The 72,089-nt window shown below is 38.3% G+C and overlaps 4 protein-coding genes across 6 annotated transcripts; all 4 read right to left on the reverse strand.

Moving 5' to 3' along the window:
• Positions 1-8,377: 8,377 nt before the first annotated feature.
• Positions 8,378-11,432, reverse strand: LOC104249211 (jasmonate-induced oxygenase 1-like). Its single transcript, XM_009805595.2, has 3 exons — positions 10,982-11,432; positions 8,740-9,061; positions 8,378-8,648 (listed from the first exon to the last, which is right to left on the reverse strand). Exons 1-3 carry the CDS (start codon positions 11,335-11,337, stop codon positions 8,379-8,381), a joined length of 948 nt encoding a protein of 315 aa, XP_009803897.1. The 5' UTR covers positions 11,338-11,432; the 3' UTR covers position 8,378.
• Positions 11,433-22,481: 11,049 nt separating this feature from the next.
• On the reverse strand, positions 22,482-24,742 carry LOC104234582 (protein DMR6-LIKE OXYGENASE 2-like). 2 transcript variants are annotated; one of them, XM_009788179.2, is made up of 4 exons: positions 24,615-24,742; positions 23,777-24,071; positions 22,997-23,318; positions 22,482-22,893 (listed from the first exon to the last, which is right to left on the reverse strand). In XM_009788179.2, exons 2-4 carry the CDS (start codon positions 24,046-24,048, stop codon positions 22,624-22,626), a joined length of 864 nt encoding a protein of 287 aa, XP_009786481.1. In that variant the 5' UTR covers positions 24,049-24,071; positions 24,615-24,742; the 3' UTR covers positions 22,482-22,623. The 2 variants fall into 2 exon arrangements, with proteins under 2 accessions (XP_009786481.1, XP_009786479.1); XM_009788177.2 differs by lacking the exon at positions 24,615-24,742 and having other exon boundaries at positions 23,777-24,608.
• Positions 24,743-26,908: 2,166 nt separating this feature from the next.
• On the reverse strand, positions 26,909-43,948 carry LOC104234585 (1-aminocyclopropane-1-carboxylate oxidase 5-like). Of its 2 annotated transcripts, XM_070171479.1 has the most exons (4): positions 43,852-43,948; positions 28,461-28,767; positions 27,609-27,930; positions 26,909-27,299 (listed from the first exon to the last, which is right to left on the reverse strand). In XM_070171479.1, exons 1-4 carry the CDS (start codon positions 43,931-43,933, stop codon positions 27,030-27,032), a joined length of 981 nt encoding a protein of 326 aa, XP_070027580.1. In that variant the 5' UTR covers positions 43,934-43,948; the 3' UTR covers positions 26,909-27,029. The 2 variants fall into 2 exon arrangements, with proteins under 2 accessions (XP_070027580.1, XP_009786483.1); XM_009788181.2 differs by lacking the exon at positions 43,852-43,948 and having other exon boundaries at positions 28,461-28,876.
• An 11,322-nt stretch (positions 43,949-55,270) lies between these two features.
• On the reverse strand, positions 55,271-63,226 carry LOC104234584 (endochitinase 3-like). The gene is made up of 3 exons (XM_070171477.1): positions 62,561-63,226; positions 61,938-62,100; positions 55,271-55,803 (listed from the first exon to the last, which is right to left on the reverse strand). Exons 1-3 carry the CDS (start codon positions 63,069-63,071, stop codon positions 55,410-55,412), a joined length of 1,068 nt encoding a protein of 355 aa, XP_070027578.1. The 5' UTR covers positions 63,072-63,226; the 3' UTR covers positions 55,271-55,409.
• Between the last annotated feature and the right edge of the window lie 8,863 nt (positions 63,227-72,089).

Below are 72,089 nucleotides of genomic sequence, written 5' to 3' on the forward strand. Positions count from 1 at the left end.
CTCTTCAGGTGCTTCAGTTATGTTGGTGAACTGAATGAAAAAAAATAAATTAGCTTGACTAAACAGAATATATATACAAATTGTAGATAAATTGTATTAAATTGTATATTCATAAATAAAAACCATTTACCTTGATCCATTTAGGTTTGATCATTCTATCTTCAATTGCAGCTAACCATATCTTGTCCTTACTAGCTGATCAGTTAAGTACGCGAGGGATTGAATTAGTAACTCTTATAGCTATATCAGTGTTGACGGTAGAGAACCACTCATACAACCATACTTGCATAGCTAGTGCGAATCCTCGAATGAGAAAAGAATGAACAAAAGTATTGAGCATATGCCTAACTGATTCAATCAACTGTTTGTAAGACTCAATACCCCATGCGTATGTCGCATACTGTCCAGAGTCCACCAAATAAAACCTAAAATGGTCTACCAACCCAACATTGTCTTTGTCTGAAGGATAGATGAAGAATTCTATGAGATATAGAATACATAACTTGACTGCGTCCTCATCATTTACCTAGCTTTTGTTGGTTACAATCTATTTTAGGTATGACTTCTCCACTTTTTCCTTGTTTGAAAAATAACTCCTCATTATCTTACTGTCATAATCCGGAGTGTAACCAAAGTCTGTCACTTTGATAGAACATCTAAGAATAGTTATTAACGCAATCTCTCTCAAGCCAAAATTCAACCTCTGACCCTTTAACTCGGTAGAAAAATAGGAAGCACCAGATGCATTCAATTCATACTTCATTAGAAGATGAATAGCTTGGTTTTGCATACATATTTTGGGAATTGACAACAAATAACCAAAACGTCTTCTTGAAAAGCTTTAACCCATTTGGAGACAATAACTCTTTAATTTGGCTAGGAACACCCGGGTCGGATAATGTCTGAAACCTAGGGACCCCATAATCAACATTATGAGGTGCAAAAAAATATCTATTCTGCACAAAAATAAATAATCTCTTATTAATACACTGCTCCAATCGTAAAAACAACATATCTACATTTGTCATACAATATATCTATAATTTATCTACAACTACATAATACAGTTAAAAACAAAAATAATAGAACTACAATTTTTTAACAATATATCTACAAGTTTAAATAGATTCAGAAAACTACAACTAATCTTCGAAATGTAGACAAATAATCTACAAACCACAAAAACACAGATTATGGAGCTTTTTAAGAATTAAAACAAACAAAAAAACTATTGTTGAAATTACTAAATTTTTATCTTCACCAATGAATGTTGTTGAACATTTTTAGGAGATTTTACAGTAGGAGCTTTTATAGTATGAGACACTTTAACTTTCTTTGCAAGTTTAATTACAGGTTCATCTTCTACAAAATCATCATCAAAATCTATGTCTTTGCCTTTCCTTTTATCTGAATTGATTTGCCTCGAAGATTCACCGGCATCAAAATCATATTTTTTTAGTTCTAGCTTCTGCCCTAGCTTGACGAGGGGAAAGCCTATGCTTCTTCTCTTTATTTGCATGAGCAGATTGTTCATGCTGTTTCAGTGAATTTGGTGATAAAACACCCAAATCGAAAGAAGGAACATCTGCTTCTTTAACTTTTTTAGGGTTGTTCTTTGAAGCTCTGTTCTTTTTCATTGAAAATCTTTGAAACTGGTCGTTAATGGATGAATGAACTTTGAAGAATAGTAGAAATTTTGACTGATTTTAGAAGAAAGAACTTGAGAATAGGCGTTAATGGAGGGGTTACAAATTTTCGCTGATTTTAGAAGAGAAAATAGTGGGTGATTGAAGAGGAAATCATGGGGTGTGATTTGATACGTGGGTAAAGGGGTGGGATTTGGAGAGAGAAACTTGGGGGAGTGGGAATATACGGTAGAGTTAAATTAGGAGACTAATTAATACCATTAAAATCCCTAAAATGTACATAAATGGTAATTAGGTATATAAAAGGTAATTATATTAAAGGTTAAGTATAGAGGGTAATATAGTTTACTATATGACATAGGAATGTAAAAATCTCTTGTTCATTCACTAGAAGAGTGGACCTGGACACGTTTCCAGCCTTTTGGGATGTTGATGTTGGGGGATTTGCATCTATGCCCGCTTTTTGAGTCATGTTTTAACTTGTGCCCGCTTTGCAAAAATTTTTTTGCAAACGTACCCACTTTTTTTACATAACTTCAGCATACGGGGTTGAAGCAACAAAGGCAATCACGCAGAACTTCAGCATTCTAGTAGACAGGCCTGAAGTAGCAAAGGCAGTGCTGAAGTTTTTTTGTCCCGAATAAGATGTTTAAGTTATTTAGTTCATTTGTAAAAACTTCAGCACTAAACTAGCTGGAGTTTTTTGTCCTGAATTCATTAGTTTTGTCATAAAGCTTTTTCAAAAACTTCAGCAGAAGATGCTGAAGTTATTTAGTTCATTTGTAAAAATTTCAGCACTAAATAAGCTGAAGTTTTTTTGTCCTGGATAAGCTTTTTCAAAAACTTCAGCAGAAGATGCTGAAGTTATTTAGTTCATTTGTAAAAACTTCAACACTATATAAACTGAAGTTTTTTTGTCTTGGATAAGTGTTGTCACGACCCAAAAACCGACCCGGTCGTGATAGCGCCTATCGTGAAACTAGGCCAGCCGACACAACTCCCGAATCAACCATTTTCCAATAAAAGTTATTTTTATACTATTTATAAACCAATAATTTAATATTAAAATTCAAAAGTAAAGTGCGGAATAATTATGGAGCCCGACATCGGGGTGTCACTAGTCATGAACATCTACCAAGGTCTGAATACAACAAGAGTAAAAAAAATGTACTAAATACAGTAATGAAAAATGAGGAAGGAAAGCAGTGCTGCGAACGTCGTGCAACCACCTTGCTAACTCCGCCGACTCCGCCTCTGAGCAGTTAACACCCGCTACCGGGTTCCGAAATACCTGAATCTGCACACGAGGTGTAGTGAGTAATGTGAGTACTCCAACCTAGTAAGTAATAAGAATAAATAAAGTCTGAGTAGTAGGAAATGATGAATCCACATTTATGATAAACTCAATAAGCACAACAAATTTTCAAATCAGGATACGAGTCAATCGTCTCATTTAAAATCCAGCTTTTGGTAAAAATCATTTGAAAATGCTTTCCAACAGTTTCTGTAGGGGTTCAATACCATTTATAATAAAAGAGATGAAAACCATAATCAACCCATCGGCAAAATAGGAATCATAAACACCTCATATCATAAAAGTCTCAGTGGAAATAACAAAGCCAAAATCAGTGATTAAATACCGAATATCTCATAAAAATTCCAGCTTAAATGAAAGTTGTTTAAAAGCATTTGTTCAACACTTTCAACAGAGGCTCAGTATAAAGAGGAGTGGAAACATCAATTTCATAATAACAAGCCCCTCGGACAAAGCATCACTCATATATGTATACAGCCCCTCGAGCAAGCCTCTCAGTCACTCGAAACTCAACTCTCATCAGTCAGTGCTCACACTCAGCACTCACACTGAATAAGTACCATATAGTAACCGCTGCGGCGCGCAGCCCAATCCATATATCGTTGAGGCGTGCAGCCCGATCCATATATGTAGTCGACTACGCTCACTAGGAGTGTGCAGAGTCCGGAGGCGCTCCTACAGCCCAAGCGCTATATCACTGCGGCGTGCATCCCAATCCACACACACACACACACACACACACACACACACATATATATATATATATATATATATATATATATATTATTGCGGCGTGAAACCCGATCCAAATATATATAATCCTCACAACCAGGCCCTCGGTCTCTCTCAGTCATTAACCTCACTATCAGACCCTCGGTCTATCTCAGTCATTAACCTCACAATCAGACTCTCGGTCTATCTCAGTCAATACCCTCACAATCAAACCCTCGGTCTATCTCAGTCATCAACCTCACAATCACTCGGAACCATCAGGAAAATAGAGAATTCAGCCCAAACAGTTTTTCCATTTTAAGAATTAAAGTGATAAAACTAGGTTTAAACAATAAACAGGTAAATCATGATTGAGGATATGCTTTCAAAACAAATATAGTGAGGAAAAATAGTAAAAATGCCCCTAAGGGTCTCAACAGGTCGGCACAAGGCCCCAAACATGGCATACAACCCAAAATATAATATCAATCTCCAAAATATAGAATATCATAAGATTTCAAATCAAATACGTGACTTAATAGTTGTACGAGGCGGACCAAGTCACAATCCCCAATGGTTCACGACTCCACGCTCTTCATCTAGCATGTGCGTCACCTCAAAGAAGCACAACGATGCGAAATCTGGGGTTTCATATCCTCAGGACAACATTTACAATCATTACTTACCTTAATCCGGTCCAAATCTAGCCCGCGATGCCTTTGCCCTCACGAATCGACCTCCGGATGCTCCAAATCTAGCCACAATAAGTACATAACCATTAAAATATGCTAAGGGAACAAAGTCCACTCAAAAATATCCAATTCACATAAAAATCCCGAAATTGCTCAAACCCGGCCCTCAGGCCCACGTCTCGGAATCCGATGAAAATCACATCAATAAAATCCTCATTCACTCACGAGTCTACCCATATCAAATTCGTCAAAATTCTACCTCAATTGCCCATTCAAATCTCCAAAAGAGATCTCAAACTTTTTTTCTATTTTTCCCCAATTTCCACGGTAATTTCTCAAATTAAATGATAAAATTCAAGACCAAATCATGGAATTAAACCAAATATGATTAAAGAATACTTAACCCAATAGCTCCACTGAAAATCTCCTCAAATTCCACCTTCTCTCGAGATCTCTAATGGTTTTTATGAAATTGGACTTAAACCCTCATTTAAAAATATAAACTGTCTGCCAAGATATTTCTTCATCGCGAACGCAGCATAGCTCTCGCGTTCGCGAAGCACACTGCTTCACTTACCAGAATCTCTTCTACGCGAACACGATACACAACACACTCAACACTTCACGATTGCGACCCCAACTATGCGAACGCGTAGAACAAATGTACTGAGTACCCAGCTATCCTTCTTCCTCTATGCGAACGCGATGACCAAAGGCCTGACACCTTCGCGATCGCGGAACCATTCTCGCGAATGCGAAGGCCAATTTCACAGTCTAGCACCTTAACCCTACGTGAACGCGGTACATGCATCGCGAACGTGAAGGTCAAAAACCCGCAACAGCAACAGCAACAATTCTACAATTTTTCACAATATGAAATGGTCCGATTGAACACTCGAAACTCACCCGAGGCCCTCGGGACCTCAATCAAATATGCCAATATATCCCATAACATTATTCAAACTTGTTCCAACCTTCGGAACGCTCAAAACAACATTAAAACACCAAATTTGCATCGAATTCAAGCTTAAGAATTCCAAAATCTTCTGAATTACGCTTTTGATAAAAACCCCGACCAAACCACGTCCGAATAACCTAAAATTTTGCACACACCTCACAAATGACACAACGGAGCTATTGCAACTTCCATAATTCTATTCTGACCCCTATATCAAAATCTCACCTATCAACCGGAAAATGTCAAAATCTCAATTTCGCCAATTCAAGCCTAAACCTTCCACTAACTTCCAAAATGCATTTCGATCACGCTCTTAAGTCCCAAATAACCTAATGGAGCTAACCAAATCATAAAAATTTCGATCCGAGATCATATACTAACAAGTCAAATCTTGGTCAAACTTTTCAAATTTCAAGCTTCAAATTAGGAACTGTTCTTCCAAATTCACTCCGATTACCCTGAAAATAAAAATCAATGATTTATATAAGTCATAATCCATCACACAGGGCAAGTCATGCCCGAGAACCGACGAGTAAAGTACAAAAACTCAAAACGACCGATCGGGTCGTAACAAGTGTTTTTTTTGTAAGCAAGATGCCTTCTTCCAGCAGTTACTCTGATCCTCCATGCGCTGCCTGCAAATTCTTGAGAAGAAAACTCTTTTCCCTTTTCTTTTTTATTGTGTTAATGCAAAATATTCCACTGTTTCTAGTTGGAGTACTTGTTAAATAAATTTGATAGATTTAATCTGTATGGTTAGTTCCAGAATTTGGAATGTCAAAAGTGGACTTATAGGAGGAGATTGTCTTTTTTTTCCAGTGACACATAGCTTGGGATATATGGAGCTTGTTTTACCAACTCTTCGCAATATCATACTTTTCACTTTTCTCAGTACCATCAACCTAAAAAACTAAATTATCCAATGAGCAACAAATGCTAACTTAATGGAGCAGTTTCAGTTCTTCAAAAGCAAGTTATTCGCCTCCAAAAAGAACTTAGATGCCACAAATGCTGACTTAATGCGATACGCTAGTTATGAATCAGGAGGAGGAAGAGGTACACTAATTGGTCAAACATATGGAATGGTGGTAGTATTAGAGAATTAATCATAGTGCCTTTCAGTTGTTAATAGAAGAAGAAGAAGAAGAAGAAGAAGAAGAAGAAGAAGAAGAAGAAGAAGAAGAAGAAGAAGAAGAAGAAGAAGAAGAAGAAGAAGAAGAAGAAGAAGAAGAAAACGAAGGAGGAGAAAGGGGCTGAAGTTATTTAAAAACTGAGTACAGGTTAAATTTTTTTTAAAAAAATGGGTATAGATTAAATAGGGACGACCAAATAGGGCGCCCCGTGCAATTTTACGTTGATGTTGAGCTTGAAATTGATATAATATATCTACAACTACATAATACAGTTAAAAACAAAAATAATATAACTATAATTTTTTAACAATATATCTACAAGGTTAAACAGATTCAGAAAACTACAACTTATCTTCACAATGTAGACAAATAATCTACAAACCACAAAAAACACAGATTATGGAGTCTTTTAAGAATTAAAACAAACAAAAAAACTATTGTTGAAATTACTAAATTATTATCTTCACCAATGAATGTTGTTAAACATTTTTAGGAGATTTTACAGTAGGAGCTTTTTTTGGAGCTTTTACAATAGGAGACACTTTAACTTTCTTTGCAGGTTTAATGACAGGTTCATCTTCTACAAAATCATCATTAAAATCTATCTCTTTGCCTTTCCTTTTCACTGAATTGATTTGCCACGAAGATTTACCAGCATCAAAATCATGTTTTTTTAGTTCTAGCTTCTGTCCTAGCTTGACGAGGGAAAATCCTATGCTTCTTCTCTTCATTTGCATGAGAAGATTTTTCATGCTTTTTCGGTGAATTTGGTGATAAAACACCCAAATCGAAAGAAGGAACATCTGCTTCTTTAACTTTTTTAGGGCTGTTCTTTGAAGCTCTGTTCTTTTTCATTGAAAATCTTTGAAGCTGGTCGTTAATGGGTGAATGAACTTTGAAGAATAGTAGAAATTTTGACTGATTTTAGAAGAAAGACTTGAGAATAGGCGTTAATGGAGGGGTTACAGATTTTCGCTGGTTTTAGAAGAGAAAATAGTGGGTGATTGAAGAGGAAATCGTGGGGTGTGGTTTGATATGTGGGTGAGGGGGTGGGATTTGGAGAGAGAAACTTGGGGGAAGTGAGAACATACGGTAGAATTAAATTAAGAGACTAATTAATACCATTAAAACCCCTAAAATGTACATAAATGGTAATTAGGTATATAAAAGGTAATTATATTAAATGTTAAGTATGGAGGTAATATAATTTATTATATGGTATAGGAATGTAAAAATCTCTTGTTCATTCACTAGAAGAGTGGACCTGGACTCTTCTCCAGCCTTTTGGGCCGTTGATGTTGAGCTTGAAATTGGTCCAAAAAGAGGTTGAAAGATTCTTTGGCTCAGAAATTTAAATGTTTTGAAACAATGATTATTTTATTTTTTTGGATAATAAAGGAAAGAAAACAATTATATTTTACTTTTTCCGTTCATTTTTACTTGTCCAATATTTTAAAAATAGATTTTTACTTTTACTTGTCACTTTTAGCATATCAAGAAAAAATAATTTCTTTTTTTCTGTTATACCCACAATATTATTACTCATTTCAAATCATTTTTCTCAAATCAATTAAAAATATGTATCAATTAATATGAGTATTATGATAAATTATGTATTTTATTTATTATTTTTTAAGAGGCGGCGCAAAATTCATGGTAGACAAATAAAAGTGAACGGAGGGAGTAGATAATAAGGGAAAGAAAACAAAAATAGAAGAAAAGAAATACCTTAAAATGAAGGTTGCGTGGTCCATTATAGGAAATGATAAACACATTCGAGCAAAGATAATGCTAGCCTACGTTTGTGCACGGAACAAGATCATTAAGGGGCGGAGACTAGACAAATGTGAACAAATTTAGAACGTTTAAAAACATATTAAAATGAAGAGAAACAACAATTGATAAGAGACAGATAAATGATCCTTATACAGTGAGTGAAAAATGAGATAAGCCAAGATCGTCTTCAAGACCAGAAGTACGCTTGAGCTTATTTTCCTTGCGCTTTTGTAAATAGTCACTGTACAAAAATCCCTTATACTTAGGTTTCTCAGCAATCTGCTTAGTGAAATTTTGAAGTGGTTCAACCCATTTTCCCCCTGATACATTATAGAAGAATGAAAATGAATTTCTTGATCTTCCATTGGGTCTCACCACCCTATGATTTGGACTCTTGTATTTGTTATTTGTTAGCACCTTCAACAAAAAATAAAAAATAAACGTCATATTATATACAATTATTTAACTTATGTACGGTGACAATGTAAATAATTTTTTATTTTTTTACCTGAAGAATAATACCAATGTTGACAACAAGGGCACCTTCCTTTGGAGTTACAGGAATCCATTTACCATCCTTTTGAACTTCAAGCCCTCCAACTTCATCTTGTAACACAAATGTTATGCATCCAACATCTCTATGTGAACTAATTCCCATTTTTTCCTTCTCAGTTGCTGGTAAATAATACAAGGCCGTTAACACATCTGAATTTCTCTCATTGTTAAATTCTTGGAGAGTCCTTGGAGGCAGACCTAAAGTCTCACTTAGTATGCTCTCTAAAATTGCTCCAATCTTCACAAATTGATCGAATAAATCTTCCATTACTGCTCTGAAACATTATTGAAGAAACATGAATTAATGAATTATCTCAATGGCTACAGTATTTTCACCATTGCTTTTTCCCCTTATAGCATTGATGCTCCTGTCAGTAGGTGTGAGAGGTTGGCCATGGAGAGTTTGAGAAGAGTTCGAGGTAGACTTAAGAAGTACCGGGAAGAGGTGATTAGACAGGACATGGCGTTGCTTCATCTCACTGAGGACATGACCTTGATAGGAGGGCGTCGAAGTCGAGGATTAAGGTAGAAGGTTAGTGGGTAGTTTTTAGTTGCTCACCAATAGTCTTAATAGCATACATGACCATTCATATTCTTAGATTTTTATTACGTTATGTGATTTTGTTCACCTCAGGTATTGTAATCCCTCTTGCTATTATTTGGTACTATTTATCCTTTATCTCTCTTTTTTTCTTTTCTCTTCCTTCCTTGCTTTCCTCTTCTTCTTCTTGCCCTTCCTAAGCCGAGGATTTATTGGAAATAGCCTCTCTATCTGCATTAGGTAGGGGTAAGTTGTGCGTACAGATTACCCTCCCCAGATTCCACCAGTTGGGTTTGTTGTTGTTGTTTTTATCCTTATATTTGTCAAATCTGTTTTGAAAACGCTTTTCTTAAACTGAGTGTTCATCAGAAACAACTTCTTTATATCACACTAGGTAAAAGTAATGTTTGCATACACTCATACTCATGTTGTTATTATTGGCTATTCGTCCAACTTGAGAGTCAAGTTTCATTTTGTATATTTTGAGTGTTCATCTTTTCATGCCCTAAAGGGTGATAGGAATAAATTAGTATACTATACATTAGATTAGTAGAGGAATGCAATCATTCAGTCAAATAAAATGGTTAAAATGGGAATTAAAAATAGCCCTTAATCATTTCTGCCTCATATATATATTCCATTTCTGGACAGCTGTGTCATAAATAAAAAACATGCTGCAACTTTGTTTGAAATCAAGTCTGTATCATATGCCATAGTTTGTAAAGTTTATACTTTTGTAGTAATCCGAAAAGATCCAATAGCGTGCTAACTTTTATCTTACAAAATATATTAGTTTAAGGGTTTCCACAAATCATTGAGCACAAGAATCATTAGATAGCAGAGAATGTGAAAACTTGGACAGCTCTGTTGGAAAATTTTGATAGGTATAGGCGCCAGGTTAGTCGTTAAACAGCTTAAGTTTTTGCAAAAAGATAAAAATAGCATTGTTGCTAATATGAGTTTAAGTTCTATGCACTGATGTGTAAAAGATATTTACACAGTCAAATCATTTATAAGATAATTATAAGTAAACTCTAGGAAAAAGGACATTGTATAGCCGCTCTCAAAATAATAGGCGAAAAATGTATATTGTTTGTATATATGTATATAGACATTCTATATTTTATATATAAAAGTTATACAAATTTTATATACTTTTTTAGCTACTGAATGTAAATAGTTTATAGCGCGGGATAAAAGTGAAAAAAAAAAACTAAACTCTATGATAAATATTACTCCCTCTGTTACAATTTATGTGAACCTATTTTCTTTTTGGTCCGTTTAAAAAAGAATGACCCCTTTCTAAATTTGGAAACAATTTAGCTTAAATTTTCAATTCTACCCTTAATGAAAAGCTTTTATAACCACATAAATATTATGGACACCTTTTTGACTTGTTTATGACAACAAATTTCAAAAGTTTTCATTTTTCTTAAACTCCGTGCGCAGTCAAACATATTCACATAAATTGGAACGGAAGGAGTAGTACTTTGTAACCTTGCAAAAACGGTTAAACTGCACTATAATTTTTTTGATACGCATACTACTTATTAAGTCAATATCCTCCTCGTACCCTACTAGTGGGATTTCATTGGGTCGTTACTATTGTTGCATACTACTTAAATCCTTCTAATATAGACACACTATTACTTACCGGAGTTGTGGATGATTTGCAGGAAAAACATTGAAGTTGGATCCAGGCTGAAGCATAACCAAGAACTCTGCAAACTCATAAGATGGATTTGGTTTTCTGTTATAGCCAGCAGGAAAAGGTGATCCTGGCAATGGAGAACATTTCATTTTCTCTTCAACTGAAGACTCAAAGAAATTTTTAGATAGTTTCATGGCACGGCTCATTAAATCCAAAGGCACCCCATGATTGATAATTTGGAAGAAACCATATCGAGAACACGTTTCGTCTATTACTTCTCTAACCTTTCTCTTGCCATCTTCATCTCCTTGTCTGAAGAAAGGAGAGAGATCAACTATTGGTATTACTGAATTAGCCATGTGCACGTGCAAAACTCGCGCATACAAGATGTTGCAGTTGCTGCAAGTATTTGTTTTGAAAAATGTATAGAAGTACTAGAAGAAGCTTATTTCAAGATTACACTATAACCATATGAAAAAAATTAATGAATTGGTTTTAAGTGTACGTCTATATATGTGGGTTGTTGGTTGATGATTAGCTTGGCGCTCTGATGACATATTTTAAAAAAATAGGATAAATGTGGTTATTGATTAATTAAATCAAATAATTTTATAACTCTCTTTGCAGAACCATAGAGAGGGACATAATTAACCACCTCACATGGAGCCTTCAATTTGGCAACTTCACGTGATTTCACCACATATATAACTATTATAATTTGCGACGTTAGATCTAATCTAGTACTCTTCCTCATTTGTTTGATAAATTTTTTAGCATTTTAAAGATTTGCTCTCAATACACTAGATTCCATCTGGCTTTAATTGAGGGAGAAGAGACGTGCATTGGTATCCAAAAATAAAGTAAACTAATTGAAGCAGTACTTGACGTTATTCGGAAAAAAAATAAGAAACAAGATTAAAGTATCTGCAATTTGAGTATTTTACATTAGTAACAACAAACAGTGGCAAGACACATAGCTATAAAAATTGAGCCTTTTAAATAACAGCGTTTACCATGTTTTTTGTATTTAAATAAGGACAGATTAAAGGATCTCAAAATGGTTAGAAGAAAAAGGGGCGAAAGAATTGACATAGCTGCAGCGAGAGAGTGAGTAAACCAACGAAAAGAATAGCACAGTACTCATTCAAAAGATAGAGGTGGAAGAGGGAAAAAGAAAAGCATTGAATCTAAAAATTGTTGAGACAATCAAATATGCTGTTCTAATATTTAAAGAAGTTAGCAGGGAGATCCATAGTTTAGATCATGCCTTCCAACAAAACAGGAAAATAACTTAACTATGTCTATTGTTGTGACCAAAAACACTCACGCAAGTGCACGTGATCGTCAAGTAATAGAGTAGTGAGTAGAGTATCGTTTCCACGAAAACTTATGATTAACTGTTGAGTAATTCAAACTCAATTAATTTGTCTATCCAAGAGGTTTTTCATAAAATAGAGATGTAATTGTTTTACTACCTAAACTACCAAGCAATAATCTAACTAGAGCAATTAACCAAACAAATAACAATTTCGAGTAACAAACAGTAGGAGAGGATATTCCAGGGTCACAGGCTAGTTAACAATCGTGTTATGTTCTTAGCTTAAAATGACTAATCGATTTACCTGGGTTGTTGATTGACAGGGTTAATGTTACTCATAAGAATCTGTCGAGTTCTTACTCGCCTATTCAAATTAACTCAATGACTATATATCTATGGAATTAAGATTAACAAGAATGCATTTACAATTCGTGAATTTCAACCAAGCAAGGCAATTGGGTATATGTCTATCCCAATTGCTAATCCGTTCCCCGAGGCCCGGGCTCAAGAACTTGCCCTATTTAATTCTATATGCAATCTAAAGTTCCCACTTTCGAGTTCAACTAAAGATTCGTAAATAGTATTTCACTGTTAGCTACTCAGCAAAATAATTAAAAGCAGAATTAAATAAACAACACAATATGATAAACCAACTTTGTCAAATTAAACTTCAAACAACAACATTCATGTTTCACCTATGACCCTAGAACAATGGGTTTTAGCTACTCATGCTAGTGTTCATCACAAATAGATTCAATTTCATCCTAAATAACAAAAACCAAGAGAAGAAAAGAAGAACTTGATGGTCAAATCTCCTCCTTGCCTCTTATCTCTCTATTTCTTGCACTAGACTATGAAAAACTTCCCCTTCTCTTCCTTGGGCGAGCTTGACTTTATATAGGTTAAGTGAGTTTTCCTCCATATTTCCAATTCTGCCCCTAAATAACTCTTCCCGAATTTTGGACTAGCGCGACCGCGCATCTGGCCGCGCTAATTGGCTGAGATTCTGTCATGGACGCGCTAAAAGTAGCGCGGTCGCGCACCTGGGCGCGCATGTCCAGTTCTGTGTTTCATCACTTCTGTTCCTCGTCTTCAAGCGTACTCAGCTCTGAGGGGTCTTTCTTGCTCCAAAATGGTTCCAATCACAACTGTTTAAGGCATCACCTAGGCTCCTCATCCTGCAATATATACAATTCACAATTAGAGCCTATTTTTCATCAATTAACCATATTATGATATTGGAATATAATCAAGTGGGAGCATAACCAATCGCCAAATTACCTAGATTTAACCTATTATCAACACCTCACACTTACTTCATTGCTAGTCCTCGAGCAATCAAACTATACATTCTAAATGTTCCTTCACTCAACCATTTCCCCTAACACCCTACACCCAGAACAATTTACATACATTACGCTTAGCAGTGAACAATCCTAGCCTCAAAAGTCGACTCTTCAAGTGCCATGCAATATTCATACTTCCTCAACGTACTCTACACATAAGTCAAGACTTGCTTTTCCGTCACAAATCATATGCCCTCACAATCACATCAACGAAAATTGAATTCAATCCACACATTCGCATCATATGCTCACATATATCAAAGAAATCACTCACACAAAAGAAGTCACATGCATGCAATTGGTACCATAAGTTTGCCCTTAATGTAAATCTTTACTAATGTAGGCTTGCTCGACCCAAAATCAATTAGGACTTTTTTCTGGTTGTAATGTGGGCTAAGGGACGGGTAGGATATATTTCGGAATATGGACTAACCCTCCTAAGCACTTTAACACATCACATGAGCAACTTTAGCGCAAATTCTTCAACCCACTTCACTTCCATAAACAATATCATCCTACAAATACTCCCTTCTTCTTTAAGCACTATATTAATTCATACCCACTAGCTGGAACAAGACACAATATATTCCTCTCTTTTTTTGTCAGTTTATTTTTTTCTTTTCACTCAATTTTTGCTAGTGGTGTATTAGTTTACAAAACAAGTGCATCTTTCTTCCTTTTATTGGTTCCACTCAAAAGTCACCCCACACTTAGTTCCTTCTTACTTCTTTTAGCATTCATCTCACAATTAAAGTGCTTTAAGAGGTAAAAGGATCAAAACAATGTCAATTAAGAACAGAAAGGGTATAGGCTCGTAATGCGGGTGGCAAACAAAAGTCCATAGGCTTAAAAGGGTTAACTAGGGACAAATTTTATTTGTGACAAGCAATTAAGCTCAAAAAGATCAAAGAAAGCCTAAAATTATTTTTCAAATCGAGCATCACCTAAAATTCCGCTTCAACTCACATACCGGGCAAGTTTTAGACACAAGTACAATACATGGACTACACAAAAACCTCACCACACATGGAATAAGACTCATTCCAGATCAGCTCATCAAGACGCTCCGTTACGAGCACTCAATTCAGCAACAAACATACAAATTAAGGCACTTTAGTGAGATTCAACAAATAAGACTAAGCGTTAGACTCTAGGGTCTATTGTGTTCAGGTGTGTTAGCGCTATGGGTTCTCTTTTGATTTTCTAGCTCGTAGCCCATTAACCTAATCTACAAAATAAAAAGAAAATTACCTATACCCGGTTCAAGTTAAACCCCTGAAAAAGAACCGTGGCCTAAAGAAAAACCAAGGGGGAATTGCTACACTATCTAAGAAGAAAATAAAAATCTTTTTGGTGTTTTCTCTAGACTAACTTCCCTCAAGAAAATTGTCTACAGGATCCGTCATCAGGAAGAGTCTGCGTATTTGCCCCTTTTTTTTCGACTCAGTCCCTCAAGAACCCCGTCGACAGGGATCTATCGTCGAGACGAGCCATATATCTATTTTAAACTAACGATTCATACTTAACAACATCAAGATTATCCAAGCAAAATGAAATAGAGCAAAACCAACAATCAATTGATACAATCACATACATACAATGAAGGAATCCCCACCCCACACTTAAAAATGAAGACATGTCCCCATGGCTTAAAATTTGAAAGAGCAGTGAGGTAAAGGAACTTTCCCGAAGGCTCACTCCTGGTCGGAGACGGTGTCTGGGCTGACGTGGCACACACGACCCAGAGCTCGCAGCCAGCCCATGAATTTCTTTTTCGAATTCCCTTGTCGGTCAGCTACCGCATCTACTCGAGTGACCAAATCAGTCATGGAGGTTCGCAAACCAGCCATCTTCGCCTCCATCGCAGTAAAACGGGACACCCGGGCAGCTCCTAAAGATGTTGCCATCCCATATGGTCCTGCTGCTGCCACATTTTGCTCCGGAGCCTGCGGTGTTGTCCCCATGTTCTCCTCAACATCCTCTCCATCATGAGAATCATCAGAGCTACTACTCGCATACCGGACACCTCTCGCCTCCTCCTCTACTACTCCCGGCTCCTTGCCTGTGGTCACTTATCAGCACGGAATTTGCCTTCCCTTTTCACCAACCCATCCACAGCTAGATTTTCGGGCACCTGAGCATCCCTGCATAGTTGAGTAACTAAAGAAGGGAAAAAGAACCCATACCTTTTGACTTGGTTGTGGACGAATATCTCTTCATGCATCATTTTGGCCACGTCGAAGTCGTGACCATTTACAAAGCACCAAATCAACGCAGCGCGGGGCCCATTGACCTTTGTAGTATTGTAAGACGGAATCAAGCAGTTGTTTATGAGGTACAACCAGCACTTCCCTTCAAAGGTGAGTGCGGAGGAGTGAAACTTCTCCCCATAGTCCATCCAGACCGCTTCTTTCCCGGGTGCACAAATTGTCTCAAAGAATTGCGCCCACTTTTCGTTCATTGGGTTGCGGCCATATTCATAGAAGTCATCATAACCAATCGGAGGTGGAGGCAACTGGTAGGCCGTCCGTATCGCCTCAACAGAAGCATTCACTACCCTTCGGCGCACCATGACTACTACATTATCATGCTCTACCACATTCGCATAAAATTCCTGCACAACCATTGCATTGCCCTCACTGGGCTCATTGATGAATGTGTGCAACCCCCGCCTCACCAACTCCTCGTACATGTGAGGGCAGTGTCTCTGGAGCTGTCTGACGTGAATACCTCTCTCCGGAATTGGCTTTTTACGAGCCTTTTCCACAAAGCGGACCTGAGCATTGGCCGAAAAAAATTTGGAACTATCAAAGGAGCGTGTAGGTGCAGCCCCTAGTGACCTAGATGAACCAGCCTGGCTGCTCGACGAGGCCCCTGTGGCGCGTCGTTTCCTAGATGGAGTCATGATGCCTGCAAAACGGAGACACATTAGCACAACCCAACAGAAATTTTGTGACTCAATGCGGCTACTCAGACTTCACAAGCATAAGAGGTCACAAACTATATAATCACGATCATTGGGACCTTTCCACAAACACCTTGTGGGCATTGGGCCTTCACAACCCCTTTTTAAACTTTTTAGAACAAGAATCACCTACTTACACTCACCAACATCACATATCAAGTGGGATTCCACCCCACACTTATCATCCACCAATACTACAACATCTTGCACCAATTTCTCTACAAAATCTAAGTACAACTACTACACCATAGGCATAAGAATACAACTAAAAAATCTGAAAAAATAGAGAGAGAAACAAAAAAGAAGAAAGAAACTAGGGCTCATACCTGTGGTGAAGGAGAATGTGGAAGCTGCTAATGAACGGGAACTGGGGGGGTCGTGAGATGGGGGACGGGTGGGTTTGGGATTTGGGAGTGTTTGGAGGAAGGTTTTGTTTGTGTTTGAGTTGGAATGGGGGAGGGGTTTTCTTTTGTTGAATGGGGGGTTCAGGTACCGGGGGGCGTTTATTAGATGGGGGAAAGGGGTAATTGAGTCTAAAGAATAAACAAAATATAAGAAAACGAAAAACTGAAAATACACTTGAAAATGCAAGAACTAGCTCGCCCAGATGCGTGAGTGCGCTAGATTTAGCGCGTCCAATACAGAACCCAAGAGCTACTAGAGCGCCCAGGTGCGCGTCCGGTAGCGCGTCGCGATAGTAGCGCGATCAGGTGCGCGGACAAGGCAGAAACTTTGCAATTTAGCGCATCCAGTAGCGCGGTCACGCACCTGCCCCTAAATAACTCTTCCCGAATTTTGGACTAGCGCGACCGCGCACCTGGATGAGTATCTGGCCGCGCTAATTGGCTGAGATTCTGTCATGGACGCGCTAAAAGTAGCGCGATCGCGCACCTGGGCGCGCATGTCCAAATCTGTGTTTCATCACTTTTGTTCCTTGTCTTCAAGCGTACTCAACTCTGAGGGGTCTTTCTTGCTCCAAAATGGTTCCAATCACAACTGTTTAAGGCATCACCTAGATTATTTAAAAGAAGTGGAGGAAGGATTTAAAAAAGAATAACAGAGAGTTTGAAAACATGAAAATTGTAGCACTTCTCTTCTCCTTAGTTAAAGTCTGATTAAATAGAGGTATTCCTGCTTAATAAAGCCAGTCCGAGGATAACTGCTAAGATCATATCTCAATTTGGGGCATAGAATGAATGTAAAACTTGATATTATCTTTATTTCTCTAGGATTTTCTGTGAATAGTGCCGCCACCACTATTCACGCCCCATAACTCCGGTGTCCGGCAAGGTAAGATCGCAAGATTGGTCTTAAAAGAATCTCCTTGTCTTAGAGAACAATCCCCCATTGTTTTCATCCTCAAATTCATAACCAATCTTTACAGATCTTAATTTTTCCGGATTTTAGCTTCATTTGATGTTCTTCGCATCATTTATGTGATATTCTGACCAGCCATGGCTGCCTTCGTCTCTCCCCAGCTCCAAGCTGTGGGAGAGCCACATCAAGTACCTGTAAAGAATGTTCAAAATGATAGCACACATAATTCATACGCTGCCCAGTTGTCTCAACCAAAAGTAGCAACAACATCGAATCAAAAAATCTTGAAACATATCGAAGTTATTCATGGAGTTCCAACAATTCAATTCTCAATGGAAGAAAGGATGGAATTTGCAAAGGAGAAAGATTTGCATCAAGCTATTATAGAGAAACTTTCTTTGAACTCTCCAGATTTATCCGCATTGAGAAGTTTACTGCCAAAAAATTTCGGCATCAAAGGACATGCTTTAATCGGGCAACTTGCTCCAAGACAGTTGCTCATTAGGGTCGATCAACATGACGACTTCGTCAATTCACTTGCAAGGTCAGTTAACTACTTTAAATACAATGGTAGGGAGCACCAAATCAGAACATTCCCATGGTCTATTGGATTTAATGTAAATGTGGAAACAACAAAGGCAGTGGTTTGGATTTCATTGCCTAATCTGCCAACTGAGTTGTTTGCAATGAAGGCTTTGTTGTCTATCGCTTTAGCAGTTGGCAAACCAATAGCCATTGACAAAGCAACTCAGACCAAGTCGCGTCCTAGTACTGCAAGGGTGAAGGTTATCCTTGATTTAATGGATAAACTCCCTGATAAAATAAAGTTGCAATTTCTGGACAAACAAATGGGCAGAATGGTTGAAGTTTTTCAAGAGTTTGTTTATGATAATTTGCCATTATATTGCAACCATTGTAAACACCAAGGACATGATGAAAAAACATGTCAACATTTGAATGAAATCGCATCTGGAAGCAAGGCAGGTGAAGGAGATACTATCGTGCACAGCGAAGATCAGCTAAAGGATAATGAAGGTCAATCAGTTAAGAAATTTCAAGGGGATTTGAGGCAATTGCTTGATGAAAAAAGAAGAATGCCTGTTGTGACTGTGGCTGCAGGTGTACAAAATGTTGTAACTGGAATTGATAAAATCCCAGTTGAAGCAGGTAGACAAGCTGAAACCTTATGCAAGGATTCAGAGGTTGTACCATTTGATGTACAAACTGGTAGAGATACACAGGCAAATAGTGTTGCAACGGGGCAATTTCAATTTGATTTGCAAAAACATGCTGGTGCATTTCAGAATGAAAAAACAGTTGTATTGAATGCTACTACTGTGCATGATAAAGGTCCTCTTAAGCCTTCACGTGATGTCCCTGCTAAAACAGCATTGGCAAGGATTTTCATTGCTGTGAATCCAATTGTGCAAGCATACGACAATTTGGATTTTTCTAATGCTACAGTTGTTTTGTCAACTAATGAAGGCCCAAAGGATGTTGTTGAACCTGGGCTGATGGATGACAGTACTTTAGCTGCAGTTGTTCGAGCATTCTTTGCCAAGAATAATCCAACAGTAACAGTTGCGTCAAAAGATGCAAATTTAATGGAAGATACTGATCGAGATGCTTCTACTGTTTCGAAGTTGGATGACACTGCTGGCGATGATCGTGGAGCTGCTGAAGTTAAAAATTTAAAGGCTATTGTTGCATTGAAGGGAGCTAGTGATCGAGATGCTGCTGAGGTTGCTGAACCAACAGCTGATCGAGCAACCAATGCCAATAATCATGGAACAAATGTGTTTGTAGGACAGAAATCTGGAATTGAAGCAGCTATTATATGTTCAAATGTGGGGGCTACTGTTGCATTGAACACAACTAGTTATCGAGCTACTGTGGGGGATCCTAAAACTAATGTTGCAGCTGATATTGTTGGAAGATCATCAGGTCTTAAGGCTACAGTCATACATGTTGAGGGGCAGGTGTCGAATACTCCAAGTCAAAATGCTACAGTTCCATGCAACTCAGATACAAAGAGCAAAAACTGGGCAGTGGTGAATAAATCGACAAACAAGAAGCAAGCTACAGGTGCGCAAAATCAGATTGTTCCATCAAATGTTATTGGGGTCTTGAACTCTTTTGATGCTTTGGTGAATAAGGGTGAGCATGTTACGAAAGAGGCTGAAAATAGGGAGCAACAGATGGATGATGACACACGATCAATAGTTGGAAAAACCAGCTCTACAGGTAGTGGGAAACAGCAGATAAATGCAAAGGACATAGGTGCTCGACTTGAGATTGCAACTGTTGATAATCACTCTGCTATGCTGACGAACACAACTTCAAAAAATGGGCAACCAAAAGCCCCAGGCAGTAACACACAGCAGCACACTTTCACAAACATAGGTGATCGGATAATTATTTCGAAGGACATTGTTCCTGTTGATGCGCAAAAGGCAGAAGCACACAGCTCCAATGCTCCTAAGTTGCATTTTTCCAATCCTAATGTAGAAAATATAATCGAGGATGCCCGGTATGAAATGATGATAAAGCCTACTTTGCTGAAACAACCGTTGGCAACCTTGAACACCTCCGTATATGATATCCCTTCTCAATCTGTGGAGTCGTTTGGGAAATTTGAAGGTGAATCTGGGCAGCTTATCTTGTCAACAGGGAATAACAACGAGGTTATACAAACAAACGTGAGGCTTAAGGCTATTAAATCCAAACTGTGGCAAGATCAACGAGAGGAAGATGAAGAGGAGGACTGAGGCGATGGTTTTGCAGGTTACTCAGCTAAAGAAGGAGACGAGGAGGTGGAGCAGGAGAGTGCAGGTAAGGAGCTTCTAGATAAGTCAATGTCTCATGGGAAAATTGCAGCAGTCCCCACGAGCAAATTAAACCTCCATGCTAATGCATTTGTTCCCAGAATGTCTCCTAGTGCTGCAATTCCAATTGCCCCAGCTGGAATTTTGCCTCAAGATGTAGCAATTTCTTCCAAGCAGCTTACTATAGGTGCTAACATCAGTTCCCCAACTACAAGTCCAAGTCAGGCTGCAACAGAAGGTACAAGGCAGTCTGTTAAAGTTGCACATCCTACAGCTGATCGAGCAAAATCTGGGCAACAACAACTGATGAACACTAAACCAGTTATTTCAGAGGAGGAGAGAAAGCTTTTGGAAGCTATGGTAAGTTCCATACCTGTAAATCCTATTACATCTAGCACAGGTCCTGTAGGTAGGAATAACAACAAATTACAACACATTGGACAACAACAAAGTAAGGCAATGGTGGCAACTGGAGATTATGCCTTGGTGTCACTACATACGATTCAAAATGAACCACAACCTGTGAATTTAGGGAGAGAATTTTTTGAACAAGGAGAAGAAGATGCAATACTACAACAGTGCAGAGAAGAGGCAGCAAGAAAAGGGGATTTATCACTATTGCATAGTGGAAAAGTTGTAAATCTCATACAAGGAAAAATAGTTGAGATGACAAGGTTAGTGATTTTTTAAATGTTAGGCGACCTCCAATGAGAGTTACCAAACAAAAGAAGGACGCCCCAACTGCATCTACAAAGTCCAATCGTTCAAAAAAGAAATCATGAATTTTGAATACATCTTGAAGAATTGGGGTTGTGATGAAAAAGAATTATAAATTGAAGAATTTATAAGTTCGGACAAGAAGGGACAACACTGTAATTCCTTCATCATTTTATTCTATCATTATATTAGTATAATCATTTGTAATATCATCACAGAATATGTTATAAACTCTGTGATGATCAATGAATATTTGGTACTTTCTAGTTCTTTTTTTTACATGCATGCTAGTAGGTGAGGTTTTTTATGCCTCAATAGGATTAGTAAGGTAAGGTTTAGCCCGGTACTTGTTGTCTTGGTCCTATGCCTTTGGAAAATATCCACACGGCTATGAGATTATATGCCCTCGTGAGACTTTGCAGGCAGCTACACCATGAATCCTCTACATGAGGCTGACATAGGCAATGTGAGGCGCAGATGAGTGATTATATAGCCAAGGCATATGGGTAACAATATCGGTGCTATTTCCCCCTTATTTGTACTTTTCCTAATTGATGTATTTTTCTTTTCTGTTATTAATAAAAAAAAAAAACTAGCCCTAGGCACTTGCCTAGTGGATTTGTTAAAAAAAAAAAAAAAAAAGGCATCACCTAGGCTCCTCATCCTGCAATATATACAATTCACAATTAGAGCCTATTTTTCATCAATTAACTGTATTATGATATTGGAATATAATCAAGTGGGAGCATAAACAATTGCCAAATTACCTAGATTTAACCTATTATCATCTATATCATAAAAAAATAGAAAGGCTGAAAATGCTAAATCTGTTACATATATCGGCATAGTTCCAACGTCCATTTGCTCTCATTCTACTCCCCCCCCCCCCCCTCATTCCTTTAATGCAATCGCGTTCAATTAGTTAAAAGAGTATGACATCTCTGCTATGTAGCTTAAAATTCAGAAGTAGTCTAATAACACTTGTATGATAGTGTTCTATCTATTGAAGAAGAGGTTCAGAAAACGAGTGAAATACAATAGCCGATCGAAGAAGTGACACTCAAATGAATTGTCTGCATAGTTGGAGCGAAGTCATACATATTATTCCTATGTTTATTTCCATATAGAGGAAAATCTTGGATCACATATAAACTTCTCTAATTAGAAATTGAGTAGTGAGTTATATGGATGAGATCTTCAGGTCTACTAGGTGGATGAGTCCATTTTCTTGCTCTCAGCTGCACATATTCTTTGTAGAAAAATCCTTTGTACTTGGCAGACTCTCCAATTTCCTTTGTGAACTGTGGTAATGGCTCAACCCACTTGTCTCCTTGCAAGTTATAGAAGAATGCACACGAGTAGCGGCTTTTTCCTTTCGGTCTCACTACTCTATGAGTTGCACTCTTGAATTTATTGTTGCTCAACACCTTTTGCCGTACATATCACAAGAAAATCAAATATTAATGTCAAACAACTTATTCTTTTAGTTTTAGACAATGGTAATTGACTTTGAAACCAGCTGAGATTTACCTGAATCACATCACCTATGTTAGCAACTAGTTTGTCTTTCGAAGGTGCTATAGGGATCCACTGCCCATCTTTTTGCACTTGAAGGCCTCCAACTTCATCCTGATAGACAAAAGTAATGCAGTTGCCATCTTCATGTGCAGATTTCCCATTATCTTCAGCTTCTGTTGCTGGAAAATAGTGGAGACCAATCAAGAAGTCCCAAGACCGATCATCGTTGAATTTTGCGAGGGTGTTATGAGGAAGACCCAAACACTCACTTATCATGCTCTCCAACAGCATTCCTAATTTGGTGAAGTGCGAAATCACCTCCTCCAAAACTTGTCTGAGAATATAAAAAATAAAAAATAAAAAAAAATTCCTTACAAGTAAGAATTCTACAACAATAACAATTACTCCCTAATTCCGAGCAAGTTGGGATAATTATTTTTAATTCTTACTAGAAGCACCATAACATAGTTACCTAGGGCTTTACTTGGGGCTAGGTTCTCCCTTGATTCAATTTTGACTAACTTAGTAACAGATGATTGCGAAATTTCCAATACTGTAGCAAATCTCTTCTGATACTGGTCTCTATTTATTTTGAACATCACTAATCAGGGTAAGAGCCTTAGCATCAAATTTGGATTCAAAGGTAGAAGTCAAAATATGTTCAGAATTCAGAAAAGATGTGAAACAAATCCGAATACACAACTTTTCTCCTAAATTATTTTCCAGAACTAACCGAAACCAATTTGGAAGTTTATAAGTTGGACTAATCAGGATGAGAATATAAAGACGTACTTAAATTGAGGTGGATTTTTGTTGACACCAGAGGATGCATTAAGAATCAATAAGTGTTCATTCTTCTCGTCTGAATGTTGTGGACTTTTCAAATAACCAGCAGGTGGTACAGTTCCTCCGGGTTTGGGAGAGACCAAGAGTTTATCTTCATCTGAACAAGCAAAGAAGGTCTTATACAAATCCATGGCTCTGCTCAGCAACTCCAGAGGAATTCCATGATTCTCAATTTGGAAGAAGCCACAGTTAACACAGGCTTCTTCTATTTGCTCCATCGCCTTCCTTCTCCCATCTTCATCTTCCTCTCTCAACATTAATGAAGAAACATCAATCGTTGGAATATCAAAAATGGCCATGACGTTTTAGCCAACTTGAGGGCCAATGTTTCATTCTGTTTATTTTAACTGTTTAACTTTTCATGGGTGATAGGAATAGATTTGTATTCTAGACATAACATAAATAAATAGAGTAACGCAAATAAAACGGTGAAACTGGATTTAAAGTCAAATGGCCCTTAGCCATTTCTGCCCCACATAAATATTCAGCTTCTGGACAGCTCTGTCATAATTCATAAATAAAAGAAGATGCTGCAACTTTGTTTTATACTTAAGTCTGTATCATATGCTTTAGTTAACAAAGTTCTAGGCATATAGTAATCCGAAAAGATCCAATAACGTGCCAACGTTTGTCTTAAAAAACCAATATTTTAGTTAACAATATAAGGAGCACTTGAGATTATTCGGAAAAAAAAGAAAAAGAAAGAAAGAAACAAGGTTGTAGTAGCTAACAGTGATCAAGACACATAGCTGTAAATTGAGCCTCTTAAATTAATAGTGCGTACCATGTTTCTTGTGTTGATATATGGATAGACTAAACGATCTCAAAATGGTACCGCAGTTCTCTTTCAGAAAAGAGAGCTGGAAGAGAAAAAGAAAAGCATTGAATCTGAAGAACTGTTGAGATAATCAAATAAAGCTGTTGTAATATTTGCGCAAGCTAGCAGGAAGACCATAAGTTTAGGATAGGCGGTTGGAGCCATAGTGTCGGTTACGGGGTCGGCCGAACCCAGTAATTTTGGTTCAAATCATGTATTTGTCTTACAATTTTCATTAAAGATATACAAATTATTAATTGAGAACCCAGTAACTTAAAATATTAAGATCCTGAACCCATAAACTTGAAATCCTGGTTCCGTCCAATAGTTGGCAAGTCTTAACGAAGGATTAATTTCATCAATATTCATCTAACTTTTAGCTACTGCACACGTACGTAAAACTAATTTTTGCAACAGAAAAAATAACTCAACTAAGCTTATATATGACGGAAAATAGAAAATGATGATAAATGCTAAAATTCGGTCCTGGAAAATCAGAATTAGTGTAATAATTATTGGGCCAAAAAGTGTCAAGCTTTTTGTTAAACTAATTAATAATGAAATAGAAAGTGAATCCTAGTTAAACATAATAAATTCTAGATCTAATACTTGAGGACACCAACGGTATGGGCAATGTTTGAGAATAATGAATATCGGATGTCAACTCAATGATTGTCAATAAATGTTATAATAAGAACATGCAATAAATGTAGACAATGACAATAAATATAATAAGAGGGAATTTATCACCCAAATATTATATGACTTGGATGATTCCTCCACCGGACAACAATGTAGAAGGATGGGAAGTGAAGATGGATAAGGAATCTTTTGATCTTACAAAGGTAGATTGAATATCATATGTTGAGCAATGTCGTCAGTAAACAAGACAATTGTTGTATATTCTTTATAGTCAACCCTTTACAATGTATTCTTATAAAAAAGTGAAGATCCCTCTTTTGTTCTTTATTTCTTCCTGTTTATAAGGGTTATCCCCAAGAATCCCTAAAAAGTACAACATAAAGAATATCCAATGATATATTCCTTATATCTATTGCTAAACTATCCTATTGTTGCTTCCTTACTTCCTTGGCTTGACCTCGACTAGGGGTGTGCATAGGTCGGGTTGGTTCGGATTTTATAAACCAAACCAATTGTGTCGGGTTATTAAATCTAAAGACCAAACCAAATCAATAAAACTCGGGTTTTTCACTCTTGATTTTTCTCGGATTTTCGGGTTATTCGGGTTTTTTTTCGGATTTTTTTCTAGTAAAATCTTCGTAGAACAAAACATATAAATTGTGCTCAAAATATTTCTTTAATCCTAGTAAGATATAACTATATAAAGTATTTTCCAAGAAAATAATACAAAATATGATATATGTCATGACATTATCCTAAAATATTCAACAATAAAGACAATAAAATTATGTAATATAAATATTGCTAATTAAAAAGCCATAATAAAAATAAACATAATCTAAAAGTACTAAGTCATGCTAAAATAAGTAGACTAATAAGGGAGTACTAATTACATGACTAAACGCTAAAGAAAAAATAAAAATAGGTTATGCTTTTTTATCTAAATTATTGCAAAATAAAAAATAGATATTCAATACATTCTCGTTCGTAGTATTGAATTGAATGTCTTTTGTTAGCATTACTATTGATTTGATTTTGGTTTGAGCTTTTGTTAGCACTATTAATTTGCTAATGTTAATGGCTATAAAACTTATTGGAACATTCAAAAGTTCTAAGTTCAACCTTGAAATAATACCTCAAAAGATAAAATTATGAAATCTTTTAAGAAATATTTATAAATTACATCACAATAAATATATTATCTATTAAATATATCTAAAATTTCTATATATGTAATGTCGGGTTGGTTTGGTTTCGGTTTGACTTTCTTTAGCTAAAACCAAACCAAACCAATTATGGTCGGGGTTTTTTTCCAACACCAAACCAAATCAAACCAAACCAAACCATAGTCGGGTTTTTTTTTCTCGATTTGACTTGAATTATCGGGTTGGTGCGGTTTGTCGGTTTCCTTTGTACACCCCTAACCTCGACAATAATCCTTCCTAAGACGACTCTAGTCCTCGCCATTATACCGTGGTCGGTTCTATATTCGACCATGTTCATTTGCAGTAATCAAACCACCAAAATTTAAACCAATACAATAATAACTTGTATGATATTGTTCCAGTAATCTATGAAATAAGAGGTTCTGCAGGAAACAAGTGAAATGGGATAGCGGATTGAAGAGATAAAACTCAAATAAATTGTCTCCACATTAATTCTGAGTGAAGTAACACATACTATTGCCATGTTTCCTACGACATAGAGGAAAACCTTTGATCACATAGAATTAATTCCTCTCTAATTAGAAATTGAATAGTGAGTTATGTGGATGAGATCTTCAGGTCTAGTTGGTGGATGAGTCCTGTTTTTGACTCTCAGCTGCGCATATTCTTTGAAGAGGAATCCTCTGTACTTGGGCGATTCTCCAATTTCCTCTGTAAACTGTGGTAATGGCTCAACCCACTTGTCTCCCTGCAAGTTATAGAAGAATGCATACGAGTAACGGCTTTTCCCCCTCTGTCTCACCACTCTATGTGTTGCACTCTTGAATTTGTTGTTGCTTAACACCTTTATACCATATACCACATCATGAGTTGTTTATTTAAAAAGAAAATTGGTCAGAAAATGAATTACTATAATTTTTATATAAGATCATTTGCTAATGTAGCTATGCTTATAGTTACATGCCAATATATACCATATCGCACCATACTTGCGTTTTTGGGTATCAAGGTGAGTATTTTCTTTGATATATAGACATACTTGAGTTAGAATTTAAATAATTCAATTTTATGACTTTAATGCTATGAATTAAAAAGTTAAATGAATATTCATGAAATTAGCCGTTTTATTTGGGTTAAAAACTAACCGAATTACCTGAATAATATCACCAATGTTAACAACTAGTTTGTCTTTGGAAGGTGCTATAGGGATCCACTGCCCATCTTTGTGCACTTGAAGGCCTCCGACTTCATCCTGGTAGACAAAAGTAATGCAGTTGCCATCTTCATGTGCAGATTTTCCATTATTTTCAGCTTCTGTTGCTGGAAAATAATGGAGACCAATCAAGAAGTCCCATGACCGATCATCGTTGAATTTTGCAAGGGTGTTAGGAGGGAGGCCCAAACACTCACTTATGATGCTCTCCAATAGCATTCCTAATTTGGTGAAGCGCGAAATCATCTCCTCCAAAACTTGTCTAGGAATATGAAAAATACTTTGCTAAGAAGTAAGAATACTACAACAATAAATATTACGCCTTAATTCCAAGCAAGTTGGGATAATTTTTTTTAATTCTTACCGGAAGCACCATAACATAGTTTGGTGAAATGAGAAAACATCTCCTCCAAAACTTTTCTACGGATATAAAAAGTATATTTCACAAAGAGGAAATAATGCTCCTTAAAAGCTTAACAATGATGATAACGCAAATTAATTTTTAATTAACTTTGGAATCACCATATCGGAGGTATTTGGGCTTTGCTCTGGTTTTCCTTTGATTCAATTTCTACTAGTAATTTTTATATAAGGTCATTGAATTTTACCTATTATATCAGTAAAGTCAAAAAATTACTTTTGTTCATATCAAAATAATTGAGCTTTATCCACTATCAGAATAAAGTAATAAAACTAATTATTTTTTATCCATTAAAACATCTGAACTAGTGTGAATCGTTCATTCGGAAGTGTATAAGTTGGACAAAGGAGGAAGGGAATATAAAGACATACTTCAAATGAGGTAGATTGTTGGGATAGACATTGAAGCCAGAGGATGGAGGAAGAAAGACGAAGTGCTCATTCTTCTCCGCTGAATTTTGTGGGCTTTTCAAATAACCAGCTGGTATTGATGAACCGGGTTTTGGAGAGACCAATAATTTATCTTCATCTGAACAAGCAAAGAAAGTCTTGTACAAATCCATTGCACTACTCAGCAATCCCAAAGGAATTCCATGATTCTCAATCTGGAAGAAGCCATAGTTAACACAGGCTTCCCCTATTTGCTCCATAACCTTCTTTTTCCCATCTCCATCTTCCTCTGATATCAAAAATGGAGAAACATCAATTGTTGGAATATCAAAACTAGCCATGATACTTTCCTTCTCTTGACTCTCAACATTGTTTTAAACCTCTTTATAAACTATATTTTAAAAAGGTTGTTTCAGAAAAATTCAGCAATTTCTTTCTTATTTCTTAGACAACTTGCAATAACTTCTGCTACCATATAACAGTTGTTTATTTCCACCAACTATACATATTACAATAGAGGCATATTGATGTTTGACTATAAAGGCAACTTGCAATAGTAAACTACTTATATTTGTTTTTTTTCCCCAATCCTGCTATCATATAGATTCGCCAGGGCAATAACGACCAACGTAGTTAAAATTTGGACAGAGGGAATATTTAGTTTCCGCTCCTTTTTCGGCTCTAATTAAAGAAGAAAATATCTAATCACGAGTGTATATCATATTGTAGGCCATCAATTATACTTTTAATCTTCTAGCTTGGTAGCTGCTAGAAATGTATGATATAGGCTTAATTAGTACTCACGCTTTTCTTCTTAAGAGAACCTTCCCGTTTGAGGAGAAAGGAGTGATCAACTCTTGAAAATAGTTGAGCTGTTTCTCATTTCGAATTTGTACCTCTCTCTCTATATATATATGTAGTCAATCCTTCTTTATATGTTTCCTTTGTGATAAGTCCATAATTTGTTGCTGAGTGTGCTACTTTAAACCACGAGAATTCTCGTTTCTGTATGGGTTCAAATTTGAACAACCACGATCGTTGATGAGTACGACGAACGACGAGATCCTCGTAGTTCGACATCCCGCAGAGGACGACCTTAAGGCAAACAAGAGACTGTACGACCCTTGCAGTAATGCAGGCCCATTAGGGGACATTAGGAATATTCTCTCGAATATTCCCTGTAACATGTCTTTTAGAGCTAAGAAGGGTTTGGTCCCTTATATATATAGAACGTAAAACAACCTTGTGGACTCTGGGGACATCTTTCCTAACCCATAATACTTGCTGTAAACTTGCTTACATAAACGATTGATCGGGTTATGATTTAAGCTTTTTTTTAAAAAGGGATAGAGAGTTCTTATCCTCTACACTCTCCTTGTCTATCTTTTGTTCTAGAGATTATTATGTTTAGCTAAGATTTACCCCTTCTTTTTCTTTGATTGATTTATTCAAAAAGGTTCCGATATCTTTTGAGTCAAACAATTTGGCGCCGTCTGTGGGGATTTCTATAGCTGAGATCTTAGTTTCGTCTAGATTCTTGAAAGAAATAATCACCTCTTCTTAGCCTCATAAAGGCCAACTATGGCAGGAAAGGGAGAAACAAGGCTAAAGGCAATAGTAGGTGTCATGAACAACTTCCTGAATTCCCTCAATGAAGCTGGTGGGGAAGACAACAAAAACGCAACGCCAAGTGCTACACCTGAGGGAGAGATCTCGCCCCCCTCACCGCATGAGGGCCTAACTATCTCGTGCGAGAGGGAAACCTCAACATCCACAGCAGGAGAAGCACTACCGGCCGTGAGAAGGCTATTAGAAGAATGGTTGACAAACACCTTGAGCAATATACTCGAGAAACCCGTTCAAAGGGATATCGAAGGCACAATACCCGCAGAAACTGCAGCTGTCGCCGATGAGCCAGAAACTCCGCGAACAGGTAACACTCATAATGTCATTAATGTAGGCAACGATGCACTTGCGACCATCTTAAAGAAAATGTAAGAGATGGAAAATGAGAACAAAACACTCCGCGACCAGATGAAAGAGCATCAGGAAAGGGTTGATAAAATACCGGGCACTCCGAAGTTGCTACCAAAACGTGATGTGGGCCAATTCGTCAAACAACCCTATAGCGAAGGGGCAGCTCCCCACTCTATTCCTAAAACCTTCAAAATGCCGCCATATTTGAAAATATATGATGGCACCATGGACTCGGAGGATCACTTAATCCATTACGTTACTACAGTGAAAGGTAACGATCTCTCGAAAGAACAGGTGCCGTCAGTGCTGCTGAAAAAGTTTGACGAAACTCTGACAAGGGGAGCGTTGACATGGTATTCCCAACTACCAGCACGATCAATATCAACGTTCGAAGAAATGGCAGATAAGTTCGTCACCGCTCACGCGGGAGCAAAAAAGGCAGAAGTCAGGGTAAATGATATCTTCGCCGTCAGGCAGACGACGGGCGAGGGACTTTGGGATTTCCTAGCCCGATTCAATAGGGTAAGGATGAGCCTACCAAACGTGTCAGAAGGGATGGCGGTAGCAGCCTTCCAAAATAGGTTAAACAGAAACAGGTCAAAAGCAACCAAAAAGTTGCTAAGTAGACTCATGAAGTACCCCCCACCCCCACCACGTGGGAATAGATCCATAATGCCTATTGCGTAGAAGTGAGGGCAGACGAGGATGACCTGAACGACCCGATCCAATGACTAACATCGGTCCAAACTGAAGCAAGGAGAGATCACCGCAACGACGGCCGAAGGGATCAACTACCCCATTTCAATCGGGAAAGGCACTAGCCCTATATCCAAACATCCAAACCACCTCCTCCATGACATGCAGATGTCGCGCCTCGACACACCGCACCACCCCGAAATGAAAGAGGTATGCCTCCATTGTTATCTGCTCATAACTTTTGTGTTTCTCCTTCAGAAATGGTGTACTTACTGGAAAAGCTTGGCACAAAGGTACAGTGGTTGTAAAAAATGAAGTCAGATCCAAGCACCCAGAGATCGAACGTTCTATGTGAATTCCACCGGGAAAGGGGGCACAAGACCGAGGACTGCATAGGTCTATGATAGGAAGTGGTAAGAATGCTAAATTAGGGACACCTGAAAGAACTGCTGAGCGACCGAGGACAGGTCAACTTCGCTCGTGAGCGCGATCAGCCTCAACAACCTCCAAAACCACCATCGCCAGCTCATACCATACAAATGATCATTGGTGGTGGCTATGATACGATAATCAACCATGTGAAGTTCACCACCACGCACAAACTCAAACGGGCAGTCGCCCATGAACGGTATGACGACCTCAAAGATAGTATCATCTTCGATAAGTCGGATACCAACGGTTTGTCTTTCCCTTACTATGATGCTTTGGTTATAACTTTACATATCGCGGATGCCGACGTAAGTAGAATAATGGTGGATGACGGAAGCGGTATGCTTATTATTCACCCACGAGTTCTCATGCAGATGAGGCTCGAGGATAAAATAGTATCGCGTTGCATAACACTAACGGGTTCTAATAATGTAGTGGAGCGAACCTCTAGAGAGATAGTGCTACTCAATCTGGCAGGAGGAGTCACCCTGGAGACGACGTTCCATATCATGAACCAGGAGACAGCCTACAACGCTATCATAGGGCGTCCATGGATGCACGCCATGCGAGCCGTCCCGTCAAGTTTCTATCAAATAATTAAATTTCCTACCCCATATGGGATATTCAGCATCTGAGGCGAGCAATACACCGCCCAAGAATGCTACTGGATCACCCAAGATTGCACACACACCAAACAACTAAAAGGGGCAAGTGCAGAAGCATAGCAATCAGCCATATCGGGAACCAAACCCGACGTACAAATAGAGGCCATTAAAGACTCGGATGTCGTAGAGGCTTGCAAGGCAACCATAGAAGATCTCGACCCCGTTCAACTAGACAACACTGATAGCACGGAAAAGGCTTATATCGGACACAACCTCTCAGAACTAGGTAAGTATCATGAGTTCTTAACTAACAATGCTGATTTGTTTGCCTTTTCCCATTCAGATATGCCAGGAATCCCAAGGGACATCGCCACACACAGGCTGAATGTTGATCCTCTTTACCCACCAGTACAGCAAATGAGGAGAAAGTTCAATGCCACCATCAATGAGGTGGTCAGCGAAGAAGTTGATAAATTACTCGCTAATGGTTCCATCCGAGACTCGAAATATCCCCAATGGGTCGCCAATGTGGTCATGGTAAAAAAGAAGAACGGGAAATGGCAAATGTGTGTCGACTTCACCGACCTGAACAAAGCATGCCCGAAAGATTCCTCTACATTGCCACATATGGACCAGCTCATCGACACAACAGCGGGACACGAACTACTGAGCTTCTTAAACGCCTACTCTGGTTACAACCAAATTCTAGTTGATGAAGAAGACCAAGAAAAGACCATTTTCATCACTCACCAAGGAAGGTACTACTACAAGGTAACGTTGTTCGGACTCAAGAACGCAGGGGCGACATATCAAAGGTTAGTCACCAAGATGTTCAAAGAACAACTCGGTAAGACCATGAAGGTTTACTGTTGATACCCAATTTTTTCCTATATATTTTTAATATGCAAAATAACTTCAAAATAATATATATATATATATATATATATATATATATATATATATATATATATATATGCATAAATAAGTATGTCCAAGGATTTTATTATTTTTCCACAATTTTAAAGGTTTTTAGTGGATTTATTTCCCCCTTTGTTTATCCATAAAATCTCAATTATTATTTTCAAAATTTACTATCTTGATAATTCATCTATTGGTTTTTTATATTTATGCCAAAATATGGCTAAATTAAATTTTACGTATTTTTATAATTTCATTTAGTATTCTTAAAGCTAAATTGCACATAATTGCAATATTAGCTATTTTAAGACTTAATTGTGTTACTTATTCATAAAATTGAGTCTTATATTTTTATATTGTTAATTATGTACTGAAAATCATTTTAGCCCTTTCAATTTAGTTTTCAAAAACTATTTACTATTTTTATAAATTTAAAAGGGAAAACGAGCTATTTAAATAACATCCCCTTTTGCATTTTAACTATAACCTAAATTGAACCCCAATTCCCCAGCTCAATTTTAATTTAAACTCGACCCTTACCCAATTAAATCCTACCCAAATCTGGATCCCCACCTACCCCTTTTAATCTAGGCCGTGGATCATTCAGATCAACGATAACCGTTCTACCTTATCTTTTTAACCCAAAACAACCCCTAACCTAATTCATTTGTTACCTACCCGCCGCCTTTGAATCCCCTCTCCTTTCAAACTCTCTCTGAAACCTAAGGCTAAATCTAGCCTCCGCCACCCAAATCCACCCTAAACCACTTTGATTCTTACTCAACCCATGGGCTCCCATGGCTGTTTGAGACATATACCAGTTTCTTATGTCTCTTGTGTGCCTGTTTTCGTGATTTCATAGAAATATCTCGAAGAGATCTAACTCAGATCCTTCTCAACTTCTATCTTTGGTCTTTTTCGGCTATCCATGGTCGATCGAGTCAGATCTATGGCTTTTCCGGCTAGATCGGTAACTTTTCGAAGTTTTTCTCACTTTTCTGGGTTATCTGAAACCCTAACCTACTAAGATTTTTTGATTTTCTTTCAGATCTACCTTAGATCTGTGTATGTTATAAACCTCTTAAGTGTTTTCCTCAAAAGACTTTCGATTTTTTTCCAAGCGACTCTCCGTCTTCAAAAATTAGGTTCTTTGTGTTCTACCATAAATAAACCTTTATTTGTTCTGTATAAATATTGAGTTCGATTAAGTTCTTTGTATTTAAATCCTTTTCCTTGTTTGACTTGTTTGATTATGAGTTCTTACCATCTTTTAAACTCGACTATTGTTAAAACCCTAATTTCTTAAAAGGTTTTCTCATTTATTACTATGAGTTTTTTACTTGTTTCTGACTCTCTTTAGCTGTTAGACTGATTTCTACACTTTGGTTCTACGTGTGAGCCATGACTGCTTGACCTTGTTGACTACCATGCTTTGAATAGTCCCTAGTCTATTCATGTCACTCATGTATGTTTATGTCCATCTACTTTGCTCTTTTTTGTCAATATGTTTAACCCTACATATCTAATATGTCTATTCATTCCCTTCTATTTATATGTTGAAGTGCAGAATCATGACCACTTCTTGATTGATCTTGATTTCCTTAAGTGATGGTTTAATTGCAAGTTTTCTTATAAACCCTAATTTTACTCGTTTGTTTAAGTTGATTGATTCTTTCCTTTATTTGCTGTATTTCACCCTGCTGAATCCTTTCCCAAAATTAAGTATATTTTGTACTTAAACTCAATTATTTACCCTATACCTTTACTACCCCTTTTATGTTAAGAATCAATCTTTCTCAAACTGATTTATTTCCTTAATTGTTCCTGTCAGTATCCGTTTGAACAGTAATCCCTTGATTAAAAGGGAAGTACTTTTATTAATGGGATTATGATTGTGATTATTGCCATATTTGTGTCAAACATTTACTTGTTACCTTATTTTTTACTCGTTTTCAAAGCTATAAAAACCCTACCCTCTATTTTTTAAAGACACGAACAATTGAGTTCAGAACACACACTTATACACTCAAAACTCTCTCTCTTTCTCTACTACTACGTGTGCTACTGCTTTGTTTAGCCGGCTGAAAGCCAAGGCTAGACTGTGGAATCCTACTTGCCTTATATTTCTGCACTTTGTTTCTTTAACTAGTATGTCCTAGTTTAATTTTAAAACTTCCACAACAACATGCTTCTTTATTTGTTTCAGTTTCCCTCATTTTTTCTACTTGTGGTTCTGTTAAGTTACATTACCAGCACGCTATAATGTTACCCCTTCCCTTTAGATTAATGCATGTGTGTTTCCAAGCATGCCCTGTTAATCACTTATTGTGTACTTATCATCCCAAGCCCCCTATCCCTTCAATGTGCTTATGTTCTTTCTAACTAGCCTATGATCATGCTAGTATCAGCTATTGTTGTGCATGTGCTACTAGTCCTAAGATCCTTGATGGGGTTATATGTTGCAGTCAATGTCTGTGTATCCCAAGTCCCTTGACCCCTTTGTGTGACTACTGATTCTGTATGTGATCCTATCTTAGGAGTTTTGAGTTTTATTTACTACTACAACTGATTTCAATCACCTCTGTTACTAACTGCTTTCAAAATGGACTATCAGTCCAGATTTTTTTTAAAACAAATCCCTTTCAACATGTGTTCTGCACTTTCACTATACTCTTAGAATCTAGGTTCTGCCCCTCTTGTGTGAGCCTTGCTTTGGGACCCTTGAGCTCCCTCAGAACCTGGACACATAAGGGTTGGCTCTTCCACACTGCACTTTCTCTGTTTGGTTATGCAAATCTAGGTGTGAGCACTGCCCGGGATCCCTTGAAGCCCTTAGGGAACTCTGACACACCCAGACATGAGAAGGTTTTGGAACAACATTTGGCCATCACTGTCAAATACATGCAGACATAATAAAGGTACCTCCAAGAGAGCTTCACACAACAAGCTCACCATGGCCATTCGCCGCCTGGGTAATGGATGTTATTGGACCAATCGAACCCGCCGCTTCCAACGGACACATGTTTATCCTAGTAGCCATTGACTATTTCATCAAATGGGTCGAAGAAGCATCCTACAGAGCAGTGACTAAGAAAGTTGTGGCAGACTTTGTCCGCGACCGCATTGTTTGTCGATTCGGGATTCCAGAGTCAATCATTACTGATAATGGCTCCAACCTCAACAGTGACTTGATAAAAGCCATGTGCAAATTTTCAAGATCAAACACAGAAATTCCACAGCCTACATGCCTCAAATAAATGGGGCTGTAAAAGCCTCCAACAATAATATCAAGAAGATATTAAGGAAAATGATAAAAAGGCATAAACAGTGGCATGAGAAGTTATCATTTGCTCTACTAGGGTATTGCACCACGGTCCGCACATCAACCGGGGCAACCCCCTATATGCTGGTTTACGGAACAGAGGTTGTCATTCCCGCCGAGGTGGAAATTCTTTCCCTAAGGATCATACAAGAAGCTGAGCTCGACAACGCAGAATGGGTAAAAAGTCGTTATGATCAACTGGCCCTTATAGAAGGAAAGAGAATGAATGCAGTTTTCCATAGTCAGCTCTATTAGAACAGAATGTCCAGAGCCTTCAACAAGAGAGTCAAGTCAAGACAGTTAACACCGGGGCAGCTGGTGTTACAAAAAAAATTTCCGCATCAAGATGAAGCCAAGGGGAAGTTCTCTCCCAACTGGTAGGGTCCATACATGGTTCACCGGGTTCTGACAGGAGGAGCCCTCATACTTGCAGAAATGGACGGAGAAGTCTGGCCAAAGCCGATTAATTCAGATGTAGTCAAGTGTTACTGTATGTAATCTTTATGCTTTTCTCATATGATGTAAATTGAACTACGCCTGAACTGATTCCCGTTTAAGAGGGGATACGTAGGCAGCCCTATGGGTTCGGTCACAACTCAATAAAAATTTCATTTTCCCCTGCAATTGGAAACTGGGCAGAATTTTGAGGAGGATCCTCAAAATTCCGAAGTGATTTCAGCCAATCGCCGCACGAGCAGCAGTCAGAAATGTCAACCCATCAAGCTGGGGCAGAATTTGAGGAGGACCCTCAAAATTCCGTAGCGGGAGAGGTTGCAATGTCCTGAGCTACGTCACAGTCGTAGGTTCATCTAAAAGCTATTTTTAATTATACACTTATGTCATACTTTTACAAAATCATGCATATTTATTATTGAAACTGCTTTGTTTAGCAATGCTACCCAAATGATACAGATGGTATCACCAGATCAAAGCCGAACGAGTCAAGCAAAGCCAACAGGAATATGAACTAACCTTCCTCTTTACAAAACTCACGATTTTTCTGTGGATGCAGGCATTAGGATTGCAAACATACTATACGCCCATGAAACAAACATTGTTCAAGAAAACAATTCTCAGAACCGTTGCACTTGCAAACATTTGCTATCATCATACACCAGTGATGTCCCATATGTCACAATGCTCCAAGTAATCACAACGTCGCAATCTGCTATCAGCTAAGAAAACAATACTGCCATTGTTATTTTATTTCTTGCATGAGGCTACCATTCTGCCTTCCAAGACTAAACGTTGTCTCCATCTGCATTGCATAAGGCTACTATTCTACCTTCCAACTTGCATAAGGCTAACATTCTGCCTTCCGAGACTAAACGATGTCTCCACCTACATTCGCATCTTTGCATAAGGCTACTGTTTTGCCTTCCGAGACAAAACACTATCTCCATCTGCATCTACATCTACATTGCATAAGGCTACCATTCTTCCTTCTGAGGTTAAGCTCTACCTCCATCTGCATTGCATAAGGCTACCATTCTGCCTTTCGAGGTTAAGCTCTACCTCCATCTGCATTCACATCTTTGCATAAGACTACCATTCTGCCTTCTAATATGCATAAGGCTACCATTCTGCCTTTCGAGACTAAACGCTGTCTCCATCTGAATTTTTGCATAAGGCTATCATTCTACATTCCGAGACTAAGCTCTGCCTCCAATTTTCTTCGAAACTAAGCTCCATCTGAAAGCACTATTTATTTCACTTTTTTTACGGGCTAAGCTCTGCCCTGAAATTTGCAAGACTAAGCTCTGTCTTGTCCACATCATACTACTGCATCCTTCATGGGCTTAAATATCGCCAACCCATCCAAAGGCGTCATCGTTCAGAGGCACCATATTCATAGCCCAAGAACACCATGTCATAGCCTGAGGATCTCTTTCAATCTTTTGTATATCATTATTCAAAGACATCATGGTTCGGGGGCACCATCCTCATAGACCGAGAACACCATTTTATGGCCTGCGAATCATTTATCAAACGCTTCATGGCCTAGGACATCATGATCTAAAGACGTCATCATCACTGTCCAAAGACAACATTCATGGTCCAACAGGAATTTGCATGATGTTTAAGTTTATGCACAATATGCGCTTGTATTATTTCTAATTGCAGGTAAACCGGCGAGCAATTGTCATCCCGGCAGGAGCGATTCTGCTCCAGTTCCCGCAGCCATATCAAACCTAACCATTCCTGTAAAGCTATCACTCACTCCCGCAGCCATATCAAACCTAACCATTCCTGTAAAGCTATCACTCACCCGACCCTAGATATTGCATCCGTTCTTGAAAAGTATTCATCGGCATACTCCGCCGATGGATCCTGAACTACATACGTCCTGATTCCTGTAAAACCAGGGATATGTAGGCAGCTCATAAGCCAGGGTGCGGCCTAGCCTCTTCTAAACCATTTCGCTCGATCAAAATTGGCCATCATATCTTTACTCGACAGCTCTTTCATCCTTCCCGGGTAAAGAGGGGCAGTTGTTGATACCCAATTTTTTAATATATATTTTCAATATGCAAAATACCTTCAAAGTAACATATATATGCATATATAAGCATGTCTAAGGATTTTATTATTTTTCCACAATTTTAAAGGTTTTAATGGATTTATTTCCCCCTTTGTTTATCCATAAAATCACAAAAATTATTTCCAAAATTTACTAGCTTGATAATTCATCTACTGGATTTTATATTTATGCCAAAATATGGCTAAAGTAATTTTTACATATTTTTACAATTTCATTTAGTATTTTTAAAGCGAAATTGCACATAATTGCAATATTAGCCATTTTAAGACTTAATTGTGTTTTATATTCATAAAATTGAGTCTTGTATTTTTATATTGTTAATTATGTACTGAAAATCATTTTAGCTCTTTCAATTTAGTTTTCAGAAACTATTTACTATTTTTATAAATTTAAAAGAAAAAGCTTGTTATTTAAATAACAGCCCCTTTTGCATTTAAATTATAACCTAAATTGAAACCCAATTCCCTAACCCAATTTTAATTTAAACCCGGCCCTTACCCAATTAGATCCTACCCAAACCCGAATCCCCACATACCCCTTTTAATCTAGGTCGTTGATCATTCAGATTAACGGCCACCGTTCCACCTTACATTTTTAAACCCAAAATGACTCTTAACCTAATTCATTTGTTACCTACCCGTCGCCTTTGAATCCCCTCTCCTCTCAAACTCTCTCTGAAACCTAAGGCTAAACCTAGCCGCCGCCACCCAAATCTACCATAAACCCCTTTGATTCTTACTCAACCCATGGGCTCTCATGGCTGTTTGAGACATATACCGGTCTCTTATGTCTCCTGTGTGCCCGTTTTCGTGATTTTATGGAAATATCTCGAAGATATCTAACCCATATCCTGCTCAACTTCTATCTTTGGTCTTTTCCGGCCATCCATGGTCGATCGAGTCAGATCCATGGCTTTTCCGGGTAGATCGGAAACTTTTCGAAGTTTTTCTCACTTTTCTGGGTTCTCTGAAACCCTAACCTATTAAGATCTTTCGATTTTATTTCAGATCTACCTTAGATCTGTGTATGCTATGAAACTCGTAAGTATTTTTCTCAAAAGATTTCCGACTTTTTTTCCAAGCGACTCTCCATCTTCAAAAATTAGGGTTTCTTAAACTCTTTCTTTTAAAAAATCTCTTCTCTGATTTTTAGTGTTGTTTTATGATTTTACTGTGTTGAAACGATTTGTTTATGCTTTTCTTCTATATGATTCAGCATGTTGAAAACCCTAAGCATCTTTGATTTTATCTGAGGTTTTGGAACTGCCTTTATTTGTTATATATGAATACTAAGTTCGATTACATTCTTTGTGTTTGAATCCTTTTCCTTGTTTGACTTGTTTGATTCTGAGTTCTTACCATCTTTTAAACTCGACTATTGTTAAAACCCTAATTTCTTAAAAGGTTTTCTCATTTATTACTATGAGTTCTTTACTTGTTTCTGACTCTCTTTACCTGTTAGACTGGTTTCTTCACTTTGGTTCTATGTGTGAGCCATGACTGCTTGACCTTATTGATTACCATGCTTTGAATAGTCCCTAGCCTATTCATGTTACTCATGTATGTTTATGTCCATCTAGTTAGCTCCTTTTTGTCAATATGTTTGACCCTACATGTCTAATACGCATGTTCATTCCCTTCTATTTATATGTTGAAGTGCAGAATCATGACCACTTCTTGATTGATCTTGCTTTCCTTAAGTGATAGTTTAATTGCAAGGTTTTCTTATAAACCCTAATTTTACTCGTTTGTTTAAGTTGATTGATTCTTTCCTTTATTTGTTGTATTTCACCCTACTGAATCCTTTCCCAAAATTAAGTATATTTTGTACTTTGACTCAATTATTTACCCTATACATTTACTACCCCTTTTATGGCAAGAATCAATCTTTCTCAAACTGATTTCTTTCCTTAATTATCCATGTCAGTATCCATTTGAACAGTAATCCCTTGATTAAAGGGAAGTACTTGTATTAATGGGATTCTAATTGTGATTATTGCCATAATTGTGTCAAACCTTTACTTGTTACCTTATTTTTTACTCGTTTTCAAAGTTATAAAAGCCCTACCCTCTATTCTTTAAAGATGCGAACAATTGAGTTCAGAACATACACTTACACACTCAAAACTCTCTCTTTCTCTACTACTACTTGTGCTACTGCTTTGTCTAGCCAGCTAAAAGCAAAGGCTAGACTATGGAATTCTACTTGCCTTATCTTTCTACACTTTGCTTCTTTAACTGGTATGTCCTAGTTTAATTTTAAAACTTCAACAACAACATGTTTCTTTATTTGTTTCAGTTCCCTCATTTTTCTACTTGTGGTTCTGTTAAGTTACATTACCAGCACGCTATAATGTTTCCCCTTCCCTTTAGATTAATGCATGTGTGTCTCCAAGCAAGCCCTGTCACTCACTTATTGTGTACTTATCATCCCAAGTCCCCTATCCCTTCAATGTGCTTATATTCTTTCTGACTAGCCTATGATCATGCTTGTATCAGCTATTATTGTGCATGTCCTACTAGTCCTAAGACCCTTGATGGGGTTATATATTGCAGTCAATGTCTGTGTATCCCAAGTCCCTTGACCCCTTTGTGTGACTACTGATTCTGTATGTGATCCCATCTTGGGAGTTTTGAGTTTTATTTACTACTACAACTGATTTCAATCACCTCTGTTACTGACTGCTTTCAAAATGGACTATCAGTCCAACTTTTTTTTAAAACAAATCCCTTTCAACATGTGTTCTGCACTTTCACTATACTCTTAGAATCTAGGTTCTTCCCCTCTTGTGTGAGCCTTGCTTTGGGACCCTTGAGCTCCCTCTGAACCTGGACACATAAGGACTGGCTCTTCCACACTGCACTTACTCTGTTTGGTTATGCAAATCTGGGTGTGAGCACTGCCCGGGATCCTTGAGGTCCTTTGGGAGCTCTGACACACCTAGACATGAGAATGTTTTGGAACAACATTTGGCATTTGAGGTGGTTTATTCCATAACTCAGAGAGGAAGTCAGAATCAGGCTTCCTATGGTTGTAACTTCTTATTTTTGCATTTCTTATGTAATTCAATCATTTGGTCTGTAATAATTTGTAAACAAGTATGGAGTTGGCTAGTGAAAAGGGGTGGAGAAATATGCATGCTATATCTATTAAAGGGTAGAAAACATGTTCATATGTTTGTGAGCACGTGATTTTTGCTTCACGAAAACTACTCCAAAAGAAATCAAAAATAAGACAAATTACATCTGTGTACAATTTTGAGAATTTGCGTGACATTTGGTAATTGTGTTGTCCGTAAATATTTACCCTTGCTGTGATTAATTAAAAAATACAAAAATACATGTTTCATGCACATTAAAGATTTAATTGTACGTCTTGGAATTAATTGAGTCATGTTTTATGGAAAAAACAAAGAAAATTACAAAATATGCAGTTTTGTTGCGTTTTGTCATTCATGTGTGCCGTTGTGTAATTTTGTTTTAATTAATTAAATGTTTAACCTTGTGTGATAATTGTTGTTAAGGTTTAATAGTGTTGTAGGATAATTTTGGTTTTACAAATTATTTTTTAGAATTTTATTGATTGTTAACTAAAAGTAGAAAAGAAAAAGAGCTGAAAAAATGAAAACTCGGATTGGGCCCAAATATTCAAATAGAAATTAGGCCCAAAACCAATACGTAGACCCAGTCCAAACGCCTTGTGCCCGGTCCATTCCCACAATCACTGGAACGACGTCGTTCTGCGACAGTCAATCCCAGCCATCGACCTTACATGATCCAACAGCTCAGAATCCGCCCCCTTACCCGTTCCCTGAACCCGAACCATCACCCGTTCGAACCTACCCCCAACTAAAACCAAAACGACACTGCTCCCCTTTAATGAAAAGATCCAGGCCGTCAATCTCGTTTGATCAAACGGCCATGATTAAAACCCCTACCCACTATATAAGCCTAAAATCACTACCCGCCCCCATAGCCATTACCCCTTCCGTCCCTAACCTCTCAGACCAACCAAACCCCCCCTCACCTCTTGCTCATCATCGTCTCTCAAAGATGAACCCTTCCAACCCTAGCCGCCTTAGGACTCCCCCGCCGTAAACCTGGCAACCATGACGCCGATGACCACCAGATTAACACCCCTGAATCACCATGACCCCTTCTCTCCAGATCCACACTCAGCTTACCTCGAATCTTCCCCGAACGTCTCGAATCTTCGTTTGAAGGTTCGAGCAAAAACCAGATCTACACCAACCGACCCCAAATTCATACCATAACACCTCCTAACCTCCCTCACACCCTAAACGCCATTGGTTCCGTTCGAATCTGACCAGAGCTGGACGAATCCCAAATCAAACCACAAAGAACCCTAAAAGACCAAAAGTTGAGATCTGTCCAAATTAAAAGACGATGTGGGGTCTAATCGACTTTAGTCGAAGAGAACTTAAGGTCCATTCGACCTCCAAAATGGTCGAGTCCGAGTTCGAGCCTGAGTCAGTTTGATTTCGAGTCCCTGAGGTAACTTTTCCATTTCTTTTGTTCTTCTATGATTTTTATCCATTTTTCATGTTTAGTTTAGTTTATTTTTTGATTTTTCTGTCGAGTCTGTTGATCTCCAGACCTTTTATTTGGTCGAAACCTTCTTTTGTTCGTTGAATATTCTTTAAACTATACAGTCAATACGAACAAGTTCGTCGATTAGTTAGTTTTGTATAAAATCCCGATTTTGTCCAAAGCCGCTGGAATCACCTGTTAACTTGTGTGTTTATTGATTGTTTGTTATCTGTTATAGCTTGTATAGTCTGTTAAATAAGTGTCGTCAATTAATTTGTTTAAAGATTAGAGGAAACATGATGGCAGTTCATTGATGTTCTTCATGTATATTTACCAGTTCCACATCTGCTATGCCAACTTGTAATGAACCTGTTGAATATGTTCAGTTTTGTCTTTGAACTAGACTGCTCGTTCATTCAGTAATCCCATGTTCTTCATAGTTTGCCACAGAAGCCTAATTGTCACTGCTTCATCGTTTGCTCCCTGTTGATTGTTTGATTTAAGTTGATCAGGATTGGTTCCCAATTTGATCAACTTATTTCATCTGATTGACACCCCTTTGTGATCTGATTTTAAGTTGAACTTAGGCTGAGTATTGGATATAGCTGTAGAAATCTAGAAGATCAATCAGAAATCAGTGTTAAGTTCAAGCTTATATAGTTGGTAAGTTCAGACAAGTAAGGCTTAGGGTAATACAGTAATATGCAAGGGTTAAGGGGTAATTATGGGAGTTTAATAGGATTTTAACAGGTTGTAAAGCTAAGGTCTGCCTAGGGGTCATTTGTTAACCTTAGTTTAATTGCCAGTGGGGTACATAACATGAGAGCAAGGGTTTATTTGAATACTATAACCCTTCCCATGACTCTTGATTAAAACAAATAGGGACAATGCATGCTAGCATGGGTAACCAAATAGTTTACATCAAGAAAAGACACTTAGGAGTGGGGAAGTAGAGGGTATGGGCAGAATTAATCTAGGAATCTCAAGGCAGGTTTGAGCAGGCCTGTTTTGGGCTATAAATAAAGTCATTTTTGACAAAGAGAGGGCTTGTCTTTCAACCTTTAGAGGTCAGTTTATTTTCAGAACACATAGGCTGGATTTTTCCCACAACAAGTCCAGAGAATAGAGTTGAATAGGCTTGGTCTTTGAACCCTTAGAAGGTCAGTTTGTCTTCAGAGAGATATAGAGTGAGATTGTGCTGGAATTTGAACATAATTTCTAGAGGTATTGAGGGTTTGAGGCTGAGTTTTACACCAAGAGCCTGGGGTTGTTTCTCTTTGAGTTTTCAACAATCAGAGGCAACTGCTTTCTTGCATCTGGTTCCTTCTCTACTTTGCCTGTACTTGTTTTGGTATTGCTGGGCTGCAAACTGAATTTCCTGCTTTGGTTTTAAAAATCTGTTACTGGGTTTTGTTGTTGTTGATTGCTGGTTTCTGTTGTTGCTATTGCTGTAAATGCTACTGCTGCACTGATAATTTCTTTTCTTCTTTTGGCTTTCTCAATACCAGGTACACAACTGATACACTGTCAATGTAAGCTGAAATTTGAAGCATGAATACAAAAAAATGAAGAATTGAAGTTATTTTGAATTAGCTTTAGAAATGTACTAAACATTAGTTGTCTGTATGATAGTTCACTTTCTCACCTAGAACCATGTAGTTGGTTGTGATGTAACTGAACATTTATACATGTCATTTAGTTAAAAAAGGGATTGATGGTGTATTCCTTAACATATTGCTATTTCGATTTGCTTGTTAAACAACCTGTTTCAAAAGCACGACAGGCCTTAGGTAATTAACTACTAGACAATTTAAGCTATTTCAGTTAACAAACCGCCTAATCTAACTCGCGATAATATGTTTAATTAGATGTTCTCATTTCTACATTTCTGCCTCTTAAATGCCGAATGTATGTAGGATAATGTAACCAGGTAGTAATATGTGAATAAGACGGCCCAGGTTCAGTTTAACATTTCAGACGTTGGACTTGGGCCGACGTTGGTGAACGGACCACCTTTATTGCATCATTTTCAGATTTAACGGATCATGTTCGAAACTGAACCATAACAACTCATAAGCATGTAAATAAAGTTGGACCCTCTTCTTCTTTCATTTTTAGAGACGAATTTAATAGAAAACATAGCCATTATAGGACGACCTTTAAAATAAAATGAGGTGCGCCTCGCCAAATAAATTACAAATCGCGGGGGCCCTCAATAACACATATAACCATTAGTTAGACTTTGGAGTTGGCCATTTAGTGAATTTTCACGGCCATTTAGTCTCTTTAGGATGCGTCTTAATTAATCTTACCTTCTTAAATACGGGTGTGCATTTATATAACCCAAATCTAAATCCCAACGGAGTCGAGATGTGTCAACAACCATGGGTACATTGATGCGACGTGGTTCGAGATGTGTTTTCACGATGTTGCAATTCGCGTTGAAGAATAATAATAATAATAAAAGCGGTAAAGTTAAAATTTGCACATAGGTTCAATATGAATTAAAATCAGATAAATAAGCCGAATACGACAGTTGAGTGACCGTGCTAGAACCACGGAACTTTGGAATGCCTAACACCTTCTCCCAGGTTAACAGAATTTCTTATCCAGATTTCTGGTTCGCGGACTGTTAATAAAGTCATTCTTTCCTCGATTCGGGATTAAACTGGTGACTTAGGACACCCTAATCTCCCAAGTAGCGACTCTGAAATAAATAAACAAATCCCGTTTCGATTGTCCTTTAATTGGAAAAACTCCTTCACCCCTCGCGGGGGCGGAACAGGGAGGTGTGACAATGTTTGCATTCCTACATCCGCAATAGAAATCATGCTTAGGACGCATTTCATGCATTAGAGATCATGCTCCTTAGGACTTACACTTACTGTTTTCAGCATCTCCGTTTCACTAACATATCACTTATAAAATCCTGCATTAATATTGGTGTTTCTGCAATCATGTTCCTACTTCCATGTACACTTAGAGATCCTATTTAGGCTAAACAATACTAACAAACATATCATCTCTGCATATTCTAGAAATCATGTTTAGACGTTGTAATATTTGTGCATATAGAAATCCTGCTTAGGATTCTGCATACACATCATTCTGCATCTCCATACATTAGATACCATGTCTTTAGGATTTCATTTATATTCACTTAAGCATGTTTAAGCTAACTAGAAATGCATAAAAGGGAATAAAACAATTTTACTCCGTCCTTTACGACCAACTGGTAATAATTCTATGTGTTGAACACCTAGGACAACATGCTTTAGGTAATAAAAGTAATCTTCAAACTATCTTAATAAATTGTAACAATTGTTGCACCTCGCTTTGCGCCTAGGCAAGCCATACGTAATAATGATAAAACTAGAATTGCCTTTGTTTAATTATCAACTGCTACAACCAGCAGACAAGCCTGGTTCAGACTTCTTATCTGAGTCATGTAATAAATTTGGTTCTACTTCAACAAAAACAACCTGCCTTAGGATTTTAAATTCAGACCAGAACTGTGTATAAGTCATGTTGTTTACGTGCATTATTTGTGGAGATATAACTGAGTCTTCTATCTGCTTACATGTTTCCCCCTAATTGCAGTCTTATATGTTTCGTGTGTCGCTTTAGCATTTTTACCTTTAAACATGAGGTCTGCCTAGAACCTCCTTCTTTTAGGAATAAGAGTCTTAAAAATTCCTCTGGGACTAGAAGGGATGGGTAGTAGCATGCAATAAGAGTCGAGACCAATCATCGCTCTAATTACCTTTACGGGGTGGGAAAGGGTAGATATAGATATAATGACCGGTGTGCAAATACCACGTGTAGCCCCTCTTTTGAGGAGTGTCATACCGGGTATTACATCGATGTGATCCATAAACAAACCTAGGACACCCCCTCCCCCCTTTTATTACATTCATAAGCATGTTTTAGATTGTAACTCTTTTTAAAATTTAGCCTTTCAATAATTGTTTTTAAATTTTTGTGTGATTAAACATAAATCCCCTATATTTGAGCCAATACTTGTCTATTTGTACAAATTCATAAAAATTGTCTGGCAGGGAACCACACTAGTGGATCCTGAGGGGTGCCTAACACCTTCCCCTTGGGATAATTTCAAGCCCTTACCCTATCTTTGGTTACCAAACATAGTTAGAAATGAACCTTATAGGTATCCTAATGCACCTTAAATTATTAGGTGGCGACTCTTCAAAATATAAACCCTGTTCCCAAAAGGAATGCGTTGTCCCACACCGAATGTCATAAACCCGATTTTCCGATATGAAGAGGAAAAAAGGGGGCATGACATTTACATCGATGACATGCTGGTAAAGTCGAAAAAGAAAGAGGATCACATTGGCCATCTGAAGGAAGCCTTCGAGATACTGAGGCAATACGGGATGAAACTAAATCCCGAAAAGTGCGCCTTCGGCGTAACTTCACTAAAGTTCCTTGGTTTTCTAGTATCACAAAGGGGTATCAAAGTCAACCCGGATCAGATCAGGGTCATCGAAGAAATACTGGAGACATTGACCAGCAAGAAGCAGGTACAGAAATTAACAGTACGAATAGTTGCCCTATCGAGGTTCATTTCGCGATCATCGGACAGATGCCATAAATTTTTTAATGTGCTAAGGAAAGACCACGGGGTACAGTGGAATTCAAAATGTGTCGACGCCCTGAGAAAGATGAAAGCATATCTATCTTCGCCACCACTACTCATCAAGGCAGACCCGGGTGAATGCCTACTGGTGTACCTTGCAGTCTTGATCCGCGAAACCAAAGGTACGCAATTCCCGATTTACTATATCAGTAAAACCTTAATTGATGTCGAAACAAGGTACCCTCACCTTGAGAAACTAGCTTTGGCATTAGTCGTAGCTTTACGAAATCTTAGACCATATTTTCAATGTCACCCCATAAAAGTGGCGACAACCTTCCCCCTCAGGGGCATCCTACACAAACCCGAACTATCGAGTAGATTGGCCAAATGGGCCATAGAATTAAGCAAGCATTACATAACATACCAACCGCGAACTGCTATTAAGTCACAGGTGCTCGCCAATTTCATTGTTGATTTCAGCGCCGAAATATTTCCTGAAGTAGAGCAGGAGGCGCTCCGCGCTTCCGCACATTCCGACCTCTGGGTCCTCTACACCGACGGTGCATCTAATGCATCGGGATCAGGACTGGGACTCGTCCTTGAGGTTCCTACGGGCAAAGTAATTTGCCAGTCCATATGATGCCTCGAGATGACTAACAACGAGACGAGTATGAAGCTGTGATTGCAGGATTGAAATTAGCCCTCAAATATGGCGCTCGATGATTCGTCCTCCATTGCAACTCTCAACTCGTGATGAACCAAGTCACTGGGACTTTCCAAACCAAAGAACAGAGATTACAAAAGTACCAGTCGGAAATTCACAAACTACTGCTAGAATTCGATGAATGCCGCCTCGACCAAATACTCAGGGTGGAGAATATTGAAGTAGACGGTCTAGCCAAGCTAGCGGCAGCCACCAAAAATATCAACAAGGAAAACATGATCACTATTCTCCATTCAGCAATAAACCAGGTCGAGGTACATTATGTAAACCTATCTTAGGGCTGACACAATTGTCTCGTAACATATTTGCAGGATGGAACACTCCCATAAGATAAGAAAGAACCCAAAAATCTTCGAATACAGGCAACCAGATACAGCTTCATAAACTGTGATCTCTAGAAGCGGCGGTCCCCTAGCCAAGGGTCTTGGGCTAAATCAAACAAGGCGAGTACTGGAAGAAGTACATGAGGGGCATTGCGGTGCCGACACGGGAAACTGCGCCCTCGTCCGATGCCTCATCCGCGCCGGATACTACTGGGCTACCATGAAAAAAGAAGCTACGGACTACGTCAGAAAGTGTGAACAATGTCAAAAGTACGCCCCTATGATACACCAAGCAGGGGAACTCCTGCATTCCGTCATTTCACTGTGGCCATTCATAAAGTGGGGGATGGATATTGTCGGACCCCTCCCGGCAGGACGAGGTAAGGTACGCTTCCTTTTGGTTTTAACTGATTATTTTTCTAAATGGGTGGACACAGGTGCATACACTCAAATACGTGAGCAAGAGGTCATCGTGTTCATATGAAAAAATATAATATGCTGCTTCGGCATCCCCAAAAAAATCAGCTGTGACAACGGACCTCAGTTCGTCGGAAAGAAAACGACTGAGTTTTTCAAAAAATGGCACATCAAGCGAATACTCTCCACACCATACCATCCCACTGGCAACGGCCAAGCCGAATCCTCCAATAAAGTAATACTGAATATATTGAAAAAGAGGCTCAAGGAAGCCAAATGGCTATGGCCTGAACTACTACCAGAAGTACTATGGGCATACCGTATTACGCCGAAAACCAGCACAGGCGAGATGCCATATTCACTAGTCTATGGGACTGATACAGTTATACCTGTTGAGGTCGGAGAGCCTAGATTGAGATACTCTAACGAAAGTGTACCAAACAACGACGAAAGTAGGCTAAAAGATCTGGATAAAGTCGAAGAACGAAGAGGCATGGCCCATATAAGAATAGTAGCCCAAAAGCAACAAGTAGAAAGGTATTACAACAAGAAGGCTAAAGTACGACCGCTCAAGGTCGGAGATTACGTCCTCAAAACTAAAACACAAGCAGTGAAAGACCCTAATGGGGGGAAACTGGGAACAAACTAGGACGAACCATACAAAATCATAGCGGCAGCAAACAAAGGAGCATTCCAGTTAGAGACAATGGAAGGAAAACTACTCCAAAACAATTGGAATGTCGCCCATCTCAAATACTTCCACTTCTGAAAGGAGGCGCCACCTAAGTCATACTCTTTTTCCCTCATCCAGGTTTTGTCCCAATCGGGTTTTCTCGGTGAGGTTTTTAAGGAGGCGGCAAGGGGGATGTCTCGATGTTCGAAGTATTATTCATTACTCCGTCCATCAACGTGTTCTCTGGGCCGAGTAATGAAGGGACTGGATATAGATAATCAAATCTCCATTGTATGTACAAAGTCGACATGTGTTTCCTACAAGAATATAATCAAATCTCCATTGTATGTATAAAGTCAACATATATTTCCTACGGGAATATGACCAAACCTCCGATGTGAGTGAGAATCCCAATGGCCAAGGTCACCGACAAAGTTCGACCTCGTTCGAACTACGACGGGATCCTACTTCGACGACAGTTCGAAGCAACATCCCAATGGCCAAGGCCATCAACAAAAATGTGAGTTTGACCTCATTCGAACTACGACAGGATCCTACATTGACGACAGTTCGAAGCAACATCCCAATGGCCAAGGCTATCGATGAAATGTGAGTTCGACCTCGTTCGAACTACGATGGGATCCTACTTCGATGACAGTTCGAAGCAACATCCCAATGGACAAGGCCATCGACAAAAATGTAAGTTCGACCTCGTTCGAACTACGACGGGATCCTACTTCGACGATAGTTCAAAGCAACATCCCAATGGCCAAGGCTATCGACAAAAATGTGAGTTCAACCTCGTTCGAACTACGACGAGATCCTACTTCGACGACAGTTCGAAGAACCATCCCAATGGCTAAGGCCATCGACGAAAATGTGAGTTCGACCTCGTTCGAACTACGATGGGATCCTTCTTCGACGATAGTTCAAAGCAACATCCCAATAGCCAAGGCCATCGACGAAAATGTGAGTTCGACCTCGTTCGAACTACGACATGATCCTACTTCGACGATAGTTCGAAGCAACATCCCAATGGCCAAGGCCATCGAAGAGAATACGAGTTAGATTTCACTCGAACTACATGGGATCCCACTTCAACGATTGTTCGAAAGTAGCATCCCAGAGGCTAAAGCCACTGTTAAAAGAAAAAGGAATCGACCTCCCCCAAAAGCTAAATCGGCTTAATAGTTCAACAGGTATCCCGGATGCCATAGATATTGCAAAGAGCATCACCAAAACAACAAAACAAATTCTACATTACATCAAAATGTTACTTACACCTATCTTTACAACGGGCCCAAACATGCCCCCTACAAAAGTCCCAAAACAAAAAGTAAGTACAAACAAAAGGTTATACGTCATCCCCGGTTGTGTACGCATCTTCGTACCAAGAGTCCGAAGCAAGACGGTTCACATCATCAGAGTTAATGTCATCACCGTCAAGTGTAAGAGGGTCGTACCCGCATGCCTCACGAGCTGCACAAGATTCGGTATGCACAACTTGAAGTTCCGCTTCAGTTGCCCTCCCCTTGGTATGAAGAGCCTTGTACATGTCAAGACAAGCCTTAGTAGGGACCCACAACTTATATAAGCGACGAGGCACAACCGGATCAGCCGAAGCACGAGACGTAGAAGGTTGTGAGCGTCGACTTGCATCCTCCGCTCTCAGCGAGGCCACTTGTCCATTCAACACAGATAGCTCCACCTCCAACTCCTTAACACACCCATCAAGCCCTACTACCTTAAGCTTAGAGGCCTCTTTCTCCTCGGTCAGCTCTGACCTACAAACATGGAGGGTATTCTCTAAGGCAGCCGATCCAGAAATAGCTATCGCCAGCTTATCCGTACCGATGCTCAGTACGCCCTTAAGCCCCTTAATCTCCACCGCCTTCGTACCCAATTCAACGGTCAAACTGGCCACCTTTTCTTGTAAGTCGGCATTCTCGGCCATCACCCCCTTCTTAACTCAAGCTCATACTTCTTCACCTTAAGGGAGGCCTCAAGTGCACTAACGGGCGACAGCCTTCAAAAGCTCCTCATCTCACTCCCTCAGCTCCTCGACCTTGCCCGCCAGTTTGTCCTCCCTCTGTTTGAGTCCTTCTCGGAACAACTGAAAATTAGGGTCCTGATTATAAATATCGGCCATTGCACGATGCTTAGCATGATACTATTGATACTTGGAAAACATCTTCCCGTAGATGGCCGTCATCTTTCTTTCTCGACGCTCGCGCTCAGTCTCAATGATAAGGGTCTAGCACGAAAAAAAGAAGAAGTTAAAAACAAAAATGCAGGTCGACAATCACAACGTAAGCCCAACGACGAAAAGGAAAAGAAAGGCGTCAACCCGTAAGGCCATACCGGCGACGTTCTGGGACAACTCCATGTCGCTCATCGCCCTAAGCACCTCGTTTTCAGGGGCAGCACATAGAGGGACTAAAACAGACGCCACTTATCGCAGTTCAACAACAAGTTGTAGTACCCCGAGATAACTATGTGACGATCAGATCCTTCTGCTCTAACCTCCACATGAGTATGGCGACCTATAAACTCGCGAACGTCCTCCGGGTTGACATCTGAACCTAAGCCTTTGACCTCGACACAACGGCCTCCTCCAACGTTGGACGACGCGCCACCCTCAACAAAGTACACGGAGTCGGCCCCTAGGTAAATTCCTTCCGTTTGGGGAGATCTCCCCCCTAAAATGGGGTTTGCCATAAATGTCGGTACAGGTGCCGTCTGCGACGCCCTACTTCTACCATCTTCCACGGCCACATCCTTCCCAAGCTTCATTCTCCTCCTTTTTCTCTACAACGACGGCCTATCGGAATACAGGGACTGGCGCCCTCTGCCTGGAAGCTCCTCGACCTATCGTCATGAAGAGTCGTATCAATAGACGATGACAAATAACCAACAAAGTGATAAGGGGAAAACATTTACCGGATGGAACTCTCGGGCCATAACGTTTTATGAAGGAGGGCCAGTCTCGGATTTCGGCTGCATGGGGCAACAGAGGGGCTACGCAATCCCTTGTGCCATCAATAAGGCAGGGCAAACGTCCCATAGTTGCAAACGAGAAGCAAACAAACCCTATAACGAATATAGATGAAGGAAGAGTATATAGTGAGTGGCGACACTTACGAGTCTTATTCCACCATTTCGGGAACCTGGCGGAGTCAGAAACAACGTGTTCAGTTTTGACAAAGAAATACGTATGTCAAAACTTGCGACTTGCTTGGCCGTCAGTCCCAACCACTAGCCATTTTGTGCCACGGTGCCTCAAATGCACCATAGTACCCCTGTGGAAGCTAAGCGAGAACATGTGCAAGAGGTGGTGGATAGAAATATCGCATTTCGCCAGCTTCGCATACTTGGTCAACAGCAGAAGTATCTTGAGCATATATGGCGAAAGTTGTGCCAGGCAAACTTGGTAGAACCTACATAACTCTTCCGCTAATGGGAAGAGGGGGAAAGAATAACCAATCACGAAAGGGTACTCGTAGAAAGCGCAGTACCCAGGTATGTGGACCTCCACGAAATCCCTTCCCGATGGAACCATGTCAACGTGAGTGTTAATGCCATACTTTGCACGAAGAGCGTCAATGTGAACTTGTTCCGTTTCAGAGAGTACGGGGTAGGAGTAGAAGGAGGATATTTGAGGAAGTCACATCGAGACATGGGGTATCTCAGCAGTAACTCCTCCACCGTAGGAAGACTATCCCCTTCTTCTACCACCATATCCTCACCGCCTGAAGGGGACGCTATGGATAATGGGGCGGCCTTAGAAAACCCTTCACGAGATCGATGTGATTTTTGCATGCTTTCGTTAAAAGAGGTAGTGACATAGCAAAAAAAGAAGAAGAGATGAAGTTGTGAATGAAGAGTGGGAGAAGATGAAGCAGAAGGTTGTTAGGACAAACTCGGAGGGATGAGAAGGGGTAATCAGAAATGAAATGGCCAAGAATTTTTGAAAAAACAAACCATCTACCTATTTATAGGATTGGCTGGCGCCAGAATCGAAGCGGAAGGTCGCAGAGTAGCACCAAAATCGAAGTGACAAGCCATCAATCCCTATCTCAAAAACACACATAATGATAATGCACGTGAAAATGACATCATTTCCCAGTAAAATGCATTACCTGGTGTCTTGCTAAGCACACTGACCACCCACCATTGGCCAGGCCATAACGCCCCGTCGGGTCAAATTTCTCCGTAAGAACGCATGGTGTACGCTCATCGAGGACGCACCAAGTTGCAACCTCGACAAACAGAGGGACTAACTGTATGAGTTCAAATTTGAACAACCACGACTGTTGATGAGTACGACGAATGACGAGATCTTCGTAGTTCGACATCCCGCAGAGGACGACCTTAAGACGAACAAAAGACTGTACGACTCTTGCAGTAGTGCAGGCCCATTAGGGGACATTAGGAATATTCTTTCGAATATTCCCTGTAACTTGTTTTTTAGAGCTTAGAAGGGTTTGGTCCCTTATATATATAGAGCATAAAACAACCTTGTGGGCTCTGGGGACATCTTTCCTAACCGATAATACTTGTTGTAAACTTGCTTACATAAACGATTGGTCGGATTACGATTTAAGTTTGTTTTTAAAAGGGATAGAGAGTTCTTATCCTCTACACTCTCCTTGTCTATCTTTTGTTCTAGAGATTATTATGCTTAGCTAAGATTTACCTCTTCATTTTCTTTGATTGATTTATTCAAAAAGGTTCAGATATCTTTTGAGTCAAACAATTTCAAGTTTCAAAATTGCAGTAGTTGTTTATATTTGCATTGAATTGTAACGTTAGCAGGACTAACTGCTTACGATGAAAATCTCAGGATTTTGTAGCAGATCTGCTCAGGAAAGGTATATTTTGCTCTGTTTTCTTCCCCTGTTTTCCTTAAATGAGGTGAAATAACCATTTTACACCCCTATGATCGCGTAGAGGGACACAATTAAATAATTAAATTTATCATTACCCAACTCGTGATAAATTAACACTGATACTATATAGGAGGATATTTGAAATCTCATTTATTTATTATATATGGCGTCATAACATGCTCACAATTGTCCGATTACAAGCATCCGCTTAAGGTATTAAAACGAGAAATTAGAAGAACCCAGTACAACATTAGTAGCTTATTAATCTACATAGAGTTGAACAGGAGTCCGTCGGCGAAAGACCTCTGGTCGCCGCAGTCAAGGTTCTCACCAGGACTAACATCTAGAATTTGACAGTACCTTAAGTAAAATCCAATTCGACTTTGTACCCTCTTGTCAGGGCCATGACCACATTCCAATCCTCCGTTGATTATGTTTGTGATGACCCCATAACCAGGGAGCCTATTGGCTGCTATGTCGGATGGGGTTGGTTCCCATATCCCGAGGATGACATCGTGGCTCGAAGGCTTTGGTGGTTGAGGAGTCATCCAGAACCAAAGTGCTGTTTCAAATGAGATTACTGTGTTTGCAGCCACCAAATCAGGATCACCTAGGAGGTTTTCTCCTATGGCGACTCCGCAAGGTCCATAATTGTAGTTGCTGAAATATGGTAAAAAGGAGTAAGCAAAGTTGTAGTGTAACCGGCCTAATAGATTACTATCAAGATTTGAATTCTCTTTCACGTATTCAGAAAAAGAAATTTGTGATCTTTATCCTTAAACTTTAAAGCATAGGAGAAGTAGATTCATAAAACACATGGACTCACTTTGTTTAATTTTAATTTATACGGCGTAGTTTAAGTATGTATGAAAGAAACAAATAGTGCTACTCTTTTTTGAACTGAAGTTTAAGAAAGAAAGTAAGAAACAAATAGTGCTACTCTTTTTTGAACTGAATGTGATGACCCGCCATGTCATCATGCCACATAGGCGCCATTTGGCATATATTAATGTCATGTGGAAGCTTACATAAGAAGAGGGCTAGCATTTGTGAGAACATTCTAGAGAGATATGGACATTTCCTTAGGAAGAACCTAGATCCTTATGGATTTGCTAAGAAAGTCATTGGAATCTTCTAGGCTTGTAGAGAATTCTAGAGAAAGTCATTATCTTGTAAATATTAAGGACTTGTATAATAATTAATATTTACACACTAGCCCCTAGGAGACTACTATATAAAGGGGGGCACTCATTTGTAATTCACCAAGCAAACAATTCAAGTTCTCTCTAATACAAAGTTTCCTTTAAAGATTCTCTTGTGTTCTTTCTTTCATTCTCTTAGCGATCTTGAGTGTAGTAAGGCTGACTTAACATAGCAAGAACGTGAGCAAGTTGTGCAAGATCATGAGCGAGTTGTCAAGTGCCGCACATGTACTTAGTTAACAACTAAGGACGTGACAACGTGGTATCAGAGCGAAGGTTTCAACTAAGGGAATGGCGAACGACGGAGAAATTAACGCTGCCAACACCCTAGCCAACGTCATCCAGGATGCTGCTGGCAAGAGCGGTCGTAGCAAAAAGAGGAATGCCACCAACAAGAGCCAGGAGGTGCCACCTGAGGTTGTGTCAAACGAAGGGCTTACATCCCAAGAACCATCTGCCACTGAGGCGAATGAGGATGAAGTAGAGGTCCTTCCAGAGGACGTCTCGCTCGGTAAAGAGTGGGTAATGAAGATGAACGCGGGGATGGATGCTGTGGAGATCTTTGGCCAATGCTTGGGGAAGGTGGAAGGCACCCTTAACGTTCTTGAGGGGCACACTCTTGAAGAGATTAAGAGTATCCGAAATGACTTGGAGGGACGTACACTGACTGAGATGGAACTAAGGCAAACCATCACTACCTTAGAGTGCAGACTCATGGAGGCTTTGAGTACTATCGATGCTATGAATGCAAAGATAGAGTCACTCGAGGAGCATGTCAATGATGACGTGACCGAGGTAGCCAGCAATGTTGTGGTGACGAGGGAGGCCAAGATCGAGGCTCCCAAACCCCCGGTGTTCAAAGGTGTTCGTGATGCATAAGAAGTGGAAAACTTCCTTTGTCACTTGGAGAACTACTTCAGGCACGGCAAAGTGAGGGACGACGAGGCCAAGATCAACGCTGTAGTATTGTACCTCTCAGAGACTGCCATGCTATGGTGGAGAAGGAAGATGGCCGACGTAGATAAAGGTCTATGTACTATTAGCACATGGGACTAGTTCAAAGCGGTGTTCAAGCGACAGTTCTTTCCAAACAATATCTTGTATGAGGCAAGGCGCAAGCTTACGGAATTGAAGCAAACAGGGAGCATACGTAACTATGTCAAGGAGTTCACTACCCTTATGCTTCAAATCCCCAACCTGACCAGTGATGACTTGTTGTTCACTTCATGGATGGGTTGCAAAATTGGGCTAAGTAGGAGTTGCAACGCCGACAAGTCACTGATATAGACCAAGCCATAGTGGAGGCCGAATCATTGATGGATTTCAGGCATGACAAGCACGACAAAGGCAATTGCAAGGAGTCAAAGGTTAACAATGTCAAAGGTGGGGGAGACCGTGGCAAAGGCAAGGAGATGCAACAACAATACTCCAAGTCTCAAGATTTCAAAAAGTCGAGTGGCCGTCAGGGCTACGCCGAGAAGAAGACGCAGGTCGAAAAGAAGGGATGCTATATATGCGGAGGTCCACATGGCTTTAGGAATTTTCCTGACCTCAAGAGCCTCAGTGCCATGGTACGTGAGCAGAAGGAGCAGCCATAAGGAGAGAGTCTGGGAACTGCACAGTTGGGTATGATCGGATTATGTGGTGTTGTCACGAAGCAAGCTATCCAACCTACCGAGAATGGCAATCAGTACGTGGATCTCACCATCAACAACAAGCCCGCTCGTGCAATGGTGGATACTGGAGCAACTCATAATTTCGTGACTGAGGCTGCTGCAAAGAGACTGGAATTGAAGCTTGCTCTAACCAACTCTCACGTCAAGACCGTGAATGCCGAGATACAGAATGCTCGTGGGGTAGCTAATGGAGTTGGTGTCAAATTGGGAACTTGGAAAGGTACGACAAATTTTACCGTAACCGCTATGGATATCTTTGACATCATACTGGGGAAAGAGTTCTTTAAAGATTGTCATACTTTAATCGACCCCTACCTCCAACGTCTCTTGGTTATGGAGCGAGAAGGAGCTTGCATGGTACCTACAGTGACTATGCCATACGGACAGATCCAAGCACAACTCTCAGCTATGCAGGTTGTCAAGGGGATCAAGAAGGGGGAGTCGACGTTCGTGGAAACCATTGCAAGTTTAGAGGAAGACAAGAATTTTCAAGAGACAGTGTCGCCTTGCATATAGAAGTTGCTTGAGGAGAACAAAGATGTCATGCCTGAGGAGTTGCCTAAGCACTTGCCGCTTAGGCGAGAGGTGGATCACAAGATTGAGTTTGAGCTAGGGGCTAAGCCACCCGCATTTGCCCCATATCGTATGGCACCGCCCGAGCTGGAGGAGCTAAAGAAACAATTGAAAGAGTTGTTGGATGCTGGTCACATTTGCCCATTAAAAGCACCTTTCGGCGCACCAGTATTATTCCAGAAGAAGAAGGATGGATCAATACGCTTGTGCATAGACTACCGAGCACTTAATAAGGTTACAGTGAAGAATAAGTACTTGATCTCGCCCATTGCTGATTTGTTCGATAGACTTGGGCAATCCAAGTACTTTACCAAGGTGGATCTTCAAAAGGGCTACTACCAGGTTCGCATTGTGGAAGGGGATGAGCTAAAGATAGCATGTTTTACGAGATATGGAGCCTTTGAGTGGTTGGTGATTCCCTTCGGCTTAACCAATGCACCGGACACATTTTGCACCCTTATAAACAAGATTTTACATCCCTACCTTGATCAGTTCGTGGTAGTCTACCTAGACGACATAGTCATCTACAACAACACCTTAGAGAAGCACATGGAGCACTTAAGGAAGGTTTTTCAAGTCTTGCGAGAGAACGAGCTATACATCAAGAGGGAGAAATGTGAGTTTGCACAATCAAATGTGCACTTCTTGGGCCATGTCATTAGCATTGGAGAGCTACACATGGACAAGGCTAAGGTACATGTTATCCAGGAGTGGGAGGCACCTATAAAGGTAACTGAGTTGAGATCCTTCCTTGGCCTTGTTAATTACTATTGTTGGTTCATCAATGGATACTCAGCAAAGGCCGCACCATTGACTGAGTTGCTAAAGAAGAACAAGCATGGGTTTGGACGGAGCATTGTCAAAAAACATTTGAATGCCTTAAGATAGCTGTAACAGAGGAGCCAGTCTTGGTGTTACCTGACTTTGCCACGACATTTGAGGTGCACACAGATGCCTCAGACTTCGCCATTGGGGTGTCCTGATGCAGGATAAGCATCCCATAGCATTTGAGAGCCACAAGTTAAATGAGACGGAGCAGTGTTACACGGTGCAAGAGAAGGAAATGACTGCCATTATGCATTGCCTTCGTACATGGAGACATTATCTGCTCGGGTCGAGGTTCGTGGTCAAGACTGATAATATGGCTACTAGCTACTTTCTGACACAAAAGAAGCCCACACCAAAGCAGGCTAGGTGGCAGGATTTCTTAGCCGAGTTTGATTATGCGCTGGAGTATAAGCCGGGAAAAGGTAATGTTGTAGCCGATGCCTTGAGCCGGAAAGCCGAGCTTGCTGCAATTACTTCAGCGAGATGGGACATTAGGGAGGCTATAATAGAAGACATGCAGCATGATCTAGCAGCCAAACAGCTTATCGAGTTATCCAACAAAGGCAAGACGAGAAAGTTTTGGATAGAAGACGACCTACTACTTACCACAGGTCGGCGGGTCTACGTGCCTAAATTTGGAGACATTAGACGACGGATCATAAGGGCTCTATGACACAATATGGGCTGGTCAACCAGGTCAACGTCGCACTAGGGCCCTGGTTAAGTCAGTTTACTATTGGCCACACATGCGTGATGACATAGACTGTTATGTGCACACATATCTTGTCTGTCAATAGGACAAGGTTGAACAACAACAACCCGGAGGACTTTTGGAGCCAATACCAGTTGTAGAGCGTCCATGGGAGAGCGTGACTATGGACTTTATTACTTGCCTACCGAAGTCCGACGGTTATGGTACTATTATGGTGGTCGTGGATAGATTTTCCAAATATGCCACCTTCATGCCCGCCTCACTAGGTTGCACAGCTAAGGAGGCCGCCAAGCTATTCTTTAAGAACGTGGTAAAGTATTGGGGCTTACCAAGGCATATCATCAGTGATCGAGACCCTCGCTTCACTGGGAACTTTTGGAGAGAGTTGTTCGACATACTTGGCACGGAACTGCACTTTTCTACTAGTTTCCACCCACAGACGGATGGACAAACGGAACGGGTCAATGTCTTACTAGAATGCTACTTGAGGCATTATGTAAGTGCGCATCAGAAAGATTGGGCAAGGCTCCTAGATATTGCCCAATTCCAACTTGCAGCGGAGTGAGTCCACGGAGGGGACACCGAGCTAGCCACAGGCCAACAACCACAAACTCCACATTTATTACCAGTCGCGTTCGAGGGAAAGAGTTTGGGGGTTTATCATATGGCCAAAGGAGGGGAGGAGCAGCTCGACACTGCTAAGTCTTACTTGGATAAGGTAGCTAAGAAGATGAAGAAGTTTGTGGACCGTAAGCGGCATCCCATAGACTATAGAGTTGGGGACATGGTCATGGTGAAGTTTAAACCAAGACAGTTCAAGGCACTATAGGGCATGCATCAGAATCTGATTCGCAATTATGAGGGGCCATTTAAGATCGTCGCCAAGGTAGGCAAGATCTCATACAAGCTTGACATGCCATCATATCTTAAGATCTACCATGTCTTCCATGCCAGAATGCTTAAGCCATATCATGAAGATAAGGATGATCTGAGTAGGGGCCAATCAAGTCGAGCGCCAATGACTATCACCGCCTCGCATGATAGGGAGATTGAGGCTATCATAGATTACTAAGCCAGGCGAAAATAAGGGGAAAAAGCTACGACTATGTTCCTCGTCCATTGGAAAGGGCAATCACCAGAGGAGGCCACGTGGGAACGATATGAAGACTTGTGGCAATTCAAAGATAAGATCCAAGAGTTTATGCAGCAGTATTGCGCCGCGGTCGTCGCAATATTGGATGGGGGAGAGTGTGATGACCCGCCATGTCATCATGCCACATAGACGCTATTTGGCATATATTAATGTCATGTGGAAGCTTACATAAGAAGAAAACTAGCATTTGTGAGAACATTATAGAGAGATATGGACATTTCCTTAGGAAGAACCTAGATCCTTATGGATTTGCTAAGAAAATCTTTGGAATCTTCTAGGCTTGTAGAGAATTCTAGAGAAAGCCCTTATCTTGTAAATATCAAGGATTTGTATAATAATTAATATTTACACACTAGCCCCTAGGAGGCTACTATATAAAGGGGGTCACTCATTTGTAATTCACCAAGCAAACAATTCAAGTTATCTTTAATACAAAGCTTCCTTTAACAATTCTCTTGTGTTCTTTCTTTCATTCTCTTAGCGATCTTGAGTGTAGTAAGGCTGACTTGACATAACAAGAAACGTGAGCAAGTTGTGCAAGATCGTGAGCGAGTTGTCAAGTACCGCACGTGTACTTAGTTAACAACTAAGGACGTGACATGAAGGAGTATATTAGTTTATGTGCAAATTACAAAGAGAAGGGAACATACTATGAAATTTGGATGGGGCCTCGTCCATAATATTTCTTGCCAGGAGCGCAGGGCCACTCAACGTTTGGTTCGCAGTAGGAAGGCATGTCATCAGGGTTGCCTACTTCGGCTTTGAAACAGTAACCCCATGCATAAGGGCCATCAGGTGCAGTGTCCCAACCACCTGTCCAAGGATATATCTTTTAACTTAGCCTCGTTTGGCCATATTAAATCTTTTTTGAAAATTTGTTCATAGATTGATGATCTATTTTTTAAATTATTTTTCAAGTTCCCAAAATCTAGTTTAGGGTAGATTTTGGGTGAAACTTGTTCTCCCACTCAAAATTTCAAATTTTTTTCAAATAAAATGCATGTCCAAACATAATTTCAACTTCCAAAAATTATTTTTCAAAACTACTTCAAAAATTATTTCTTCAAATTTCGACTAGATCTATATCCAAACGCTAGCTTAGGAATTTAACACAAGTACTAGTTGGCTGGGAAAAAAATAATTAAACAAAAGGGACATAGACATTTTAATCAGGAGTATATAACTTTTGATATATTTGACCAAATTATTAAGCTGAATATACGTGCACGTAGCTGGACTAATATAAGCATGTAATTATATAGCTAAAGATTACCAGTAGTTTCATGCGATGTTTGAGCCAAGAACGCAGCAACCTCTCTTTTACGGTCAGTAGTATTGCCGGTGGTGCCAAAACCAATGAAATTCCTGGCAGCTTGTACAAAGGCATCATAGGTATAGAAGCCCCTAGCAGGACAAGCAACATTGTTCCGATGCAAAAGCAGCTCATCAAATAAATTACTGCTAATGATTTCAGTAATGTCTTGCGATGGAGTAGGAGGGGGAGGAGGGATGGAGGTGGGTGGAGGAGGGGGAGGGGGAGGAGGGGTTGGGGTGGATGGAGGAGGTGGAGGAGACGGTGAAGGACACTGGATTTGACACTTGTCTGGATCACAATAATCGCCGGTGGTTCCACACCAACCATAGTTGCTGCAGCAGTAACCAGAGGGGCACAGTGCACCATCGGCCTGCTGACCGCATTGTGCGGCCAATACACTTGGGATCAGTAACAAAGCAAGAAGTGAAAGAGTTGCAAATACAATGTGGATTAGCTTCATTTTCATCATTAAATGAAAAGGATGAGTTGATGATTAACAATGGTTAGATGCTAAGCTATTTATAGCAGAAGTCTCCAAGTAGGGCCGAATTACTGTACTGAAACGAAAATTTTGGTATTTGGCATACGGTATTTTGATATTTGGTATGGTATTTGGTTTAAGTTTTTAAAAAAATTGGTATTAGGTATGGTATTTGGTATTTTAAAATAAAATACTGAAATAACGTACCGTACCGAAATATATATATTATATTACACAAAACATATATTATCAATTATAACATTAAAATCTAAAATTTTACTTTTCTTTATTCTCTAAGTTCATCAATTAACTCTAAACAAGTAACATGATATTTCTAATGATCAAATATTCTTTTATGTACAATTTTCTCTATTTGGGTCGATATTTGCTAGTTTTGGACAAATTTTTTGTCAACAAACATTTTCAGTTTTGTATTTTTGAGTACTTTAATTAAGAATATTAGAGTCTATAGTTCTATGCACTAGTTAGTATTCAAACCGAATAAATCAAAGTTACCGAACCGAATAAACCAAAACCAAAAAGAGAAAACCCGAACCATACCAAATTTAATTTGGTGCGATATTGGTATAGGATTTTAAGAAATCGAATACCAAAAATATCGAACTGAAATGTTTAAATAGCGTACCGAACAGACCGACCGACGAACACCCCTATCTCCGAGGACTATATATGCTGGAATATATTCGGTTCACTTTTCTCCACTGCTAAATTAATCTGACTTTATCATTGGTCAGATTCACGTAAGAGTTAATTACGTAGATTAATTTACGAAGATTTTTTTTCTGATTACTTAATTATATATCCCAACGGGAATCGACTTCTTGAATACAATTATAAATTGAATAATATTTTATTTAAATAGGTTGGCTGGTCCTTTCAAAAGGTAACAGCTGGAACATTGTTCACAAATCTATAAAGTTTAAAGGAGTTGTGGATAATTTACTCTTCCAAAATTCGTTCTACCATTTATCGGTGATGTGATTCATAGCCTATTTGACCAACTTCTAAAATTTGAGAAGTACTTATTTAAAATCGCTTTGTGTTTAATTATTTAATTTGAAAAGTACTTTCGAATAGCAATTACTATTTGATAAGTATATTTTTATTAAAAATATTTTTCAAAAAAGTAGTTTTAAAGAAAAAAACACTTTTTGCTACTCCCCAAAAATTTTATTTTTCATTGAGCAAGTCTAACCAAATAGTAGTGGGGCTGAGCTCGGCATCTAGATTCTAAACCCGATGTTCCGATTATAGATACCAATTAATGATTTAAGTAGTACCATATAATTGACAAACTTAGTAGCAGTATAATAGGATATTATTTCTGTCGTAAGTACTTGTCAGTCTGCAAATGTGGGTTAATTTAGTCTAACCTTTAATGTGACTGAAGTTTGTAATTCACATCAATAGTATATGTAATTATATAGACATCGTTTCGGTAGAGCAGTTAACCAGTTCACATCAGATAGTCGTTGATTCATCTGCAGAAATCAGCATTGTGAACGAAATTTGCTTCTCAGCTGTATTTCCTGGAGATCGAGTGATATATAATTTAGAAGTAAAATGCAGCACTTCATTTCACAACATGTTCTTTAGCCAGGAAAATATAATGTCATACGAGACGATTCTATTATTTAAACTTATGGGTACGATTAAGTAATTGAATTCGTATGGACTTGTGACGTGTAAGCTAAATACGCACCTGATTATGCAATCGTCTGTTCCAATAGCATTAGGGTGTGGTATCTGGCTTTTCTAGCTTGCAGGTAATCATAATTAAAAAGAGTTGCTCTTCTTGTAAGCAATTTAAAAGCGAAATATGCGTAACAAATCAAAGCAAAAAACTCATAGGTGTGTTCCTATGGGAGTGGTGGGTTTGCATTTGACAACATGTGGGTGCGAGGTATCAAATTGTTCGAAAACCCCGAGACGTTGTTGGGTTGGGGTGAAAAATCGTCAACAAAGACGTTCTAATACGTGTATATTTCTATCCAAGATCACGTGAAGAAAACAAGCATTCAACCAATGATTTCTATTAGAAATGGTCCTAGCAATCTGATAAGATTTCTTTTTCCAGTGAATCACATGAATTCCTACTACCTTGTCCCGATAAATTGTCGGTAATACTTGTAAAATGAATTATAAAAGAATATTCAAAAGTTATACTTTTTAGGTGATGCAGTATACAGTCCTCGCATTTTACGGCACGGGGCCTGGTTTAATTTAACAAAATTAAAGAGGAATTTGCACCTGATTAAATTCAGCTGCATGAGAAACTATTTGTTTAATTTAAATTGTATAAACAACGAGGTAGTAAGTTTTTTAAAAAAATGAAGTTGTTGGCACCGAGGAGAAATCCCGTAAGAAAATTACTATATGTTAAAGATTTTTCTTCCACTAATTTGTATTAGACAGGGCCGGCTTTTGCATAAAGTCACTGAAGCAAAAGCTTTAGTCCCCAAACTTTAGGGGACTCCACTTTTACCCTATAATTTTCTTAATAACTATTCCTTCCGGTTCAATCAATTTGGTTTTAGCACGTCCATTAAGAAAATACTAAATTTTATACAAAATACCTACTATGACTAAACTACCCCTAATTAAACATTTAATGTGAGGAGTAAGAAATTTTTTTAGGGATATGTACATAGGGGTTATTTTGTAAAAATAAATTGAATTCTTTCTTAATTACATTACTGGACACTTATTTTAAACCAAAATGAAAAAGCAAACTGGTCACTTATTGTGAACCGAAGGGAGTAAGTAATTTCACTTCTATTACATATATCTTGGTAAAAACTGAAAAGGAAAGATATCATTGTTCTTTAAAAATGGGACCTAATGCGTAAATACAAAATTTATGAAAGGAATCAAGTGATTATTGTTTTTTAAAGTTTTTTTCTTATTAAATATTATGTAAAGCTTTCCGCTTCCGTTCTTGGTTTTCATAATATTCAATTTTCTTTTTTAATCTTTCTCATTTTTCATCAAACATTACTACTATTATATTTTTCCTTTATTCCTCTAAGAGATCCTATTTTACTACATTTTTCGCCAGTCAAGCTAAAACCTACAAGAAGCATGTTGTTGAGAGTAATTGTTTCGCCTGCATTACCACTTATCATCTTATAACTAACTGCTTGTGAGAATAACCATGCACTTGGAAGCGGACTAACCTAGAGAGCAGGAGCGTATGCAATATATATGTGACGGATTCAACTGAATTCATAATTTTTAATGTAAAGCATAAATTTATGTGTAAAATTTACTAAAATTGCAACAAATAGTATATTTGAATCCATAGCTTTAAAAATATAATGAGTTCTATGCTAAAAATCTTAAAGGCGGAATACATAAAGTTTAAACCCTGGATCCGCCTCTACTAGTGAGTGCACTATTGTTAAAAAAAAGAATGTCCACGCTGCTGAATTAACTAATAATTATCAGCATCAATCGTAAAACTTGTGCTTCTGTTTCTTATAAAGGTATTTGACATTTCACGCAAACACATTGAATTGGGCAATAGTCTACAGTGACAGCATAAGATTTTAAGTTGAGCTATGTTACCTAAAAGTTTAAAGATTAAACAACAATACCAGTTAAGTGTAGGGGCGAAGCTACATTATCTTAAAATTAAATTGTATATATAGATAAAATATTAGGTTTTAGAGCAGCGGAGCTCAAGGGTCAAGCCATTAAAGCAAAGGTTTGGGGGCCCCAAATTTTTCTTTTTGTTTTCTATTCGTATTTGTATTGAGATCCCGACTAATCTAGATTTGTACCGCGTAAGACCTAGTAAAAGAGAGAATACATTTTAATAGGATTCTTTTAACCACAAGACTCGAACCCAATATATCTAATTAAGGTAAGTTGGATCATATACATCTCACAACAATCTTTAGAGGTAGGGTCTAAATATATTTGATATTTTAAAATAAAAAAATAAAATATTTTATAAAAGGCAAAGATAACTTTTAATTTAGTACTGATGTAACCGTTTGAGCAAATGGAGAAAGAGAATCACTCCCCCTAAACCTTTGTCGCGAATATAAATATATCATTATTTAAATTTTACGATTGACATCATTAGTGAGGTACCTATATTATTATTCTTCTTTTACATTTCTCATTAAAAACGTGTAATAAACTTTTAGAATCGATTTTTTGGTATCTTCAATCGTCCAAGTATTATTTTTATCTTTCTTATTAGAAAATGAGTACTACATTCTTATATTATCTTTCTTGGTTTCTGCAAAAAAAGCTTGAGTTTTCGATACATTATATTGTTCTCTTTAGAAAGAAAAGAGTTTTATTTTTTCTATAAAAAACAAGAGTTGAAGAGTATTGTTGAATAAAACTATATCGCGCATTCTTTTTTTTCCTTTTTTCCCCTCAGGTTTCAAGTGTTTCAATAAGTATATTAGAATATAAAAAATTATTTCGATATCAAGTTATCAACTTCTTGAATCTGGTTCTATTTAAGATCAACAAAATCTTAGGAGAGATTACATTATTTATAAAAGAAACTATATATTAACAACTTTACATCTTAAAAATCTAGAAAAATAGACGTCAATTAAAAATATAGATGAATTGTTTTTCTTCTGAAAGGCCCTAGATTAATAATTGGCTTTAGGCCACCAATCTTCTTGAGTCGCCCCCGTTTTAGAGATATATAATATATATTAAACACCCTTTATCAGAGAAACTTTTTCACTTCTTTTAATTTTGAATACTTTTGGAAATATTCCGGGTTTCGCCACGGTTAAATGTCTGTATTACTAGGTGAATTTTTAATTTATAATTTTTGAAATGTAAAGGTATCTGCATTACTATGTGAATACCAACAGCTTCTTGTTGTGTCTTGTTTGGCAGTGATTGCTAGCGACGTTTTCTATCAGAGACTAGGCAAATTAAGGTTTTAACCAATGTATCAAAGTGACCTTCTCAAACTCGTTTTGTGGATAAAATAAACCTCACAGAAATGCTAAGCATGAGTAGATTGACCTTTCCTCAGCATGGGGTCGTTTGTTTCCATTTTTCTCACGAGCAACTCCATTAGGAATTCCCTTCACCAGTAAAAGTATAATTAATGAGAGGTAACTGATAAGCTACAAATGATACACACCTCTTAATAGAAAATTGGCAACTCACCCTCAGAGGCGTATCTAGTATTTAAATTCTATGATTTCAGCCTTCAAGATTCTGAATATTGAACCCGTTATATTTTTAAAGTTATGAATTCATATTCACTAATTATTGAAATTTCAGTAGATTTTTACACTTAAATTATACATCGCGTCAAAAAATATGGGTTCAATTTAACCTGTCAGAATTACGCTATATCAGCCCCTGCTCACCCTGCCTTCTTTCGTCCATTGTATTGTCGAAGCAGTAATTTTTATAGGTCCATTTTCAAGGAAGGTATAGGTCTTGTATTCTTAAAATTAGGATTTGGATTGTTTGTATTGCACGCGCACCCTTTTCTATATGATGATCATCAGTGCTCTATAATACTTTGGTTGATACTTTGGGTGCATCTAAGGGTGCATATAGTTAAGGATCAACAAATTTTCTTTTTCTTTATTTATTTTTTTCACTTTATTACCTTGGGAATTGATTAAAAAAATAACAGTAAGAATTGAAGTCGAAATAATTACGATAAATGTCAAAAGTGTTCATAGGTGATTTGAATATAATATGAAAAGATATTTAAAATTTTAAAACCCCTAAAAAAAGGTTAATTCACTTATTCTGCCACTACCTTTTACGTTTGGCAAAGGAGAATGTGTACGTACACTCAACAAACACTTTCCTTTTGATTAGTTTTAATGGTTTGTAAAATCATACTTTAGTGATGGCTTTGAGTCTAAAGTTAGGTTTGAAAGTTTAAACTTTAGATATACGGTTTGATATTTAAAACTGCCAAGCCAAACATTAGATAAAAAGGACTGAAGTTAAAGGACTGTCCGATCAAACTTCAGACAAATTTCAAATGAAATTTGTTTGGACAAGTAATATGCTAAAATTCAAACAAAATAAATTCATACGCGAATTTTTTTAACTTTAGTTGCGTGTGTTTGAAGTGGCTAAACTTACAAAAATATATAAAATTCGGCTATTACTTAAATTGGGGTCCTGAAATCGGCTATCTGGGCACTTGCCCCAAATCCATTCCAGAAAAAGAACATAACCTTTGGTCCAACAGCCCATCATGGGTGGGCTTCGTGTTCCATATTTCCTATACTATAGGAAACTTTATTATCCCCTAATCAAGTTTTAGCTTAATAGGAATTTTCGTTCCTATACCATATAGGAAACTATATTACCAAATATGTTTATAGTTTGCATATTACCCGTCATGCTAATAGTATTTCTACAAAATATAGACAATTCATTAAATAAGGAATCATTGTAGCTGTAAACTTCCTTATTTAGGGGCGCTAATATTGGGGAATTAAATATTCTTCCAGATATTTTACAACCACCTCACTCACATATCAAAACAAATCTCCACGATTTCCTCTCCTAAAACCAGCGAAAATCTGTAACCCCTCCATCATTGACAACCATTAAAACGCTTTGAAGTTTTGAATTCGAATTTAGGTTTTCAAAAGACATTTGTTTGTTTGGATTGGATGTAGCTGCAAAGAATTGAGAATTCTCTCTACGTCTCTCTCTATCTCTCAATCCCAAATTTCAGTAATATAAATCAAAGGAAAAGAGAGCAGCAATTCCACCATTGACAGCCATTAAAAAGCTTTGAAGATTTGAATTCAATTTTGGATTTTCAAAAATTATTATTTGTTTGGATTGGGTGTTGTTGAAAATAATTGGGAATATGGTTTGGAGTTTATATCTCAATTTTGAGGGGTTTTGGTGAAGATTAGACTTGGTTTTGGCTGAATTTCAGATTGAAACTCGAAGAAGAAGAAGAAGAAGAAGAAGAGAAGAAGAAGAAGAAGAAGAAGAAGACATGGCATACATTATATTGCAGAAATTGTAAAACAATTGTAGATTGTTGTTTATTTATTTTCTTTTATTCATTTATCTATTGTATAAAAGTTGAACAACATTATATAAAAATTATATTTAAGTGGTATTATATTGTAGTTGTATATAACTTAGTAGAAATAATGTACGAAAATTGTAGATAATTTGTATAATATATAATTAGTTGTATAAAATTTATTTTATAAATCAGATACAAAATATACAAAAGACATATTGTTTAAATTTTGTATAAAATTTGTATGTAAGTTTTATGTTATTGTACTTGTATTTAACTAGGTAGAAATAATATGTAAAAGTTGTAGAAAATTATAGATAAGTTGTATTCCTCTATAACGGGAGATGTTGGCATATCAAGTAACTTTAGTGTTCCAGACGAACATGCATGAAAATAAAGATAAATTCTGTTATGAACAGTTTGTAGAAATTTTGTAGATAATTTGTAGAAACATTGAAATTATGTATTTTCATATTAATTTTTCAAATGATATATAGTTTTACTGTATAATAAATGTAGAAATTTTGTAGATATTGTGAAAATCCATACTGATATACGCCATAGTTAAATGAATAAAAGAATACAATTTTATGGAGGTAAATTGTGCATCCGCACCTCATGCTCAGTTCTGCAAAGTCAAGAAGACATTTTGTGCATCCGCACTCAACTCACGTAACTTTACAAATCCACAAGCGACTAGAAAATTGGTCATGTGCCTCACTTTACTTTACAATCCTCAAGAAACTAAATAAATGGTCTTGTGCCTGGCTTTTGACTATAGCAACTTGATCAATAAATGAAGCAAAACCTAATTTCAATTTCTCAATTCTGTGTCCCTGAAAACAAGCCATTGTGAGTCTTATTTGACTCATTTCTCACATTCAATCTATTCTACAAATTCACGCCTCTTTAAATATAATACAACCATATTTTCTTGAATTTAAAGGTATAGCAATATATATAACTTAAAAAACATCTTCAATTTCTCAATTTTGTGCCCCTGAAAACAAGCCATTGTGAGTCTTATTTGACTCATTCCTCACATTCAATCTATTCTACAAATTCACGCCTCTTTAAATATAATACAACCATATTTTCTTGAATTTAAAGGTATAGCAATATATATAACTTAAAAAACATCTTCTCCTCTGCACAAGTTAGCTCCAAAACAGACGAGGTGGAATAACAAGCTCCCATTAAAACTTTTAACACAAAAGCACAAAGCTTAAAAATAAATAAACAACAGAATACATTTTTTCTATAATTTTTGCAAATATAATGTATGTCATGTCTTCTTCTTCTTCTTCTTCTTCTTCTTCTTCTTCTTCTTCTTCTTCTTCTTCTTCTTCTTCTTCTTCTTCTTCTTCTTCTTCTTCTTCTTCTTCTTCTTCTTCTTCTTCGACTTCGAGTTTCAATCTGAAATTCAGCCAAAACCAAGTCTAATCTTCACCAAAACCCCTCAAAATTGAGATATAAACTCCAAAACATATTCCCCATTATTTGCAACAACACCCAATCCAAATAAATAATAATTTTTGAAAACCCAAATTCGAATTCAAAGCTTCAAATATTTTTAATGGCTGTCAATGGTGGAATTGCTACTCTCTTTTGCTTTCCTCTTATATTACTGAAATTTGAGATTGAGAGATAGAGAGAGACGTAGAGAAAATTCTCAATTCTTTGTAACAACATCTAATCCAAACAAACAATGTCTTTTGAAAATCCAAATTCGAATTCAAAGCTTCAAAGCTTTTTAATGGTTGTCAATGGTGGAGGGGTTACAGATTTTTGCTCGTTTTAGAAGAGGAAATCGTGGGTGATTGAAGAGGAAATCGTGGGAATTTGGAGAGAGAAACTTGGGGGAGTGGGAATAGACGGTTGAGTAAAATTAGGAGACTAATTAATACCATTAAAATCCTAAAATGGTAATTAGGTATATAGAAGGTAATTATATTAAAAGTTAAGCATTGAGGGTA

The sequence above is a fragment of the Nicotiana sylvestris genome, chromosome 3 (assembly GCF_000393655.2).
Source record: "Nicotiana sylvestris chromosome 3, ASM39365v2, whole genome shotgun sequence".
NCBI lineage: Eukaryota > Viridiplantae > Streptophyta > Magnoliopsida > Solanales > Solanaceae > Nicotiana > Nicotiana sylvestris.

What these genes read in the sequence shown, in the direction of transcription:
- LOC104234585 (XM_070171479.1), bottom strand. Translation starts at nt 43,933, where the DNA reads ATGAACGAGCAGTCTAGTTCAAAGACAAAACTGAACATATTCAACAGG. An exon ending in GCATAGCAGATGTGGAACTG is followed by an intron (nt 28,768 to 43,851) that starts GTAAATATACAT and finishes TTTTGATATCAG; the next exon opens with AGGAAGATGGAGATGGGAAA. An exon ending in AACAATCTACCTCATTTGAA is followed by an intron (nt 27,931 to 28,460) that starts GTATGTCTTTAT and finishes TCATATTCCTAG; the next exon opens with ACAAGTTTTGGAGGAGATGA.
- LOC104234582 (XM_009788177.2), bottom strand. Translation starts at nt 24,129, where the DNA reads ATGGCCATTTTTGATATTCCAACGATTGATGTTTCTTCATTAATGTTG. An exon ending in AAAAATCCACCTCAATTTAA is followed by an intron (nt 23,319 to 23,776) that starts GTACGTCTTTAT and finishes TTATATTCTCAG; the next exon opens with ACAAGTTTTGGAGGAGGTGA. An exon ending in ACATAGGTGATGTGATTCAG is followed by an intron (nt 22,894 to 22,996) that starts GTAAATCTCAGC and finishes GTACGGCAAAAG; the next exon opens with GTGTTGAGCAACAATAAATT.
- LOC104249211 (XM_009805595.2), bottom strand. Translation starts at nt 11,337, where the DNA reads ATGGCTAATTCAGTAATACCAATAGTTGATCTCTCTCCTTTCTTCAGA. An exon ending in GCAAATCATCCACAACTCCG is followed by an intron (nt 9,062 to 10,981) that starts GTAAGTAATAGT and finishes ATAATGTTTCAG; the next exon opens with AGCAGTAATGGAAGATTTAT. An exon ending in ACATTGGTATTATTCTTCAG is followed by an intron (nt 8,649 to 8,739) that starts GTAAAAAAATAA and finishes TTTTTGTTGAAG; the next exon opens with GTGCTAACAAATAACAAATA.
- LOC104234584 (XM_070171477.1), bottom strand. Translation starts at nt 63,071, where the DNA reads ATGATGAAAATGAAGCTAATCCACATTGTATTTGCAACTCTTTCACTT. An exon ending in AACATCGCATGAAACTACTG is followed by an intron (nt 62,101 to 62,560) that starts GTAATCTTTAGC and finishes ATCCTTGGACAG; the next exon opens with GTGGTTGGGACACTGCACCT. An exon ending in GGCCCCATCCAAATTTCATA is followed by an intron (nt 55,804 to 61,937) that starts GTATGTTCCCTT and finishes ACCATATTTCAG; the next exon opens with CAACTACAATTATGGACCTT.